The sequence below is a fragment of the Rhinoderma darwinii genome, chromosome 3 (assembly GCF_050947455.1).
Source record: "Rhinoderma darwinii isolate aRhiDar2 chromosome 3, aRhiDar2.hap1, whole genome shotgun sequence".
NCBI classification, from domain to species: Eukaryota; Metazoa; Chordata; class Amphibia; order Anura; family Rhinodermatidae; genus Rhinoderma; species Rhinoderma darwinii.
The window spans coordinates 116,195,298-116,267,386 of record NC_134689.1 but is presented as its reverse complement, the minus strand read 5'-3'; the positions used below and the strand labels follow the sequence as shown (position 1 = coordinate 116,267,386).

The 72,089-nt window shown below is 43.2% G+C and overlaps 1 protein-coding gene across 4 annotated transcripts; it reads left to right on the top strand.

The window, feature by feature from the left end:
* Positions 1-19,772: 19,772 nt before the first annotated feature.
* CSNK1A1 (casein kinase 1 alpha 1) lies at positions 19,773-58,993 on the top strand. 4 transcript variants are annotated; one of them, XM_075856602.1, is made up of 11 exons: positions 19,776-20,726; positions 24,000-24,106; positions 30,265-30,391; positions 30,879-30,977; positions 35,613-35,696; positions 37,630-37,769; positions 39,497-39,575; positions 40,586-40,660; positions 41,469-41,575; positions 42,061-42,173; positions 56,372-58,993. In XM_075856602.1, exons 1-11 carry the CDS (start codon positions 20,604-20,606, stop codon positions 56,377-56,379), a joined length of 1,062 nt encoding a protein of 353 aa, XP_075712717.1. In that variant the 5' UTR covers positions 19,776-20,603; the 3' UTR covers positions 56,380-58,993. The 4 variants fall into 4 exon arrangements, with proteins under 4 accessions (XP_075712716.1, XP_075712717.1, XP_075712715.1 ...); XM_075856600.1 differs by having other exon boundaries at positions 19,777-20,726; positions 42,061-42,209; XM_075856601.1 differs by lacking the exon at positions 56,372-58,993 and having other exon boundaries at positions 19,773-20,726; positions 42,061-42,214.
* The last annotated feature ends 13,096 nt before the right edge of the window (positions 58,994-72,089 follow it).

The following is a 72,089-nucleotide window of genomic DNA, read 5'->3' as shown; positions in this document are numbered from 1 at the left end:
TTTTAGGGACCATGAGGATAATGATAAGTTGGGAACAATCAATGAAAAAATATCAATAGGAATGTATGACTTTAATAGTGGGATTTGTTCAGTAGATGTGCGATGTAAGTATGACCAACACTGTAGGGTCGCCTTCGTTAGTGGAGATATTGCACGAATCTGTGGGATATCCCAGAAGGTCAGAAACAAGGCAGTTTTTAAGCTTATCGGGGACAAGTATGATGATTCAATTTGAAGCCAATGGATATCCTGATTACCATGCCACCAATCCATAGTCTGTGCCACTAGGGTGGCAGTATAGTAGCTATGTATGTCTGGGACACTCAGTCCACCTAACTTTTTGTCACGGGATAATATATGTCTGGAAGTTCTGGGTTTACCTCCAGCCCAAACAAAGCGGGATAGTGTTTTTTGTGCCGACGCAAAGAACTTGGAGGGCAAGCTGATTGGAAGGGTACGGAATAGGTATAATAACCTGGGTAAAAGGAGCATTTTGTACGCCGCTATGCGTCCTATCCATGACGTGTCATGTTGGAGGAGTCTATCAGATTCTGCATGTATGGAATGAATTAGGGGTTCGTAGTTGGCCTTGTACAGGTCCCGGAAGGAGGGAGAAATGGTAATGCCTAAGTATTGGATGCCATCTAGTCTCCAATCAAATGGATATTTCAATTTCAGAAAATACAACGTGTCAGAATCTAAGTGTAAGGGTAGCATCTGGGATTTTAGGGTGTTTAGCTTGTAATAGGAAAGTTTGCCAAAGGATTTAATGACATCCATAACCGCTTCAAGTGAGCTAACAGGCTGAGAAAGGGACAAAATGATATCATCCGCATACAATGAGATGGTATGGATTTTGTTACCAATTTTTATACCCTGAATAAGGCTATGTTTTTTAATGTGCTGGGCCAGGGGTTCCATAGAGAGAATGAATATTATTGGGGACAGGGGGCAGCCTTGACGGGTACCATTAGAGATATCAAAGTCCCGAGAAAGGACCCCATTGGTGTACACTCTGGCAGATGGAGCAGAATACAGAGCCTGAACAGCAGTCAGGATGTCCCCCTCCAACCCCATTGTCCGTAAGGTCGAAAAGGCATATGTCCAGTTGATACGGTCAAACGCCTTTTCTGCGTCCAGTGCTAATAACGTTGCCCGCTCTTTCGTAGATTCCAAGTGGTGTATTATATTTAAGATTCTGCGGGTGTTGTCGGATGCTTGTCTGCCTTTGATGAAACCAACTTGGTCACTGCTTATCAGGGTGGCCAATATTGGGGTGAGTCTATTGACTATCAGCTTTGCATAAAGTTTAAGATCGGCATTGAGCAATGAAATAGGCCGGAAGTTTTGAGGTGTGTCAGTAGTTTTCCCTGGTTTAGGTAGTGTGACAATTAGTGCCGCTTGGTTTTCTCTAGGGAATGAGCCTCCGGTCATGGCTTGTTGGAAAAATTTACTCAAATATGGTACCAGTTGGGACGCAAAGTTTTTATAATATAAGGTAGTGAGACCGTCAGGACCCGGGGCTTTCCCTTGTGGAAGGGATTGTATGATTTTTACAATTTCCAATTCGGTGATAGGGGCGTTTAGTGTCTGAAGTTGTTCTGGAGTGAGGCTAGGCAGCGAAGCAGATTGGAGGAATTTTTGTATCTCAGAAGGGTTTGGCCGTTCGACAAAGGGATCATCTCTAATATTATACAAGGAGGAGTAGTATTTGCGGAACTGCTCAGCTATGTCTCTAGGGTCTACAATTTTAGTTTGAGACTGTGGATTCCGAAGATACGGAATTCTGGATTTCTGGTGCTGGAGTTTAAGGCGCGTTGCTAAAAGTTTCCCTGCCTTATTATTTTGGGAATAGTATTTCGCTTTGGTTATTCTAAGGGATTTTTCATATTCTGACAATAGACACATTCTAAGACGTTGTCTTAGAAGAAGGAGCTGAGACGCTTGGTCATCTGAGGGAGCAACTTTGTTTTTTGCATCTAAGCATCGAATTTCCTCCGTCAGGCCCAAGACCTCTGCTACCTTTTGTTTCTTAACCATATGACCCAGTCTGATAAAGGTGCCTCTAATGTAGGCCTTATGAGCGTTCCATAGGGCTGCAATCCCGATATCTGCTGTGTCATTAATAGCAAAATATTCCGTCAGATCAGTTTCTATGGTTTTTCTATGTGTGGGGTAGGAGAGGAGAAAGGGACTAGCCCTCCACAGGTATGTAGGCGGGGCATTATGTGTTTCTTTGAGAGTCAGGGTGAGAGGAGCGTGATCTGACCAGCATACGTCTCCAATGGACGTGGATTCCGCTAGGAAAACAGCTTCTTTGTCTACCAGAAACATGTCTATTCTGGCATAACTATTGTGTACCTGAGAGTGATGAGTGAAGTCTCTCTCCGTGCTGTGTTGCATGCGCCAAATGTCATATATTTCTTCCTTCCAGAACAAATCACCTATGACGACATGTGAATATCGAGATTGCGAGGTGGAGTCCAACTCCGCATCCATTACAGCGTTGAAATCCCCACACAAGATCAGTCTACCTTGTTTGTGTTTAGAAATTAGGCGTGTAATCTTGTGGAAGAACTTCAATTGGTGACGATTAGGGGCGTATATTGTAACTATCGTGTATTGGACATTGTTAATAGAACACTTTAGAATAATATATCGGCCATTGGGGTCAATGAGTAAATCAGACATTTGGAAAGCGACCGTGTTTTTCACAGCCAACAACACACCTCTAGCTTTGGATGAGTGATGGGATTGAAACACGTGGGGAAATGCAGGATGTTTCAGGCGAACTGCATCCTTTTCTAATAAATGCGTCTCTTGCACGCAGAGGACGTCACAGGAGGTTTTAAGGGCTTCTTTCCAGATAGTAGAGCGTTTATATGGGTTGTTCAAGCCATTGACGTTAATGGAAGTAAATTTAAGCGCCATGACTATATAGGGTGTGTTGTTGCTTGCGGACACATGAAATTAACCGTGTATCAAGATGGATGAGTAGGAGTACATACCAATGCATTACAGATATCATCAAGTAGAAGGCATTATAGAAAAACATATAACTACCTCGGCAGATCTGCAGATATATGTGGCAAAACAGGACAAACAAAAACAAAAGAGAAATATACATTAAAGGAAATGTGTCTGAACACCGGCTGTGTTCAGGACAATAATGGGGGAAATCAGTCATCTTGAAAACCGGTACAGTGGACTGCACTGCATCTTAGTAAACGAGCCACCTCAGCGTCTTCGACGATTACGTGACCGGACCATTTGCCATTCTTGTGCAACAGGAGGCGGAACAGCTTTCGAAGTATTCTCCATCAATGCGACCCGAATATTCCACAGCAGAAGGAGAGAAATGCCATCTTGTACGGATCTAATGATGTGTAAGGAGTCGTTCCTGTGGACGAGCAAGCGCACAGGAAATCCCCATCTGTAGAGAATTTTATTATCTCGGAGTGCAGAAGTGATTGGCGCGAATTGCCTCCGAAGTTGCAACGTGGCCGCTGAAAGATCTGCATATACGGAGACCATCCGGAATTGCGCGGGGAACGCTTCCTTTTTCCTAGATGCAGACATGAAAGAGTCCTTAATATGGTAGAAGTGAAAGCGGGCTAGCACGTCCCGCGGTATATTATCGGACATATGTTTTGGCTTTGGAAGCCTATGTGCTCTATCAATGATAAGGTCCCTTGGGGAGCAGTCGGGTAGCAGAGCTTTTATGAAATCCTGAATATAAAGGGTTAAATCTTTGGTGGCAATGTCCTCCGGGACCCCTCTGAATTTCACATTGTTCCGGCGTGATCTGTCCTCCAAATCAGCTACCTTAGCTTGTAAATGAGAGAGATCCGTCTCAAGATCATAATGGGCATCGATGAGCTCGTTATGGGAAGTAGTGAGCACCCCCATTTTCGATTCCACATGCTGAACTCTTTCCTCTACTGCCTGCAGTGAGTCAGCTAATGGTTTAAGCAGCTGGGCAAACCCAGAATGTATGGATTGCTGTAGGGCCTGCAACATGTGTTTGAGCGTTTGCTCAGTAATGGGGTCAGTGGAGGAGGGTACATTGGCAAGCGTGTCTCCCTTTGTCAAATGGTCAGGAGTTACATCGATATTATGTCCTACCTGGTCTTTGTCGCAGAAAGGAGGAGATGGAGCCCATGTTACAGGGCGTCTGGAGCTGCAAGGAGAGGAGGGCTGTGATGAGGTGCCTCGTGTCGCTGGGCCAAGATGGCGGCCCCTGAGGTCCGGGACAGAGATGTCTGCCTGTGTGAGCTGCGTCGGTTTCTGCAGGCTTGTTGCTGCTCCCGTCGGTGGCAGTGCAGGGACCGAGCTGCTGCGTCGAGGAGGAGCAGAGGTGATGGAGGATGGTGAGCCCGGGTCGGATGTCAGGGATCCTGCGCGCGGGCTTCCTCCGGCGCCATCTTGTTCTGCTAAACGGCTATGAGGTAGGTAGAAATCCGGGATTTTGGCCGGTTTGGCCGCCGCTTTGTGTTTCCTGGGCATCTTGGCGGTAGTGGGATACGTTCCAGGGCACAGGCGGTCGTCCGCAGGTTGTTTTGCGGTAGAACGGTGGTGATATGTCGCTGTGAGCCGCTATGCAGTGAGGAGCCGAGCTCTCAAGCAGCCATTCACTCCGGCAGCCAAGCCACGCCCCATAATGTGCGTACTTTGTGCATAATGTGCCTACTTTGTGTACTTTGTGCATAATGTGCGTACTTTGTGCATAATGTGCGTACTTGTGCATAATGTGGTACTTTGTGTACTGTGCGTACTTTGTGCATAATGTGCCTACTTTGTGTACTTTGTGCATAATGTGGTACTTTGTGTACTGTGCGTACTTTGTGCATAATGTGCATAATGTGCGTACTTTGTGCATAATGTGCCTACTTTGTGCATAATGTGCGTACTTTGTGCATAATGTGCCTACTTTGTGTACTTTGTGCATAATGTGCCTACTTTGTGCATAATGTGCCTACTTTGTGTACTGTGTGTACTTTGTGCATAATGTGCGTACTTTGTGCATAATGTGCGTACTTTGTGCATAATGTGGTACTTTGTGTACTGTGTGTACTTTGTGCATAATGTGCCTACTTTGTGTACTAGTGTTTAGGTAGTGTTAGCAATAGTTACGGCGCGGCAGGGTGGTGGTGGAGAAGGGGGGCCCAAGTTTGGGTAACAGCCCAGGGCCCATGGTCTTCTTAATCCGCCACTGCGTATATCGGGTCTGTGAGCACCCCCTGACAAAAGAAGTATGGCAAATGGTGGTGCCCCCTGACTATAGACAGGCCATTATGAAAATAGCGCACTGTAGACCACTATCCGGACATCTGGGTAGGAATAAAACTGTCAAATATACTGAATCTGTTACTATACTGTTAGTACATACAACGCGCTTTTGTAAATAAAGATGGGTCGAGTCAATTCCTTTGCATGTGAAACGTGCCAGTTCCCATAGTCAATGAGAATCCTAAGAAAAAGCGCACACAAAATACATTTAAAAAAAACACGTGAAAGTGTCAAATGGGAAAGCGAGCCGTTCGTTTTTTACGCGTTTTTCAAAAATGTGTTCCGGAAAAAAGAACAGTGGGGTGGGGTTGTGTGTGGCGCAGTTGCATGTTTGGGGGGATTTGTGTGCGTGTGGAGGGTGGGGGGCTCGCCACTGATTCTTCAAGACGGCTATGAAAGATCAGCGGTGCCCGTGCATACTCCACAAAAATAGGACACAGCTCTGCTGCGCGCCCGCACACACAGCTCGTTGCGCCCGCACACACACAGCTCCGCTGCACGAGCACACAGCTCCGTGACCACACACAGCTCCACGAGCACATACACAGCTCCACTGCGTGAGCACGCACAAATACAGCTCCGGGGGGCGTGGCCATCAGTCGATGCCCAGGTCCCGGTTTATGCCTCAGATTCCGACCTGGAGGATTCTGCCTCGCTACCCTCAGATGTGCCTCCTATGTGGAGGGAATGTTTCTCACAATTGCCCACTAAAAAGGACTTTAAAGGAACAGTGTCATGGCAAATAATTTTTTAATATGTTAAAGATGTTAGTGCTGTAATAAAAACGTTTATATTCATTTGTGTGTTTGTGTTTTACTGTTTCTTATTTTTACACTTTTTCTTCCCTATGGGGGCTGCCATTTTTTGTTCCATTTCTGTGTGTGTCGATTAACGACACACACAGACATGGAGTACGGCAGCCACAGTCCCATAGGGACTGTGAACGGCTCCCGTCCCATTCACGTCCGTGTACGGCGTCTGTGTGGGAACTGCGCATGCGCCGCTCCCACACAGTCCTATTCGAAATTGGCGCCGTCCGGCGCCATTTTCCTGTGGACCGGAAGTCGCGGCCGGACTGTAATATAACTACTTCCGGTCGCGGCTTCCGGACTTGTGCACATGGAACAGCGGCAGCAAAGGGAGCGGACGGGCCGGAGGGAGCCGCGGCGGCAGGAGCAGGTAAGCGATTTCAATGTATGTTAGTGTTTGTGTGTGTTTACTACTGTATGTAAACCTACTACACTGTGGGTTACCTCAAAAAATGGCGACACACAGTGTAGGAGGTTAAACCTTTCAAACCCCTCGTTTATCCCGGCACTAGCCAGGATAAAGGAGGGGGGGATGCTGAGAGCTCACTAGAGCGAGAGCTTTTAACCCAATGTTGCAATGCTGCAATTTTGGGAACTAGCTCCAACTAGCTCCATCTAGTGACCAAAAATGGGTAGTATTATAAATTTGAAAAAATTTATAATATTTCCTGACTCGCGAAAAAAATAAAAAAAATTTGAACAATGTTTAATCACCCACACACTAAATGTTTAAATTTTAAAAAAAAAACATGTTTTTGGGGCGACACCATGCCTTTAAGAGTATGTTACAAGAAGTGAAGGCAGCTTTTCGCTCAGAATTAGCAGGGGTTTCTCAGCATATACAGCAAATTGCTACCAGGGTGGAGACCTGGAAGATGACCACGATGCCACTAGGCGCCATGTCTCTGTGAAACAATCTTCGGTGTCCTCCCAACTGGCGTCCATTAGAGATATGCAACTGCACCTGGAGGATTTGGATAACCGGGGTCGCCATCACAATATACGGATAAGGGGTATACCGGAGCCCTCGGGGTCTGAAGACCTTCTCATCGTGTTAGAGACTATCTTTAACGACCTTTTGGGTGCATACTCGTCTAACCGGATACCGCTTGACAGAGCACATAGAGCATTGAAACCAAAGTCTATTACATCTCAACCCAGAGATATCATCTGCTGTGTCCAGGATTTCCGCACTAAGGAGGACATTATGCTTAAGGCCCGACAGCGTAAAGATCTGGAGTATGCCGGTGCTCCGATTCAGCTATTCCCGGACCTCTCCTGGATTACGCTACAGAAAAGGCGTCTGCTTCGTCCACTACTCACTACCTTGCGAGATCACAATATTATTTATCGATGGGGGTTCCCGTTTTCCCTCACAGCCCGAAGAGATGGCGTCTCTGCAACCCTGAGGTACCCGGAGGATTTGCCGCATTTTTGTGACTCCCTTGGTATACCAACACCCAAGATGCAGAATTGGGAGACTCCTTTGCCGCCTTCGTCTCCACCTCCAGTCTGGCAGTCGGTCCGAAACAAGCGGAGGCTCTCCCCAAGACGACAGTCAAGCCGAAGTTCACCGAGACCTGATTTGAATTGATGGACGCTGCACTGTTACACGGCACCTCTGTAATATATGTGAAGGAGTCTGGTCACCTATACCAGATGCTCTCTTCGCCAGTTGCACTATCCTAGGCTAAAAATGCACTTAGGAATATATTTTTTGTTTTTTATTGCTTCTCTTTAATTCGTTAACGTAAATTGTGGCAGGGTGCGATTGGCCTGGATACACTTGGCTCATTCACCCCCTTTTTGTTTTTTGGCCTTTACGTATTTATATGTACTTTTGTACTAGGTTCCTCGACTGTTGAGACCCGACCGCCTCTTTTGATAGGGGTAACTTTTTTGCAGTTCTCCCTCTGTTTTTAGAGAGAGTTGCAAAGGGTAATATTGTATTACAAGTTTTCTTTTGCTTTAAAGAGGCTCTGTCACCAGATTTTGCAACCCCTATCTCCTATTGCAGCAGATCGGCGCTGCAATGGAGATAAGAGTAACGTTTTTTTTTTGTTTTTTTTTTAAAAAACGAGCATTTTTGGCCAAGTTATGACCATTTTTATATTTATGTAAATGAGGCTTTCTAAAGTACAACTGGGCGTGTTTAAAGTAAAAGTACAACTGGGCGTGTATTGTGTTCGTTACATCGGGGCGTTTTTACTTCTTTTACTAGCTGGGCGTTCTGACGAGAAGTATCATCCACTTCTCTTCAGAACGCCCAGCTTCTGGCAGTGCAAAGACACAGCGTGTTCTCGAGAGATCACGCTGTGACGTCACTCACTTCCTGCCCATGGTCCTGCATCGTGTCGGACCAGCGAGGACACATCGGCACCAGAGGCCCCGATGTAACGAACACAATACACGCCCAGTTGTACTTTTACTTTAAACACGCCCAGTTGTACTTTAGAAAGCCTCATTTACATAAATATAAAAATGGTCATAACTTGGCCAAAAATGCTCGTTTTAAAAAAAACAAAAACGTTACTCTTATCTCCATTGCAGCGCCGATCTGCTGCAATAGGAGATAGGGGTTGCAAAATCTGGTGACAGAGCCTCTTTAATATCACCTGCCCTAGGGTATAGGATTCTCCCTGGTAGTAATTTCTGAGTTTGTTTGAAATACATTTGTCAGGTCCGTATATCACACCGAATAACCACCTCTGTAAATTGAAAGCTGAAGGCATGCCTGGAAAGAAATAAACCAGCCAAAAATGTTTGGTACATAACTTCCCTTGATCAGACAAAGAGAACTGAACTTTATTCAGAACAAAGAAACACACAGAGAAGACACATGCCCCTCCCTATAGATGTGGGACTTGCTTAAATCCCATTGGCTCCTCAGCTGTAAGTTTTCCTGTACATTCTTCTGCAAACTCCCCTTTGCATTCCAGGGGGCGGTGTCTTCCAGAGGCGTGTTATGCAGGCTCTTTGTGCTCTATGAATCCAATATCTTTGTGTAATATACTGAATATATATATATATATATATATATATATATATGTAAGGATAATATTTTTCAAACAATATACATGGTAATGATCCCTGACACATTGATCTCATGCATTTCTTTTTGTTATTGCTGCAGATATGTGTATTGTCTCCCTGGTACGTCTTTACCCCAGTGTCTTTCCCTTCCCTCCTACTTCCATCCGAGATAACAACCGAGACGACATTGAATCCTCCAAGGTAGAAGGACACCATAGAACACTGCTTGCTTTGAAACCGGCCTGGGACTGGCCCCGACATAACTGTGAGCTGTACACATCCGCACTTTCCACATCCTTCTTTGCTCTTTCCTACATTTTTGACCATGGTTAAATTTGTCACACTTAGGCTGGGTTCACACGACCTATTTTCAGACGTAAACGAGGCGTATTATGCCTCGTTTTACGTCTGAAAATAGGGCTACAATACGTCGGCAAACATCTGCCCATTCATTTGAATGGGTTTGCCGATGTACTGTGCAGACAACCTGTAATTTACGCGTCGTCGTTTGACAGCTGTCAAACTACGACGCGTAAATGGACTGCCTCGGCAAAGAAGTGCAGGGCACTTCTTTGCCACGTAATTTGAGCTGTTCTTCATTGAACTCAATGAAGCACAGCTCAAGATTTACGAGCGTCTCAGACGCCTCGCAAAATGCGAGGAGCATTTACGTGTGAAACGAGGCAGCTGTTAACAGTCTGTCTTTTCACACGTAAATGCCTCTCATCGTGTGAACATACCCTAAATGTCAAGGGCCTCAACTCCAATGTGAAGAGACGCTTGCTTCTCACTATTCCAGGCGGCACTACCTCCCGAATGGTCCGATTGTGGGCGGGAATTGAGGTATTTCACTTGGCTGACATGGTTGACCCCCACACGCTAGAGCTTCACCCGTTCTCATACTTTCAAAGACATCATAATGTCCCCTCCTCTGCATTTTTTCACTATCTTCAGATCAGACATTACATGCAGCAAACTTTCAGATCCACGCGGGTCACTACACCTACAAGCTTCGAAAGGTTATGTCGGTATGCTACCACCACTAGGGGGCTTATTTCCACCATTTATGCAATACTGCTATCCCCGGAGGGTTCCCCTCCGCCTGGGCATAAGTACATGTTGAAGTGGGAGGCCTTGCTGAATAAATCTATCCCTCTCTCATTATGGCAGATTATCTGGTCGCAAGCAGCTAAAACCTCCATCTGCACTGCATATAAAGAAAACCAATATAAAATACTTATGTTTTGGTACCACACCCCTGCCTTTCTGCATAGCTTCAATCCGGGTATTCCGTCGGATTGCTGGCGATGTAGAAATCAGAGAGGGGACCTGTTCCATATTTTCTGGAGCTGTTCATTGGTACAACAGTATTGGTTGGAGGTTAGGAATTTGGCATTGGCGGTGTTGCAGCAGGATATTCCCCTAGACCCTCTTCATTACCTCCTGAACGTCCCCCCTAGGTCTTTGGGGAAATCATTAGCCTGACTTTTTCGACACTTTCTCACTGCCGCTAAGACGTTGATAGCCTGGAAATGGAGACAGACAACCCCTCCCTCTCACATCGACTTAGTAACTAGAATCAGGGAAATACGTACAATGGAACATATGACGGCCTCTATGGACAATGATCTGGATAGGTTCAAAGTGGTGTGGGACCCGTGGGACAAGTATTGGCTACGGGTATCCCAAGATTAGGTTGTTGGTTGAGCTCCGACTATCCCTCCCCCCCTTTATCCCCTGTGTCTTTTCCCTGATGTCTTGTTTGTCTATTGAAATTTACTGTTTTGTCATGTGAACTGCATGGCCTCCCATGCATCTCTAAGCCATATGTATATTTTGAAAATTTTCAATAGAAACACAGTTGAAACCAAATACAGCTCCGCTCCGCGAGAACGCACAAATACAGCTCCGCTGCGCGAGCACGCACACACAGCTCCGCTGCGCCCGCACACCGCTGTTATATGCGCGCACACAGCTCTGCTACACGCGCACACACAGCTCTGCTACACACAGTTACAGCAGGTGTGTGGGTGTCACGAGAGGGGGGGTTGTGAGGGGGACAGAGAGAGACACACACATACACATTACCTGCAGTGTGGCCTGTCTTCATAATGGCGCCTGCTATCTCCCTACAAACCAGCTTCTCTGCTGGGTCGCTCTGAACTGTGCTTGCGCAGTGTAGAGCCAGATGGCAGATGCAATGAACGGGAGACGTTCATTGTGTCCTATGCACTGTGCTGCCGTATTCCATCTGTGTATGTGTCGTTAAAGAGGCTCTGTCACCACATTATAAGTGCCCTATCTCCTACATAATGAGATCGGCGTAGTAATGTAGGTGACAGAAGTGCTTTTTATTTAAAAAAACGATCTATTTTCACCAAGTTATGAGCGATTTTAGCTTTATGCTAAGTATTATTATAGTAATGCAGTATTATTAAAGAGGCTCTGTCACCAGATTATAAATGCCCTATCTCCTACATAATCTGATCGGCGCTGTAATGGAGATAACAGCAGTGGTTTCTTGTTTTGAAAAACGATCATTTTTTTAGCAAGTTATGAGCAATTAGACTTATGCTAATTTGTTTCTTAATAGACAACTGGGCGTGTTTTTACTTTTGACCAGGTGGGCGTTGTACAGAGGAGTGTATGACGCTGACCAATCAGTGACCAATCAGCGTCATACACTTCTCTCCATTCATGTAATCAGCACATAGTGATCCTGCGTTGTTCGCCATGTACTGTCACATACACCCACATTAACGTCACTGAAGTGTCCTGACAGTAAATAGACATCGCGTCCAACCAGGACAGGATGTCTATTCACAATCCCGACACTTCGATAACGTTTGTGTGGCATTTACAGCACAGCAAGCGTAATCTCGCAAGATCACGCTGTAAATGACAGTTTACAGCGAGATTACGCTTGCTGTAGTGCAAATCACACACAAACGTTACCGAAGTGTCGGGATTGTGAATAGACATCCCGTCCTGGCTGGAGGTGATGTCTATTTACTGTCCGGACACTTCAGTAACGTTAATGTGTGAGTATGTGTCTGCACATAGTGAACAACACAGGATCACTATGTGCTGATTACATGAATGGAGAGAAGTGTATGATGCTGATTGGTCACTGATTGGTCAGCGTCATACACTTCTCTCCACAACGCCCAGTTGGTAAAAAGTAAAAACAGGCCCAATTGTCCATTAACCCCTTCCCGAATTTTGATGTATCCATACGCCAAAGTTGGGTAGGGAAAGTATGGAGGGGGCTCACGGAGTGAACCCACTCCATACGATGCCGGTGTCGGCTGTTTGTTGCAGCAGACACTTCAGAGTAACGAGCGGCATCGAGCTCGAGCGCGATCCCGCTCGTTTGAGTCGTTAAATGCTGCGGTCAATAGCGAGCGCAGCATTAAAATCGTTAGAAGGAGGGGGGCGACCCCCTCTAACAGCTCATCGCGCCCCCCGCAACGCAATCGCGGGGTGGCGATGGTTGCTATGGCTGCATGGGGGCCTAATGAAGGCCCCCAGGTCCACCATCTTTGTGCTCCTATTAAACCCTGTCAGAATCACGATATACTGCAATACATTAGTATTGCAGTATATCGTGCAAGCGATCTAAAGATCGCTGGTTGAAGTCCCCTAGGGGGACTAATAAAAAAAGTAAAAATTAGTTAAATAAAGTTGTTTTTTTTGTGTAAAAAATAAATAAATATAAAAAGTTAAAAAAAAAAAAACTTTTCCCACTAGAGCATAGTAAAAAAATAAATAAATAAACATAATTGGTATCGCCGGGTCCGTAAAAAAAGTCTGAACTATTACAATATATCATTATTTAACCCGCACGGTGAACGCCGTAAAAAAAAAAAATTGTAAACGCCAGAATGTCTATTTTTTGGTCACCTAATCTCCCACAAAAAATGAAATAAAAAGTGATCAAACCGTCGCATGTACACCAAAATGGTATTACCAAAAACTACAGCTTATCCCGCAAAAAAATAAGCCCCCATACCACTTAATCGGCAGAACGATAAAAAAGTTACGGCTCTCGGAATTTGGCAACACAAAATAAATTTTCTTTTTTACACTTAGGTTTTTACTTTTAAAAGTAGTACAATATAGAAAAAACGATATATATTTGGTATCGCCGTAAATCGTATTGACCCACAGAATAAAGTTAACATGTTGTTTTAATTGCACAGTGAATTCCGTAAAAACGGCGCGCAAAAAAACATGGAGGAATCGTTGTTTTTTTCATTTTCTACCCCACAAATAATTTTTTGCCCGTTTCCTAGTACATTATATGCCAAAATAAATGGTGCTAAGAAAAGCTACAACTCGTCCCCCAAAAATCAAGCCCTCATAGAACTATATTGACGGAAAAATAAAGACGTTATGGCTTTTGGAAGGTGGGGAGGAAAAAACTAAAATGAAAATCTGAAAAAGGGCTGCGACGGGAAGGGGTTAAGAAAGTCATTAGCATAAAGTTAAAATCGCTCATAACTTGGTGAAAATAGATTTTTTTTCAAAATAAAAAACACTGCTATTGCCTACATTACAGGCCGATCACATTATGTACAAGATAGGGCACTTATAATGTGGTGACAGAGACTCTTTAACCCCTTTAGGACGCAGCCTGTTTTGGCCGTCAGGACCCGGACGATTTTTTCAAATCTGACATGCGTTACTTTATGTGGTAATAACGTTGGAATGCTTTTACCTATCCAAGCGATTCTGAGATTGTTTTCTCGTGACATGTTGTACTTTATGTTAGTGAAAAAATGTTGTCAATAATTTTGGTATTTATTTCTGAAAAACACTGCAATTTAGAAAAAATTTGCAAAAATTAGCATTTTTCTAAAATTAAACATATCTGCTTGTAAAACAGATAATACCACACAAAATAGTCACTAGTTACCATTTCCCATATGTCTACTTTAGATTGGCATCGTTTTTTGAACGTACTTTTATTTTTCTAGGACGTTACAAGGCTTAGAACTTTAGCAGCAATTTCTCATATTTTCAAGAAAATTTCAAAAGGCCATTTTTTCAGGGACCAGTTCAGTTCTGAGGTGGCTTTGAGGGCCTTATATATTAGAAAATCCCCAGAAGTCACCCCATTTTGAAAACTGCACCCCTCAAGGTATTCGAATCAGCATTCACAAAGTATTTTAACCCTTTAGGTGTTTCACAGGAATTAAAGCAAAGTAGAGGTGAAATTTACAAATTTTATTTTTTTGGCCGAAATGAATTTCTAATACATTTTTTTTTGTAACACAGGTTTTACCAGAGAAATGCAACTCAATATTTATTGCCCAGATTCTGCAGTTTTTAGAAATATCCCACATGTGACCCTAGTGCGATAATGGACTAAAGCACCGGCCTCAGAAGCAATGGAACACCCAGTGGATTTTGGGTCTCCTTTTTTTAGAATATATTTTAGGTTTGAAGAGGTCTTGTGGTGCCAAAACAGTGGAAACACCCCAAAAGTGACCCCATTTTGGAAACTACACCCCTCAAGGAATTTATCTAGGGGTACAGTTAGCATTTTGACCACACAGGTTTTTCGCTAAATTTATTAGAATTATTCTGTAAATATGAAAATCTATATATAATCTAATATTTACAAGAAATAATAAAGAAAATGAACGACAACATATGTAAAGCAATGTCTCCCGATTATGGCAATATCCCATATGTGGTAATAAACTGCTGATTGGACCCACAGCAGGGATCAGAAGGGAAGGAGTGCCATTTGGATTTTGGAGCACGGATTTTGCTGGATTGTTTTTCGGTGCCATGTCGCGTTTGCAACGCCCTGGAGGGACCAAAACAGGGGAAACTCCCCAAAAGTGACCCCATTTTGGAGACTACACCCCTCAAGGAATTTTTCTAGGGGTATAGTGAGCATTTAGACTCCACGGGTCTTTTGCAGAATTTATTAGAATTAGGCGGAGAAAATTAATATCACAATTTTTTTCCACTAAAATGTTGAATTTTCTCATTTTCACAAGGGATAAAGGAGAAATAAACAACCAATTTTTGTAAAGCAATTTCTCCCGGGTACGGAAATACCCCAAATGGGGTCATACATTTTTGTCATTAGAAATTAATTAACCCTTTCAGGACTGATCCATTTTTTGCTTTCTTATTTTCGTTTTTCACTACCCGCCTTCCAAGAGCCATAACTTTTTTCTTTTCCCGTCAGTAGAGTGATGTGAGGGCTTATTTCTTGCGAGAGGAATTGTAGTTTCTATTGACACCATTTAAAGTGCCATAAAAAGTACTGGGAAACTGAAAAAAATAGGAAAATATAGTAAAAACTAAAACTACAGCGATTTTTGCGGTTTAAATGATTTACGTTTTTTACGGTGTTCACCGTGCGAGTTAATAAATTTAATTCTTCTACACATTTTATTAGTCCCCTTAGGGGACTTGTACCAGCGATTGAATCCGTGGGTACAATATGCTGCAATACTAATGTATTGCAGTATATTGTTATTTTTACAGACTCCTGTAACTGCGCGATCGCTGTTCCTGTCCGTTAGTCCTGGGTGTCAGCTGTAATACACAGCCGACACCCGCAGCAGCGCATGGAGCGGGCTCAGCATGTGAACCCGCTCCATACATCAACCCCCGCACCATGACATGCTATTAAGTCATAGTGCGCATAGGGGTTAATGCACAGTGGATGGCGTAAATATTGCAATTTTCCACTAATATGCCATTTTAGTGCATAATATGTCGTGCCCAGTTTGTGCCACTGAAGACAAATACCTCATAAAGCGTTAAGCGGGTTCTCCCGGGTATGGCGATGCCATATATGTGGGCACAAACTGCTATTTGGGCACGCTGCAGGGCTCAGAAGGGAGGGACGCCATTTTGCTTCTGGAGGGCAGATTTTGCTTGGTAGGTTTCTGTTTCGGGGTTTACTGGTATTTTAGTTTATTATGTGGGGGCATATGTAATCTGTGCGGAGAACATCAGGGCATAATAAGAGGGTATAATAATGCGGTAAATAAATAATAATTCATAGATATGCGGGCAGTATCGCACTGATAAATGGTGTCGGATGTTACCCGCTTTTAGGAAACACTGCACATTTTGCATCGCCATATTCTGAGAGCCAGAACTTCTTTATTTTTTCTCCACCGGAGCTGTGTGTGGGCTTATTTGTTGCGGGACAATCTGTAGATTTCATTGGTACCATTTTGGGGTACATGCGATTTTTTTTTAATCACTTTTTATTACATTTTTTTGCAAGCCGGGTGACCAAAAACAAGCAATTCCGACAATGTTTTTAGTTTATTTTTTGCGGTGTTCACCGTGCGCTATAAATGACCATTATATTTTATTCTGCGGGTCGGTACGATTACGGCGATACCATATGTATATAGGTTTTTTATGTTCTGCAGTGTTTGCGCAATAAAATCACTTTTTTATAAAATAATTTATTTTCTGTGTCACCATATTCTGAGCCATAACTTTTTTATTTTTCAGTCAAAAAAGCTGTGTAAGGCCTCATGCACACGACCGTGCTCGTAATTACAACTCGTAATTACTAGCACGGCCGGCCACGGGCAGCCGGCCGCTTTTGCGAGCCGTGCTCCCATTATAAAGTATAGCAGCACGGCCCGTAAAATGAAAAAATAGAACATAGAAAACAGGAAGGTACCCGTGACTAACAGAAGTCTATGGGCCCGTTATTGCGGGTCGTAATTACGACCCGCAATAACGGGTGTTTTTACGGTCGTGTGCATGAGGCCTAAGGGCTTGTTTTTTGCGGGACGTGTTGTCGTTTTTATCGGTATTATTTTCGGGTACATGCAACTTTTTGATCACTTTTTATTCTCTATTTAGGGAGCGGTGGTGACCAAAAAATAGCGATTCTGGTGTCGTTTTTTATTGATTTTTTTTGGGGTGTTCATCGTGCGGGAAAAATAACATTATAGTTTGATAGTTGGGGTCGTTACGAACGCGGTGATACCAGATATGTGTACTTTTTTTTAACGTGTTCATTTTTTTCCTATAATGAAAGACTTATTATAGGAAAAAAATGCAGTGTTTGTTTATATAACTTATAACTTTTATTTTTAAAACATTTGTATTACTTTTTTTAACTTTTTCCACTTGTCCCACTAGGGGACACTTAGACTTGCAGCTTTGGTCGCTGCTAGAGTACATTACACTACACACGTAGTGTAATGTACTCTAACTGTCATTGTGACGTAACAGTCACACTGACAGGAAGTCTCGGAGGAGCGGCAGGAGGCTGCTCCTCCAAGGCTTCCATACATGGCAACCCAGAGGTCATTGTCTGACCTCCGATTGCCACGACAAGCATCGGTAGCCCCCACGATCACTTTGTGGGGGCTGCCGATGTGCTTCAAACCCCTTAAATGCGGCGACGGCAATCTGTCGCCGCATCTATGGGGTTAATTGCCGAAATCAGCGGCGATGGTCTGCTGACCGGCAAGGCTGGAGTGTCAGCTGTCGGGGACAGCTGACCTCCCGGACACTGTCCGTTAGGACAGTGTGCGCCGGGAACTACTCCGCAACTGTACGTCCTGATGCGGGAACTAACCCCTCTGCAGGACATACTATTGCGGAGAGGTTAAGAGACACATACACAGATGAAATAAAACATGGCAGCCCCCAGTACAGTAAGAAAGCGTTAAAAAAAAAAAACATTGTGTGTGAAAAAATAAAGTCAATATAATATTTTTTTGAATAAAAACACATAAATTAATTTGAAAAAACATGACACTGTCCCTTTAAGGACTAGGCTGTTTTCATTTTGCTATGCGCTTCTTTAGATGATTCTTAGGGTATGTTCACACGTAAAGTCAAAAAGGTCTGAAAATATGGAGCTGTTTTCAAGGGAAAACAGCTCCTGATTTTCAGATGTTTTTTTAAGCCACTCGCGATTTTCGCTGAATTTTTAACGCCCGTTTTTGGAGCTTTTTTCAATACAGTCTATGAAACACGGTTCCAAAAACGTCCCAAGAAGTGACCTGCACTTATTTTTCTAGGCTGTTTTTTTTACAGCCCGTCGGAACAGAACGCTGTCTTTCCCATTGAAATCAATGGGCAGATGTTTGAAGGCGTTCTCCGTCCGATTTTTTGGCCGTTTTTGGCCCAAAAAACAGCCGAAAAACACTCTGTGTGAACATACCCTAACTCTGCAGGTGAATAAAGTTCATCTTTGAATTTTACACTCTTTTTAGAGGACAGATAGGGCTTTGTGTTAATATCATGTGTCAGTATACATCATTTTTATTTTTTTTCTCTAAAGTGGGCAAAACTGAAAAAAAATTCAAGAATTTAGCAAATGCGTCCACGCTTACATTCTCCTCAGGGGTGTAGAGTTGCAGGAATAAATTATTGAGGGAATTTATCAGTGGTCTTATTTTGAACAACCGATCCCGGTTTGCATCCGTACTTGGGGGGGCCTGTGCGTTGTCATTGATGTGGAGGAACCTCATTATTGTCTCATAACGAGACCTGGCCATTACTGCAGAATATACTGGGGTGGCTTGGGCGGGTCTTGTTGACCAGTCAGGGTATGTTCACACGAGCATGTTACGTCCGTAATTGACGGACGTATTTCGGCCGCAAGTCCCGGACCGAACTCAGTGCAGAATAGCCGGGCTCCTAGCATCATAGTTATCGATGACGCTAGGAGTCCCTGCCTCGCTGCAGGACAACTGTCCCGTACTGTAATCATGTTTTCAGTAGGGACAGTAGTTCCTAGCGTCGTACATAACTATGATGCTAGGAGCCCGGTTCCCTGCACTGTGTTCGGTCCGGGACTTGTGGCCGAAATACGTCCGTCAATTACGGACGTAATGACCTCGTGTGAACATACCCTAAGACCTAATGGAGGGCTTTTTGACAATACCCATATTTAGGGTGAGCCCCAAAAAAATTTTCATTCCTGCAAATTGGTGGGCGTCCAATCTCTGGCATGGGTGGATGAAGGTTTCTGCCTTATATACTGAGCGGCATATAAATTCGTTTTGTGGACAATCAGATGTAGGATGTCGTCCGAAATAAATAAATGGAAGTAATCCATTTGGACAAAATTTGCATTGTCCACAGTTATGCCAGGAGTGGCAGTAAATCTGTGGATTCCAGGCCCAAATGATGGAGCGTATTACGGTCCGCAATTACGGAGATTTTTTACGGTCGTGTGCATGGGGCCTTAGGCTACATTCACATGAGCGTATCAGATTCACGCGCGTGAATCCGGTCTGTTATGCATTGCGAGGGGCATTAGTTATTCACGTACTCACAAAGCACATTTTTTTTATTATTATTTTAAACTGAATTGATGCGCAAATCACACGGATGCAACGGGCGATAGGCGTGTGAAAAATGCACCAATATAGGACATGCAGTGAGTTTTACGCAACGGACACACGCTGCGTGAAAACTCCTGCATGTGTGAATGGCCAGATTGAAATCAATGGGTCCGTGTGCTGTGCGTGATTTTACGCTGGTCTGAATGAGCCATTAGAAAGGCTAGAGGCATACAGCTGATGACGTCACACCAGTTATGGCTTCCTTTGGAGCTTTTAGGAATGCCTGTAATGTACTGAGGTGTGGTGTGATCTGCCTACGGCTAGCTGTGCCGTAACCCAGGAGACAGGGAGAGGCTGCCGAACTCCAAAGTAGCCGTTCATTACTCGCCCCCTTACGCGGACATTTTTCCTCAGGTCATTGCGGGCCTCTTGGCGGGACGGGTGGAGCGAGCCGCCATTTTCTCTTCTGGTCACCGCAACCCCGCCATTTAGCCGGTGTATACGCTGACAGGCGCCTCTTGTGTGGTTTACGACTCATTACAATAAACGTCTGATAAACGACAGTGATAAAGTGAGGAATATTAGTACAGTCCTGTTTATCAACCCGGGCTATTCACACGCCGGCGGAAGGGTGTGCTGATTTGCTTATTTTCGGCACGTAGAGCCCAGAAGAAACATGGCGGACCGGTTATCTGGGTGTGTCATGACGTCACGCGCGTAGTCAGGTAGAGGCGGAGTAATTAGAGACAGGACGCCGCTTGCCATAGCATCTAGTGCCCCTCCCCAGTACCCAGCGTGCATTGCGGCGCGGAGGAGGGCATTTTGTGGTGAGGGAGAGAAAGCTGGGGGAGCAGGAAGAAGAGAACACAAGATGGCGGCCTAAGGAGAGAGCGGAGGGCTGCGGCTGTAACGGAGGGAAGACCACAGAAACCCGGCTCTTGAGGGTCCGGGAGGCTCGGTAAGAGCCACATATCGTTTTGGAAAAGGTGCAGCGAGAGTCAGGGGAGCTGGGATATACGGCTCCCCCCGTCCCTTTATAACAAAGAAACGACAGCTCGAGCCCTCCGGGACCCTGAGGCATCTACTTCTCTCCCGGAGATCTACGTGGTCCTAGTACGACTCGGAGTGACTTATCTTTGGAGTTATCGTCACCCTCCCTCCCCGGATCATGGCGAGCAGCAGCGGCTCTAAAGCGGAGTTTATTGTCGGAGGAAAGTACAAGCTGGTTCGAAAAATCGGCTCTGGCTCCTTTGGGGACATCTACCTGGCGATCAACATCACTAATGGCGAGGTAACGAGGCCCTATACATAGGCTTGCATTTCTTATACCGCCATCTAGCGGCTGCCCGTTGGTTCTGGGGCCCTATAGCCCACTTTTATGTTCTGTACATTCTTGATGGTGAGCTGCGTCCCCATGGAGGATGACTGCACTGCGATCTGGCCATACAGTAATCCCTGCTCTGTGGTAGGGGGGGGGGTGCTTTATCGGTGACAGTCCGCAGTCCTAGAGTATAAGGCTCTGATCACACAGTACCGGGCGGTATATGGGTCGTATATGGCTGGCTGGGGTGACTAGCAGTTCCTTGTGGCTGCTTTTAGTCTGCTGGTGCCTGACCTGATTTGTAGTCCCATAAACAGCTCTGTCTGCTTGTTTCCGCTTTGTGTCCTTCCACTATACATCTGTGTGTGGGCTGACGTCACTATTATATAGGGTCAGTACTAGTAAGTTTCTATATATCGTCATTACCAAAAATGTGTACACACCTGAATACACAAAGCATCATGGGAATTTTATCTGGAGTCTCACAGCAAGCAAATCCCATCTAGTCCTTCTATATAACTTACTATGAAGTAATCTACAAATGTTTAGTTACTGCTTTAATATTATACACCTTTTTTAAAAGCTGTGGATATTGAACCAGTTAAACCGGTACAGTGGCATCAATAAGAATTTTCATGTCGCTACATGATGACCCGGATACATCTGAGGGAAAAGCCATCCCCCATTTCCCTGGTTTCTTCCCTAAAAGTAGTAGGGGGCTTGATATTTATGGCTTATTGCTGCTGGCCCCTAACTTTTGGCTTGTCTTCCTTTGATGTCTATGTAAGTTCTCCTTGCCCGGTGACTGGCTTGTTGAGTGGTCTGTCTGCCTCCTGATGATTAGTCATTTGGCTACTTCTGTTGTGATGGATGGATTGGTGGTTAGAGGTCCATCATAATGAAGTAGTGTATCTAGAGTTGGTGTAGAAAATCCAGTCTAATTTAGAAGGTATTTTGTGGTTTTATTTTAACAATCTTTGTAGCAAACGAGTGGTTTAATTTTTTTTACGTGTAAAGAAAAATAAGACCTATGACATTGAGTGGTGTCACGTTTCTGGCCGCCAATGGATCTCCCATGGAGCGAGAACCGCCAGAGATTGATAGACAAACCACTACCTCCCACAACTGCAGCAAAGCTATACCAGGGTACAACTAGATGGGGGGGAGGGCAACACTTGAGGGTCCCCTCCACCCTGCGGAAAAGATACTGATGGGTTAATTTGCTTCCTAAGATATCAGCCCTTGTTGGAGAGTAGTCGTGTCAGAGTGGGGGAGGCTGATTGATCATGACACCGCCTATCTCTGCTGTCATGGCCACTGTTATTGGTAATGGGGAGATCGAAAAACCAAGTATATTTTGTTTTCCTCTTCAAAGTAAAAGTATAAACCGCAGGTGTTTTCCTCTTCAGTTCCCACTTCCTGATCAGTTTTTCCTTTGTTGGGATAAATACTTACCACAAAGCGAATGAAATCTATCTACGGGCACTCGGATAGCTATAGATGCCTGCTCTGTCCAAGCAACCTGTTCATACGGTACAACCTGTGAATGCTCGATAAGGCCCCATACGAGCGTTTGTAATTACGGACCTATTCATTTCTATGGCCGAGTGACCCCCATCCCGTATATTTGCAGGAAGTTGTCCGGTAGAAACCTTCCGTAAAAAATTTGACATGTCCTGTTTTATTTTACGGCCCATGTATGAGGACGGCTGGCCGTGCCCGTAATTCTGGACATGGTCGTGTGCGTGGGGTCTAAAGCTGCATGAAGTGTAACCTCCTATTAACGCTCGGGTGATGCCACCTTTCATGGTCTGAGTCATTTCCTGGTCTTCTCTAGGGCTCGGCTGTACGGACATCTTTTAAACACCTCTTTCTGTATAATTGATAGTTGGTCACCCACATTGCAAACAGTACCTGGGATTTATTGCAACTGGCTTTCATTTAATAACAAAAATAAAGTTATGTATTGGTCGTGTTTAAGAGAAGGAAAATATTGCCTGGTGATGTGCCCTAGCCTGAAGTAAAATTGTCCATGAACAGCACATTTTTGGCTCTGTCTACTGTAATTGAAGGTAAGTGAAGTCTGATAAAGCGAGAGACCCGTCTTGGACTCCTTCACGGTTTTCCACCTGGTGCAGTGTAGCCTTTGAGAAGAGCTGACAGGTTAGTGGCAGGCCCTGTTGAAAATGCCAAATTGGTACAACTCCATTGCAGTGTGGCAGACTAAGGCTATGTTCACACGGAGTATTTTGGGGGAGGAATATCTGCCTCAAAATTCCATTTGGAACTTTTGAGGCAGATATTCCTCTCCCTGCACGCCGATTTTCGCGGCAATTATCGCGCCGTTTTTCGCCCGCGGCCATTGAGCATAAAACAGCGAGAAATACGCTTTCTCCTGCCTCCCTTTGAAGTCAATGGGAGGTCGGAGGCGGAAGCGCCTGAAGATAGGGCATGTCGCTTCTTTTTCCCGCGAGGCAGTTTTACTGCTCGCGGGAAAAAGACGCCGACGCCTCCCATTGAAATCAATGGGGGGCCGTTTCTGCCGAGTTTTGCGACGCGGTTTCCGCGTCAAAAAACTCGGCAAAATACCCCGTGTGAACATAGCCTTAAAGGGGTTGTCCCAGAATCTGTGTTCTATGCACCGCTTAGGTGATCATTGTCTGATCATTGAACGCCCTCTTTTTCCACATAACCCTGTGCACCTTTGTTACTATGGAAACCAGGAAGACGTAGAAAACAAGCAAACGTGGGTCCTGCGGAGACTCTTCACTACATAACCGATAATGTCATTGGGGCATGATCTTTTGATTATTCTGAATGGCAATTCTAAGGAACGTTACTGGACACACACTCTCTAAGGGAGAAAATTGGGCATTGTGTACATTGAATCTTTTTTTTTTATTTTTTTTATTTCTTTTTTTTTAAATCTTGGAGAAGTTGTCAATAGACATGAGATGTTGACTGATTCAGCGAGTTTTGGTTGGATCTGTAGACCATATATAGTGTACGCTGGGCCATAAACGTAGTACTTGTCTGGATGTTGCACACCTCTCATATCTACGGCCCTCTTTACTCCTACCTCCTCATCGGTTTTGGCCAGCGTGCTAGGCGTGCAGCAGTAGTGCTTGTGTAAAATTGTTAATGCCCGTGTTTGCTGGTCAGATGTGAGGCTCTCCATATAGAAGGTTGTGTGTGGATTCTGGTCTTCCACAATGAGTCTGACCTATTTATTTTTTCTTGCAGGAGGTCGCTGTAAAGTTGGAGTCACAGAAAGCTCGCCATCCTCAGCTGTTGTACGAGAGTAAATTATATAAGATCTTGCAAGGTGGAGTTGGTATACCACACATCCGGTAAAAATTTCTCCTTTCCAATACATTCAACCATTAGTAGGTGATATTGCGTTTCTGTGATGTCCGACTGTCTAAACCAGGGGTGGGCAAACTTTTTGACTCGCGGGCCACAATGGGTTCTAAAATTTGACAGAGGGGCCGGGCCAGGAGCATTTGGAGGGAGTGTTTGGGCCGGATAAACTAAAGCATTAAATGTAGTGTGTGCAAACCTCATAGCACAGTAAGAACACTACAACCCAATTTATTAACTGTCTTTCAAATGTGAAAAATAGCCCTTATCAGTTAATAAATTTGTCTCAAGGAATATGCAAGATATGGCATTTACATACTATTTCGCAGATACTGGGAGGAGGAAATGTAAATAGATTAAAATAACATACGCACTGTGATTTATCAAGAAAAAAGTTCTGTTGACTCTGTAAATTAGCTGCCAACCTCTGAGCAGTAGCCGCCCGTTCTTGTGTTGACTGCTTGCTAGCATAGTTTGCATGCTTCGTGGCAAAGTGACGGCTGATATTGTACTCTTTGAAAACCGAAGGGCTTAATGGTGACGTGAAACGAAGTGAAAATTAAAGTGAAATAAAGAGAAATACGCGCCACATTAACCCCTTAATGACCGGGCCATTTTGCACGTTAATGACCAAGGATTATTTTTTGTTTTTCCACGGTCGCATTCCAAGAGTCGTAACTCTTTTTTTATTCCGTCGACATAGCCGTATAAGGGCTTGTTTTTTCCGGGACGAGTTGTATTTTGTAATTGTACCATTTTTAGATGCTTATAACATATTGATTAACTTTTATTAACTTTATTTTAGGAGAGAATTGAAAATAAGCAGCTATTCCAGCATTAATTTTCACGTTATAAATTTACGCCGTTTACTATGCAGCGTAAATAACATGTTAACTTTATTCTATGGGTCGGCACGATTACAGGGATACCAAATGTGTAAAGGTTTTATATGTTTTTTCTACGTTTGCACAATAAAAACCCTTTTAGAAAAAAATTACTTGTTTTTGCATCGCCGCGTTCCAAGAGGCGTAATTTTTTTATTTTTCCGTCGATGTGGCCGTACGTGGGATTGATTTTTGCGGGACAATGTGTAGTTTTCATTAGTACTATTTTGGGGTACATAGGACTTATAGATGAACTTTTATTTTATTTTTTATGGGGGGAATGGGAGAAAAGAGAATTTTGCCGTTGTTTTTTGCGTTTTCTTTGGACGCCGTTCATCCGGCGGTTTAATTAATGTGTTCATTTTATTGGTCAAGTTGTTACGATCGCGGGGATACCATATATGTGTATGTGTGATTTGTTTTGACCGTTTTATTAAATAAAACCACTTTTTGGGGCAAAAAAGTAGTTTTATTTGACTTTGACTGTAATTTTTTTTTATTTTTTTTTTTCACAAACTTTATTTAACGGTTTTACATTTTTTTTTTTAGTCCCACCAGGGGACTTCACTATGCGATATGCCGATCGCATATATAATGCTTTGGTATACTTCGTATACCAAAGCATTATTGCCTGTCAGTGTAAAACTGACAGGCAACCTGTTAGGTCATGCCTCTGGCATCGCCTAACAGGCAGATGCTGAAGACAGACCTGGGGGTCTTTGTTAGACCCCCGGCTGTCATGGAAACCCGACGGCGACCCGCGATTTGTTTGCGGGGGCGCCGATCGGGAGACAGAGGGAGTTCCCCCCTCTGTCAAACACATTAAATGCCGCTGTCACTGTTGACAGCGGCATTTAATGGGTTAAACTGCCGGAATCGGCGCGTGCTTCGATTCCGGCAGTTGCAGCAGGAGCCAGGCTGTGTATAACAGCCGTGCTCCTGCCGCTGATCGCGTGGGTAAACTGTCAGTACCCGCGCGATCACAGGACGGATATATCCGTCCTCCTGCGCGAACTAGCAGCTGCTGAGGACGGATATATCTTGGACAAGTTCGGCGGGCCGGATTAAAAAGCCTAACGGGCCGTATGTGGCCCGCGGGCCGTAGTTTGCCCATGTCTGGTCTAAACGAAGGATTGTGCCATGCTATATTCTTTAATTTTTTTTTTTTAAAAGGGGTTTTCCCATGAAGGACATTTGACATATCCACAGGATATGTCATAAGTGTCAGATGCGGGTCCCGCACCTATCTCTAGAACGGGGCCCCCTAAACCATGTTCTAGCTTTTTGTGCTCCCGCTGCCTCCCGGCCACTTACTGATTACATGTTCGGGAGTTTGGGAAAGCTGAGCTATGCGGTTTCTGTAACTCTCATAGAACTGAAAAGTAGTTACGGAAGCAGCGTAGCTCGTGTGCTACGTTGGTTCTGTAATTGCCATTCATTGCTATAAAAGTTATGGAAATAGTGTAGCTCGGCGAGTTATGCTGTTTCTGTAACTCCCGATCATGTCATCACGAAGTGGCCCGGGAGTCAGCGTGAGTACAAAAAGCTAGAACAGGGATAAGGGGGCCCCCTTATAAGGATAAATGTGGGACCTGCATTTATCTGACATTTGACATATCCTGTGCTTATGTCATAAATGTCCTTCATGGGAAAACCCCTTCAAAGAGGATCAGTCAGCTTAGTTCTACCCAATCTCCTAGCTAATCTAATAGGCGCTGTCACACTAATAATGCTCGTGAAAATTGTGTCCCAAAAAGTTTATTTTAAGTTATGAGCTTTTTTCTAAATATGCAAATGAGGCTATACTTGACAAGTGGATGGCAGCACCAGCGATTCTCCTGAGGTGGAGCTACATCACATGCTCTGACGCTGCCCTATCAGCATGAAGCTGCTTCACACAGAGGCTGAGGGAAGGGGGGATCACTTCAAACAGCCATATTTCAGGCTCTGGACCACCTAGAATAGGGATTCTGGCATATGAACGAGGAGATTCTAATCTTTCATGACACGCAGCTCTAGCTGTGACACATCCGGAGATATCGCCAGTTGAATACACAATCGAGAATGGAAGTTGTATACTATATGATCACGCTGTGTTTCTGGGCAGGGAAGGGGGAGAAGCTGTCTGATTGGACAGCGTCATACAGAAAACATTACACCGCCCAGAGTGAAGTCCCCTCCTATTTGGCTATTGGAGCCACATTTACATATCTAGAAAAATGCTCATAACTTGGCAAATAATAAACGTTTGTTAAAATAAATCACACTAGTGATCAGCAGCAAAGCGCCTATTAGATTAGTTAGGAGATTATTGAACTAGTGACCGATCCTTTTTAACATTTTTCCCTCTACAGTTTGCCTTTTTTCTCTTATCCTAGAGGCAGATGTTCGACCAAGGAAGTGTTGTCCTGTCTGCTCTAAAAGAAAAACAGGTTTCTAAAATGGAGTAGCAAAAACTTTCCACTAAGCTGATACTCATTAGGGGAGATTTACTAACATTGGTGTTCCATACACCAGTCTTGGCTTAAAGCTTTCAGGAGTAAGATGTGACAAACTTAAAAGGCACACACTGCTTTAATAAATTTTGTCGTATCTGTAGAAGTCCATACGCCTGTGTGAGATCTATACCAGTTAGAAACTGGCGTAGGTTTCTGGCGTAAATTATAGTATAATGGGTCAGGTGTTTTATTGAAGGCTCTATGGTGTTTTTGGTCACTTGACAGGCTAGACAAATCCGCTTTCAGCATGGATGGGGCAGTACTAAACGTTCATGAGCAGCCATTTTCTTTACGATACGCCAATGCAGTTCAGGAGGTTGTATGATGGATATAATCTTTATTGTGTAGGATATTTTAATGATTGACTCAAATAGAGCATTTTGCCGATTGAGACTTTTAAGAGGATAACGGACTAATTGATTCTGCAATTATATTCAGTGGACTGGTGAAACTATTTGATTCTACTAGTAACTAAAGATGTCGTCATGGTATCCAAAAAGGCCATGATCACGTAGATAAGTCTCCTTCGTCCTATCATTGCAAAGCCACACCTAACAGGTAATCTAGAGATTAACGTGAAAACAGTACATGACCTTTGCAGCCTTATCATAAATCCAATATAGTTATTGGACATTGACCAGCGTATTAATGAATTGTATAATACGGAGTTGTAAAAATGCTGTATCACCATATAAAATCCTGCGCAGACTTTTGTCCTAAATCAATGGCACTATGGATGTCTGCAATGTAGCTGAAATATGAAGTGCCATGATGGCTCTGAACTAGGTTTCATTGGTCGTGTGTAAAGAAATGACATTGACGGTAGACTGGTTTTTCATCAAATCGTATGAATACTAACCTGATGACATATTTTGTCATTTATATCTGGGCAGGATGTATTCCAAGAGCCACTTCTGTATGTGTGTATATGGAGCGTTGGCTCAGCGGCAGCCTCTGCTCACAGTACATCTGCTGCTGTGCGCCTGACTAGCGGAACTATGGCCTGGCCATGGAAGCCATTGTTGTGCCTGAGAACAAGGCAAGACCACTTTCTCCCATTGCAGTGCAGGCTTTTTAAAGTGTGAAAATGAATGAAGTTTTTTTAAATATAAGGTGAGATTAGCATCTGTGGATATTAAACCAGCTTTTTGTTCTCGTTTCTAAGGCCCCCTGCACACGACCGTGTTTTAATCTATCTCGAAATATTGTCCTCATAAACGGATCCGTAAAAAAGGAGGGAGGCTGCTAATGATGTCACCAACATGTTGCATAGTAACTACGGACGGTTTAAGGATGCACACCCGTAGCCGTCCATATTTATGGCGGAGTCCGTACTGTAATTACTGACAAGCATAGGACCGGTTCTATAATTTTTTTTCTCAGCACGGACACCCATCAGTAAAAATAGGGAAAGGTGGCCAATAGAAATGAATGGATTCCGTAGTTACGGACCATAATTATGGATGAAATACGGTCGTGTGCTCGGGGCCTGAGCCTGGAGGTTTTTTTTAACTGAAGCTTACATCATACATTCCTTAGGCAAGTGAGGTTTTGTGTTTTCTTCTGTTTTGGTCTCTCTATTGCCTCAGATGGTTCAGGTAGAGCTGTGTTTGTTACTTGACGTCTATTAGGTAAAGCAGTTGGTGTTGGGTCATCCACTTCTGCCATACCATATTGATTTTAGGAGTGGTTAAAAAGGAAAATCCTAGAAGCAGGTTGAGCTGCCCCTAGTGGCGCTGAAGTGCACTCTATATTCATACTGCAGGAAGCAAAGCCGCGTTAGGGTTTGTATTCTGCTGTCATATGCCTGTGACACGCAACACAGACATTCAGAAGTCACTTTGTTGCGCTTCAGGGAATTGCGATACACATTTGTGTCGCATATTCTGAGGCGCGTAACTTTTTTTTTCTTTTTTTTATTGTTTAGTTGTGTGAGCCCACTCCAAGCTCACCCTTCCTGGCTATGACGTAACTATGTCAAATATGGAAGGTATCTTCATTGTAAAGTTAGGATGACTAACATATCAGATGATGATCATTGTCCGATATAGAGTTAATAATTTCTACAATAGGTCATCCTTTTTGCGGAACATAAACACTAAATATCAGTTTCTGGGTGGGCCGGATAAATGTTGTTCTATAAAATCAGTCAATCATGCCAATTAAATAGTGATATAATTGCAACATGTATGTGCGCATCATAACTGGGTGGCAACCAAGGCCTTAGAGGTTCATCCAATCCCTTGACCTCTAAGGCCTTGTTCACACAGTGCAGATTTGCCACAGAAGTTCTATGTTTGGGTTTTTTTTAAGCCAAAATTGGGAACAGAACATAAACAGGAGAAATCTATAAAGGAAGGCCTAATAGGTAGTCTCCTGGATTCAATTCTGGTTTTGGCTTAAAGAAAAAAGTGCCTCCAAAAGCTGCAGCTTATCTTCAGTGTGTGTGACCAATGCCTTATTGTACAGAGACTGCTGTTGTATGTAAGCCACAGTGTCACAGGTAAAGGACATCCACCTGACATTGGATTTACGATCACATCGTGCATGATCCCAGAGCTCCTCTAGCTGTCGGCAAATATGTCATGTAGGGCAAATTTTGTACATCCGTCATATTGGAAAATGCTTTTAATGAACATTTCCTTACTCGCCACTTTTTATACTTCTAACCCCTCAAGCAGAGTATCAGAAGTTTCAGCGTTACATATGTCATTCCCTTTTATTAACTTATCGCAAAGCCAATGGAGTTCTCGTTTCATCTTTCAGGTGGTATGGGCAAGAAAAGGATTACAATGTTCTTGTCATGGATTTGCTGGGGCCAAGTCTCGAGGATCTCTTCAATTTTTGTTCACGCAGGTTCACAATGAAAACTGTGCTTATGTTAGCAGACCAGGTAATGCATCCAATGGTTTGTAGTTAAAGGCAAATGTAGCTTAATAAACGTAAAAACAAGGATACCTTCTAATACATACAACATGTTTTGTCTTTCTACCTTTTCCTGATCTCCTCACTTTTGCTGTACTGTAAACAATGTGCTTGCTGTGGGGTTGCTACTTCCTGTCATGTGACACCTCATAAAAATGCATTACTTAATGGAGGTCATGTTACAGGAAGTCGGCGCAGTAGTGTTTTTTTTTTTGTTTTTTTTTAGTACTGCAGCAGTTAGAAAATGTAAAAAACGCAATAAATCATGGTGTATATTAGTGAATGTCATTCTCGTCTTCCCTTGAAAATATGCAGCCTAAAAGATTTAACCACGTCCAGAATTCCTTTCCGTTTTATCGCAGTACAGCTATTCGGTGAATGTATTTTAACCATAAATCTTACAGCATTCTGCTTATTGTACATATTGGAAATGGCTTTTCATTTTCTGTTCTTAGATGATCAGTAGAATTGAATATGTACACACAAAGAATTTTATACACAGAGACATCAAACCAGACAACTTCTTAATGGGCATCGGACGTCATTGTAATAAGGTTAGTATTGTGTGCTAAATGGAGTTCCTTCTTGCCTGCTCTGTGTGAATCGGCTGTAATAGCTTTCCGTTGCATTGTCTTGTCTATTCATCAGATCTGCTATGTCTATAATCCTACATCGTTGTCACGGCCTTTCTTAATCTGAATTGAAACAAATTAGTTCTCCTAATGAAGAATTGTTTTTACTGTATGTTAGATTCTTACTAAACACATTTTGTCAGTTGAGTTGTGATTAAAAGGGGTTATGCATACACACACACACACACACACACACACACACACACACACACACACACACACACACACACACACACACACACACACACACACACACACACACACACACACACACACACACGATCTTGGCAATGCGGTTACATAACAGGTTGACCGCCCAAAAGGCATACATTTTAAGTAATGGTCTTTTCCCCCCTCCCTCCCCCTATCTTGTTGGCAGAGGAGCTCTTGGTTTGTTTTACCTCCGCATAATGTATTCTGTTCTATGAACCGTCATTTTAGTGATTTATTTATTTTTTCCCATCCAGTTTTTGCCCTGGCACACTAGTTTGGGTCATGTTTGTTTTCAATGGTCCATATGGGGACTGTTCCAGACACACTGCATACCTCATTTTAATTGCAGCTCTCCCTTTGATTGCTGCTACAGGTCATTAATTTCTTTTATCATTTTTAATTTTTGCATGTTTTTTTGTAAGTCTATATATTCCATCTAGTATTTTCCTGAGCTAACATAACATGCTTCATTGAAGGTACCAATATGTTAAAAGCGGGCAGACAGGCAGCAATTGGCAAATCAATAAGCATGCTGTGCATAACATTTGGTTAAAGATTTTCCAACTGGGGACAGTTTACTATAAATGTGGACATGAACTTTTCAGAAGCAAGATTGCCAATTGTTCTATCTGTTATCTGGTTGTGGATAATGTTTACCTTTGTTTGCCTGTATGAATGCCAACTCGAGGCCAGAACAAACTGGGTTCCAACAGAGGTGCTGTAGCCTCCCTAAACACGTAATTGCTTACTTTTTATTCTAGAAAGAACATGGCTAAAATGGGCAACTATCTTGACTAAAATAAACAAACTCCTTAACTTTTTTTAAGACATTTAATCAGTTTCAAGCATCACAAGTGTTTTCCATTCCACAGCTTGAAGCATTTCCCCCCCCCCCCCCCATATAAAAAATGTCATTGGCGCCCATTATCTCGTGCTCCCATTTTTATTTTGTACTCTGTACAGTTGTTAAGTGCCTTATACTTGGTGTGCTGCAAATCACAATCCTTTTTATTCTGAGTATGTATGCCATGCGCCCCAGAACCTGGGAATTGTGATGCGTAGCAAGGATGTGGCCTATGTACAGCACAAAATAAAATGCATGCACCAATGCAAAAGGGGAAACGATATGCTTTCATTCCTATATCCTTGGCATTTGTGTGGCTGCAGCACGAGCTGGACGAATGCCATTATTCTGACTTGGAGTGAAGCTGATACATTTGCTTTATTTGTGTAGTCACTGTCTATATGTTTCCCTAAATGACTGCACAGTACGCTGGGTCACACAACCTAGCTGTGCAATCTACTGGAAGTTTAATTTCCACTGGTGTCCCATGGCAGGGTTTATTTTTCATGATAGTTGCCATTCACTTTTGGGCTAACAGGTGTGATCTAATCTTTACACTAAATTCCTTTTTAACCGGCTGGGAAGAGTATTGCGTGCGTTAGACAATAAACTTCCCCTTATTTACAAGACAAAACACACTTCTGATTTTCTAAACTATTGAACGTGAGCATGGGAATTTACCTAGTTATTCAACCTATTCTGTGGAGAGTCTTTGGCCACTTTACGCTAAAGTTTTATGCATCAGTATGGGGTAAATCAGGAGTGAAACCTGCATAAAGAGCCTACTAAATATTTGCAACTTAGTCAGTATTTGGAAGCCAAAATACTCAAGGACCCATGCACACGACCGAAAAAAATAGTCCCTAATTGCGGACCGCAATTACAGACCCATTCACTTCTATTGTACACGGACACCTTCCCGTTTATTTTCGGGAAGGTATCCAGGCCGTAGAACTATACCGCAAAAGAAAGGACATGTCCGTTCTTTTGCTTTTTACGGGCGGTGCTCCCATACTTTGTATGGAAGCACGGGCTGAAAATGCGGCCTGCTGTGCATGCAATCGTGGCCTGTGATTACGGACACGGCTGTGTGCATGAGGCCTAAAATACTTCTGTGTAAAAATTTTCTTTTACGGTACTCCCAATATGAAAGTGGCCAGTATATATATATATATATATATTTATTTTTTTTTGTATTTTTTTTTTATTTTTTTTTCCTTAGGTTTTCTAGATCGCACTGTTTAATACATTTATTACTCCAGGCAGTTTTCTCACACGTTCAGAAAGGTCAGCTTGTGGAGGCTGCTGATGCCTTCCCATTGTTGGGAGATAAATGAGTATAGCCTGCATGCGTGTGGCTCAAAATGTTTTTCAAAAATTATGGCGGTGTGCAGCGATCTCTCAATTCAGCAGCAACCTCAAGAGTGGAGTCAGACTAGTATCAAAGCTCTGCTCTGTAAGTACAACATGGACATTGCTTAGGGTGCATTCAGATTGTGTCCCTTTGTTCTGCAATTTTCGCAAGAGCATGACACAAGACTGACCACGTGTGAACACACCCTTAAAGAGGACCTTTCACCTGGGAAACCTCATGAAGTAAAGCTTTTGCAAATATATCTAGGAAAATTCCAAAAAAACTTTCTAAATTAGTAAAAATCCTGCAAAGAAAGACCACTTGAGAAAGTCTGCTCTGAGCAGTCAGTCTCAGCAGATTTAGACTGCTGCATGAGATTTCCTGCTTGTAAGCTGGGATAGACCACCATGTAGGGGAGACTGAGTGCACAGAATGTGTACAGAGAACAGCTCTGCTGCTATCTTCATGCTGAATGTTATATAAGCAGCAGTAATGTAAGATGGATTCCTGTCTATTATAGACCCGCAGGAGGAGGAGACGGCAGCTAGTAGAAGCAGAAGAGATAAATCCTGTCACAGCTTTCTTCTCAGTATGTGGCTACTGCAGCTGGCTGTGTATGGTCCTACTCAGATTAACCCTTTTACAAGCAGCTGTCTACTCATGCATAATACACAGGGAAATCTTACTACATTGCTACTTCTTACAGAATACTGTTCATGATCAAAGTTCAGGCACCTGACTGGGGATGAGGACACTTTTTCTGCCTGGCTTGCGTCTTGTTGATTTGCTGCCCATTACGATGCATTGGGGAGTTCACCAGGTTTTGAGATATTCTCTTGGTGAATTTGAGAGAAATAGTGGAATCTATTTTCCCATTGTATTCTATAAACGGCAAATTGACAAATTAATCTTTCTCAACCGGGGCTGGATTCGAGTACAAGTCTCTACTTCAGATGCTTTATTGAATCCGCTCCTCCCCTCAGTTGTGTGACCACCGCTCCATTAAAACGTTTCCTCTTTGCGGTAGTGCATTAAGGAGTAGGGCTCAGGACCCCCATTCTAGTTGTCAGTGGGGTCCCCAGTGATCAGACTTCTATCACCTATCGTGAATCGGTAAGAGTCCTTTGTAGAACAACCCCTTTTAAAAGGCAACTATGGTGTGTAACATCTAAATCTGCTTAGAGGATCAGAAGTGTGTGACTATTAGCTGGTATTTGTAGGAAAGCCTCTCGCCAGTAAATAAGTGGACGTCTATACTGGGTTTTCTTACATTTCAAGGTTCAGGTACCCATAGTGCTATTTAATTTGTGAGGGGGAGACATTTTTTATTTTCCCCTGTTACCCAATAATGCCTAAATGTTCCTTTTTATTTTAAACCCCTTCCTCCCCTTTTCTGGCATTTCCTTTCCTTTCCTGCAAATATCATGTACACCCCAGGCATGCATATTGTGTGCTGTTATTTATAAGATCCATAGTCCAGATCGCAGTAATAAAAACCAAATAATGAATACCAGACGTGCATGGTTTATTATGGACGAGAGGGTCTTAGTCTGAAAGAGTATTGTTTAGTACAACGTTTTGTGCCATAGAGGCCGGGGTTCCTGGTAATCTTGTTCCAGCATCATATTACCCTACAGGAAGGTTTTGTTAAATACCACGTATTCTGCTCCTGTAGTAACAAGCCCTGCATGCTTATCACTATAATTCAGGTGACAAAATGCCTTACACCTCTTCCTTACTGAAGATTTTCTGCAGATTTTTAACATTTTGTGAATAGGTGTTTGAGGAAGGGCATTTTGGGAAATGAAGAAGCTGTTTTGAGGCCTCCTCCCCTAACAAAGGAGCTCTTTTTCTCCTGTGCTATGGAAGGGACCCATGAATTGTTTTATATTTTTGAGAAAACTGGCTGTTGCCAAGTGGACAGTGTCTTGACCTTAAATGACCTTTCTGAAATGCAGGGATAATTTGTAGAAATTTAATTTGGAAGGGGTTAAAAATAAAAAGTTCTCCTTAGTTAGCTACTTGGTGGAAGGAGGATGGCATTTGACTCCCCTGTTACCGCCTCGGTGTTGCCTGTCTGCGCCGGCCATTGTTGCAATGTTAGCAATACTGTTTGATGCACTGCCACCCTCTATTGTCTGTTCAGTGTTTCGAATCTCCAGTGGGGAAGAGGAAAAGAAGCATGACTGTTAGTACTTCTCAGGACCCATCTTTCTCAGGATTAAACCAGGTCTGAAAACTGTCTCCTTTTCCACCTTCCACCCCAAGTTCATGTGCTTTTTATCCTTGGTTTTCCCTTCTACTTTTTTTTAACCAAACAATCCAGGCCTTGCACAAGCACCTCTTATGTTGGCATTATTCAGACATACTTGGCAAACATGCAACATTACTAAGAATGTATACGCTTTATTTATTGCTGAATGTTTTTTATAGATTTTTATTTTTTCCACTTTTTTTGTGTGCAACCTGCATAAGAGCATGCTTGAGAGAAGACAAGTGAAAACCAGTTTACATCCCTATTAAGAACTGAACCACTGCATGCCTTGGACCTATGTGCCACAATGAGCCATTGGCAAAGCGGCACATATTCTGTTTAGTCTTCTGAAGACTTGAACAAGTTTGTTTCTGCCTGCAAGCTCTTAAAGAGCGGCTGCCACATTGTTTCCACACCATTCGATGTGATTTTCTGTTTTTGTTTTTTTTTTTGCATTGTACGTTTTAGTATCCAGTAATTTACATGTTTCCATTTGGTGATGGTGCAGGCTTGTGTACATATTGTCATGGGTTGGAGTAGCTATAGAAGTTGCTACCAAGATAAGAACTTGCCATTACTGAATAGACTTTCATTCCAAGATGGCATCTGTTATTTTTACGTGTTAGTAGGTGACTCGCTCCGATTTGCCTATATGTCAGTCATGTTAAGACGTTTTAAGTCTCAATTGCTTGCATGTGTTTAGGCCGTTGTCTATCTCTTTAGTAAAAGATAGAAGAAGCACGCCGTTTTGTCATGGAAAAATGGCTATGTATACTGCTATGGCATGTATAGAAGCCCTACTTGTGTTCTAGCAGGCCTGTCATAGGGACACTGCACGGATGACTTGTGCATTAGTTCTCTTAGGAAGACACTGAGCCTGCGTGTAGTAATATCCTTTTAGTATTTGTCTGCTCATGTCTTCAGTAGCTAGTTGGAAATGTCTTTGGTTAGATGCTGTTATGATGTTGTTTTTTTGGGAAAAGCCTCCTGTTCTGGGCATTGGAACAAAGAGTGCACCAGTACTACTTGGCCTTATGCATGCCTGTGCATGTCCGTGTTAAGTTGGCAAATACTTCGGAGCTGAGAATTCATTGCATGGAACTTTGTATTAGGAATAAAGTGCTGTATAATTGAGGCTGCGCTTTTAATAGACATTGTTACGGACTCTTGGATGTTTTATGGCCACTTTTAAACAAAATTAAGATTTGCTGCTTGAGGATTAAACCTTGTTTAGATCTAGTTACGTATTAGTTATGTATGTATCTAGAAATTGGTTTTGGAGAAGGTCATGTAGCCTTAACCCATTTAAAGGGTACACCAATTTATTGCCATTTAGATGTCTTGACAGAAGTTATTGGACAATTCGCCCGAAATTGAATAGCCCGGGCACTTAAGTCTGACTTGGTTTGGTTGGTAAGACATTTTAGGCTGTAGTAAATAGTCTGAGCTTTAATGCTTGCCATCTTCCTTAAAGTGTGGAAATGCTTATTGTGGCTTCTTAAATGCATGAAGTTGTTTAGAGAGGATTTGAGGTTGCACTAGCTGGGTTTCCGTTAAAGGGGTTTTCCCATCATAGAAAAGAATGGCATGGTTAGAATGAAGGGTCCACGGCGCTGGTTTAGCCAGTTTTTCCCTGCACAGCAGGTTGGCTGGGAGAGTAGATGGCCGGGACCTCCACCAATCAAAGTATTTTATGGCCTAGTAATATGCCATCACATTCTGAGCTGGGAAAACCCCTTTTAAGGTTACTCCATTCACGCACAATCTATTGCCCTTCAATTATTTGTGAAAGAACTGGATGCCCTTCCTATATTAACCACTTTTATGAGTAATCGAAGCATGATCTTCCAAATTTGATTCTGTTTCACAGCTGCTTTTAATATTAATGCTATATCTTTTCCCCAATAAGTTATTCCTTATAGACTTTGGTTTGGCCAAAAAGTACAGAGACAACAGAACAAGGCAGCACATACCATACAGAGAAGACAAAAACTTAACTGGCACAGCCCGCTACGCCAGTATCAATGCCCACTTAGGAATTGAGCAGAGGTAATAAAACTTCATGAAACGGAAATAGAATGGTTTTTTGTTTGCCATGCAATTGCTTGATGTGTATATATTTTGCATTAATCCCCTTCACAATAAAAAAAAAACCTAAAGACCATCCTAAGGTTTTATTCACACATTGCAATTGAGGTGCCGTAAAAACCACATCTAAAAAAAACATGTGCGTTTTACATTAGTTTTTTGGATCCGGTTTTTACTGCACCTCAACAGCAACGTGTGAATGGACCCTAACACATTGGTGAGTCACACTGATCTTGGACCAACTAATTTCCAGACTGAGAAACCTCTGTAGAGTGTTCACAACCAATTGGCACAGCTCAGACTTGTCACTAGCAGTATGACGCAGCGTTCTATAAAAAAAAAAAAAAACACCTAAGGTTATGTCCACACAGAACTTAAATACTACGGATTCTCCACAACGTTATTCATTGCAGAACCGCAGAGTGGATGAGATTTGAACGAATGTCATCCGCACACTGCGTAAAAACTGTCAGAAAAAAACGTTTATAAATTGACATGCCGTGCGTTTCTTAAAAAAAATCCCTAGCATGTTAATTGATGCTGCAGAATCAATGCTTTTCTGTTGCGGGATTTTCACATTAATTTCAATTGGGAGGTAAAAATTGCAACTCAGAGAAAAAAATATCCCAGATCTCTCGGCTTCTCTGTCTAGGCCATCCTCCTGGGATGAAGTTTAATCCGGTATGACTTCTCCAGCCAATCAGGCTGCAGCAGTCACATGGGACAAAATGTCATGCCAGGAGGCCAGTCTACAGGTCGTCAAGAGGGAAATAAGGTATTTCTTTTGTTTTAACCTGCGGTTTTCTGCAGCGGACATTCCGGCTGATAAACTGCATCACGATTTGGTGCTGTTTTTCTATAGGAATTCTCTGCGGGGACCAGGGCGGGTAGGCTGTGTAATTTTACGCAGTCTATCTGCCCTGTGTGAGTATACCCTAAAAAATGGCGTTTTTGTTTTTTGTCATATTTTACGAATGAAAAGCTCTGTGCAGTGCCAAAGGACCTTGAACTCGATTTAAGCTCTTTCAATATGAAAATCAATGGTGGTCTGATGACTCAACCAATGTAAACCTCTCGTATTAACACATCAAATGATTATGACTGGAGTTCCACTTAAACTTCAATATTTTGTGTAATTAATACATACAATATTCCTGAGCCAGTGTGTTTTCTTGCAGTAAAACATGAAAGGGGTTTTAATGTGAGGGACGTTTGACCTATCTGCATGATATGTCCGATAGATGCGGGTCCCATCTCTGGGACCTGCACCTATCTCTAGAACAGGCACCTTAAACCCCGTTCTAGATTCGGAAACCTCGTAACTCCCATAGAACTGAATAGTAACGAGAAACCACAAAGCTCACATGCTACACTACTTCCGTAACTGCCATTCACTACTATGGGTGTTACGGAAACAGAGTAGCTCGGTGAGCTACGCTGTTTCCATAACGCCTGACCATGTAATCAGGGAGTCAGCGTGAGCACAAAAAGCTAGAACGTGGTTTAGAGGGCCCTAGAGATTGGTGCGGGTCCCACCTCTGGTCATCTCCCACATCTATCTGACACATCCTGTGGATATGTCATAAATGTCCCTCATGGGAAATCCCTGTTAACAAAGTTTGATCAAGTACTTTAGTTCTAGATACTGAGGTTGATGTCTTTTGTTTTTTGTCTTTTCCTCCCCATAGTCGTCGTGATGACATGGAGTCCCTAGGATATGTGCTAATGTATTTCAACAGAACCAGCCTTCCTTGGCAGGGATTGAAGGTAGGCCAAGTTCTGAACATCCTTTGAAATATTCATTAGATAGACTTGGTGGTATGATCCCACAATGCGGCAGCTGCATGCCGAGGAAACCATGCCCACGTGCCTACTGGTCGCACGATTTTGCCGGTAACACTTTAGTATTGCTGGCAAAATTGTGCCGCTGTTGGCCACTGCATGCAGGGGTGGTCCGTATGTGGCCGCCACAATGTGGGAATGTGCCCTTACTGTGATTGTTTAGAGGGTTAAGGCTATGTTCACACGGGGTATTTTGCCGAGTTTTTTGACGCGGAAACCGCGTCGCAAAACTCGACAAACGGCCCGAGAACGCCTCCCATTGATTTCAATGGGAGGCGTCGGCGTCTTTTTTTCCCGCGAGGCGAAGCGACATGCCCTATCTTCGGGCGCTTCCGCCTCTGACCTCCCATTGACTTCAATGGGAGGCAGAGAAAGCGTATTTCGCGCTGTTTTATGCCCGCGGCTCTCAATGGCCGCGGGCGAAAAACGGCGCGAAAATCTGCGTGCAGGGAGAGGAAAATCTGCCTCAAAGTTCCAAACAGAATTTTGAGGCAGATATTCCTCCCCCAAAATACTCCGTGTGAACATAGCCGAAGGGTTTTTGAAATAGAAGAAAAAAAAATCCATGGAGTGTGGGGGAGGGGAATTCCATAAATCCAGTAAGAGAGCCATTGCTTGCTTATTGTGCTGCTGCGATGTAAACATGCAGCCAATGACTGGCCTAGTCTACGGAGGCCTGTGATTGGCTGCAGTGATGACGTGGGTATACGGGCACGTCATTGCTGGAACCCCGGGGGTTTCGTCGGATGTTTATTGGAATCCCGCCCCCTCGCACTCTCGGACAAATCATTATTTTTTTTTCCAACCTCTGAAAACCGCTTCACCCTCCCCCACCACCTAGTTATACTTTCTCTTTATGTCGAGTATGCCTGTGTCCATCCTGTTTAATATTGTATTGCACAACGTTTTTATATTGTGAACCACATGTTCCACAGGCAGCAACTAAGAAACAAAAATACGAAAAGATCAGTGAAAAGAAGATGTCTACTCCTGTTGAGGTTTTATGTAAGGTAAGCAGCTGTGGGATAACATGACAACCACTAGAGCTACAGGGATCTAGCATAGAATGGAAATGACAAAAGTATTGTTACCACTCTTCATACCATGAACTCCAGAGAAACATGACACATGTTAATGTAACATTGATGCCCAGCAGCAGACGGACCAACCTTTCCTGTTCCGGTTTACCTGCAGGTGATACTTTGTAACAAACTGCCAGCTGTGAGGATGGACTAGGTCAGAATCGGTTTTCAGATTGTAAAAGTATGTTAGAAAGTTGCATAACTCTTCATTCTGCAAACCAAGCTTTATTTTCATAGAATTTGACAATCCCCTTACAGAGTTCTCCTTATCTCTACCATTTATAACATCCACCGGATATGTTACAAATATCTGATAGATGCGTTTCCCTGCTCTGGGACACAGACACCTATATAGAGAACCAGGGTCACTTGACCATCGTCCTGCCAGGCAGGATTTTTTGTTAGTGTTTCACCTGTATTAACTGCATCACAAAATGCTGCAATTCGTAGTAAAGTGTGCCATGTGCTCCTTGGAACGCGCTACCGCAGCTTGTGAATTCAGCTGAAGTTAAAGTTAATCTTCATTTATTTCCTGTTTATATAGGACTGCCATATTTTGTTGAGCTGTACCTATTTTGAGAACATTGGTCCCTTTTACAGTACGGTTCACCATTTAACTTGCCTGCCATGAATGTGCACACTTGGCCCAACTTTTTGGAGAGCCAATTGAGCTGCCAATAAATTATTTAAAAAAAAAAAATAATAATAATTATTCACATTACAATTTTTTTTACAGGGATTTCCTGCAGAATTTGCAATGTATCTTAATTACTGTCGTGGATTGCGTTTTGAGGAAGCTCCAGACTACATGTATCTGAGGCAGCTCTTCCGAATTCTGTTCAGGTATTAACCTAGAATGTTCTTTTGCTTGAAGAACATCAGGTGAAATAAAATATACGTAAACCATTTTAGAGGTATCTATTTATTGAGCCAGCATTTTATTACAAAATCATTTATAATTAACAATGCTGGAGGATCCCCTTTATTGAGTGCGATTTATGTATTTGACACTATCTAAGAAGTTTGTGCGAACTAACAATAAATAGCATTCTATCCATGGGTAGAGCGTTTGTCCAGCGGGGGTGCGTTTGAAAGATGCCACCATTGTGCCTCCATTAATTTTGAAAGTCACTTATTTTTTATTTTTTTCAGTCTTTTGTGAGAATCTTTGGGAGGCTTATAAATGCTTCCTTACCGCCTTACGTAAAACGTTTCTGGGGAAATTTAGAATTGATGCTTAGTTTTATACTGTAAATGTGGCGCTTTTTTATGCGATTTGTATTTGTGCAATGTTTGTTTCTGATTCCTTGTTCTATGTTCTTCTACAGAACTTTGAATCACCAATATGACTACACATTTGACTGGACAATGTTGAAGCAAAAGGCAGCTCAGCAAGCGGCCTCCTCCAGTGGGCAGGGCCAGCAAGCCCAAACCCCCACAGGCAAGCAAACTGACAAATCCAAGAGTAACATGAAAGGTTAGTAGCCAAGAACCAAGAGACGTTTCAGGGAGATCAAATTATCATTAAGGAAAAACACCATTTGGATTTTCACAATTCAGAGTGTTAGATCGAGGAGGTGGTTTAAAACAAATTTGGCCTAAAAAAGGAATAAAAATAAAGAAAAAAAAAATAGAAAAAGACGTCCTTGGAGAATTTGACTACTAACTTTAAATTCAAACTTCCTTATTTGTGTATCAATATATAGAAATCTCTCATCTTCTGGGGTTTGGGGTCATCTTAACTGCATCTTTCTCATGCATTTACTCCCTTTTCCAAATGTGGGGGCCAGTTTATGGTGTGAATGTGGAGCCTTCTTAGTTCACATTCCTGGACCTAACACTTCAAGGAATATTGGGAGCTCAGATTTCTGCTTTGTTGCTCTAATCTATGTGGTATTTTCTTTCAGCCTTTCTGTTGCAAAAGGGATTTGCGGCGTGCTTCAGGTCCCTTTTGTTATCAGGCTTGTAAATTATGGTGGTGGATTATTCAAAAGAAAATTGCTGTAAAAATTTACTGTTTTTAAAATGTCATTATTTTGGTCCTTGACTAAACATTTGCTGCATACAAAGTGTATCTGTTCCCCTTACGCAACCAGTTGAATCACTTTCAATTGTCCGCTTATAGAGAACCTTTCACCTCCCCATACGTGTGCAGCATGTAATGGGTAGGGCTGCACAAACCCTGGGGCACTTTACTTTTCTTTTTTTTTTCTACCCTCCTCCGTTATTTAGATATCGGTGCCGTTGCATGCGCGCTCTCCTCTCCACAGCTCTTACTCTGTCCGTAGCAGTGACATGCCCCCTTGCCAGTTCGGCAGAAGACTGATCTTGGCATCTGAAGAGTGAGCATGCGCGCGCGCGCACACTCTCTCCTCTATCCTTGCTCTTGCTGTTACTGTCCGTATCTGATTGGACAGTGTCACAGCCATAGTAACACACCCCCTTGCCATTACACTCCCCATTGACAGTTCAGGGGGTTATTTAAATATCAGGTGCCAAATATAACGGGACCGATATCTAAATAACAGAGGAGGGTACAAAAAAATGCAGACTGCCCCAGGGTTTGTGCGACCCTGCCCACTACATGATGCACTCAGCTGCACATGTATGGAGAGGTGAAAGGTTCTCTTTAAATCTAACTTGTTCCTATTGGCAGCTGCTCCACTTCTGCTGTTTGCAAGGCCCCTTAATGATGAATGCACATGGACATGGTTGTGCAGGAGAATCCGAGTGTTGTGTGGCTAAGGCTCTCTTTATCCCAAGATATTGGGTGTAGACTTGGGACTGCTGTCAGCCTGCCAGAATATTGATATCAAAGTTGGGCTGGGCAATTGTGACCTAAATCACGGTTAATTGAACGAGTAACCTAGATTACGATTATTTAGACCACACCCCCTATTTGCATGAGATGTCATTGATTCATATTTATGCCCTGAGCCTGCTGTATACTACTGTATATAATATACCCCCTGACACTGCCTTCCCCACAGTTTAATGCCCCCATAACTGACTTCCATGCAGTATAATGCCCCTATAGCTGCCTTCACTTAATATAGTGCCCCCTTAACTGCCCCCATGCTGTATAATGCCCCCGATAGTGCCTGATTAAAATAATAATCTACATACTCGCCTAACCCTGTTCCAATGAGGAGTGGAGGAGATACCTTTTCTCCTCTGGTCTGCAGCCGGGAGCGATGACATCACTACCTTGCGTCCAGCGATACATAGTGAATGGTAATGCCGGAACCTTGCGGTCCCCTGCTCTACCATTTGGATTCAACTGTGTCTGCTTCCTGAAGATGCACACAGTCTAAGTTTTAAGGCCTCATGCACACGGCTGTGCCTGTAATAATGGACCGAGATTATGGGCACGGCTGGCCGCTGACAGCCACCCGCTTTTTCGGCCCGTGCTCCCATACAAAGTATGGGAGCACTGACCGCAAAAAGATAGGACATGTCCTATCTTTTGTGTTATACTCCTACGGCCCGGACACCTTCCTGTAAATAAACCGAAGTGAATGGATCTGTAATTGCGGTCCACAATTATACACTATCTTTACATTAGAGTCCATGGGGCCTGAACCGGGAGAAAATAATTGATAAAACCTGAGTTTTGATTTATTTTTCTATTTTATTGCCCAGCCATAAATCAGTCCACTGTAGATCATATCTGAGCCACTTCTAACCATTGGAACAGGATATCATGACTCGCAAAGATATTAACCTCCTTAGCCTGTGGTATACTTAAACCCTCCCTCTGTCGCTTATGTGGCAAAGTTCTTTGATATTCTTTGTAACATAGTGACAAACTTTATGTGGTGGCACAGTCCTCTACCCAAAATTCAGCTTGGCAGTCCAATAGTTTCTAAACATCTGAAAGCAGTGGGGTTTTTTTTTAATTGGTGAAGCAACTGGAATTTGACACTGGCGTTTGTGTACTACAGTTCTAAAAGTGAGACCTAGCTGAGACTTGGTGTGAAGTAGGCTGCATTGCAACCGGAATTACTGTCAAGCTTTTCAAGAGGTCTACCATACCCCCTAACCCCACCCTTCATTGTTAGCTTAGAAAGAGGTTTACTTGTAGAAGTCCATATATTTAGCAATATAAGGATTAAGGGGTCTTGTAGAAGTTACAAAGGTTACCTGATTAAGGGTCCTTGAAAACTAGCACCGTTCAGAGAGCTCCGTTGATCAGCGCTTGTTTGTGCCTTCCACAAGGAGCAATAATATGTATTGGGATGAGGCATCATTACTACAATCGTTAATCCCCATACATTTCCATTGTCGGCAGCACATCTCCCCGTGTAAATAAGGATATGCTGCTGACCATTTTATTGGCCGTGTTAACAAGCAGATCGGCCGATGAATGAGTTTTTCTCGTTCATCGGCTGATCGTTCTGTTTACACAGGGCAATGATCGGTATTGAGCACTCGTATGAAGGCTTGTTTGCCCGATCATTGTCCCATGTAAAAGGGCCCAAGTTGAATGGGAAATCTCTTATATATAGGTATAAGTGTTGTTCTACGTCGTCCTTTATATCTTCTATCAATCCCTCATGTTGCATGTGTGTCCTAACTATTCTCAGGTCAGTGGTCATTTGTGCCTGCAGCACACTAGAACTATTGCTGTCCACAGGAGAACTTCAGTGACTCTTTCAGCGTAAAGGCAGAATGTGGAAATCTGACCAGGGCGTAGAAGTAGCCTGAGCAACACCAGTCGCTAAGGTTTTAGAACAGGACATTTTTAAGTGACATGAAAGCAAATAATGACTAACCCTATAATGGCTAGTTTCTGTAGGAAACCATTTGGTAGATGTCATCTTGGCACCATTAATTCTCTGCTTGTTGGCAAACGACCACTGGTGCCAACGTAGGGGCTTCTAAATGTCCTGTTCTTGATACATTACAGAATTACTATTCTGTTCATCTGTATTCTAGTAGTGGCCTTCTGATAGGTACGGAACTGTCTTGCTCTTCACATTTTGTTTCTGGGACAGGAGATCTCTATCTGAAGAGACCGGTTCAGACAGGATTTTCAAATGTCTTTTGGATGTTTTGACTTTTTAGTCTTGTGTTTTTTTTATTTTTTAATTTGTCAATTTTTTTTTTTGTGTGGACAGAGTTTAAAGAGGCTCTGTCACCAGATTTTGCAACCACTATCTGCTATTGCAGCAGATCGGCGCTGCAATGTAGATTACAGTAACATTTTTATTTTTAAAAAACGAGCATTTTTGGCCAAGTTATGACCATTTTTGTATTTATGCAAATGAGGCTTGCAAAAGTACAACTGGGCGTGTTGAAAAGTAAAAGTACAACTGGGCGTGTATTATGTGCGTACATCGGGGCGTGTTTACTACTTTTACTAGCTGGGCGTTGTGTATAGAAGTATCATCCACTTCTCTTCAGAACGCCCAGCTTCTGGCAGTGCAGACACAGCCGTGTTCTCCAGAGATCACGCTGTGTCGTCACTCACAGGTCCTGCATCGTGTCAGACGAGCGAGGACATATCGGCACCAGAGGCTACAGATGATTCTGCAGCAGCATCGGCGTTTGCAGGTAAGTCGATGTAGCTACTTACCTGCAAACGCTGATGCTGCTGCAGAATCAACTGTAGCCTCTGGTGCCGATGTGGCCGACACGATGCAGGACCTGTGAGTGACGTCACAGATCTGCACTGCCAGAAGCCGGGCGTTCTGAAGAGAAGTGGATGATACTTCTCATCAGAACGCCCAGCTAGTAAAAGTAGTAAACACGCCCCGATGTACGCACATAATACACGCCCACTTGGACTTTTACTTTTCAACACGCCCAGTTGTACTTTTGCAAGCCTCATTTGCATAAATACACAAATGGTCATAACTTGGCCAAAAATGCTCGTTTTTTAAAAATAAAAACGTTACTGTAATCTACATTGCAGCGCCGATCTGCTGCAATAGCAGATAGGGGTTGCAAAATCTGGTGACAGAGCCTCTTTAAGCCTTGATGTTTGGAAAGGCAGATGTATATTAATGTTGTTTTGCTATCCTTTTCTAGTTATACTCACCGATTCCCTTTTCTACCAGGAAAACGATACGGCCTTGCGGTCTGTAAATGCTTCCATGATGTACGTTTTTATTAGCATAAACATTAAATAGCTTCCCTAGCTGGATGATTTAACAGACTAATGTGCTAGGCTTACTTCTTGAGCGCTCAAGTCTGCTGATCTTTCTGTCCTTTCTAGTTTTGAATGTATAAGGCCCAATGCACACGACTATTTTTCATCCATAATTACGGACCCATTAATTTCTATTGGCCACAGACACCGTTCCATATTTTTACTGATGGTGTCCACGCTGATAAAGTTCTAGAACCTGTAATTACGGCACGGACTCTCCCATAGAAGCCTATTGATGCTTCCGTAAATACGCACGGCTACCAATATGTATCCGTAAACTGTATTTACAGAAGCATTGCTATGCAACCTGTTGGTGACATTTGCAGCCGCCTTTTTTTTTTTTCACGGGTCCCTATATTCAGATAAAGTACTGATGCATTATGGACCGTATTTGCGGATACAGGTCCATATATACGGATGACTACAGATCCGTATTTACGGATAGAATAAAATACGGTCGTGTGCATAATTACGACCCATAATTACGGGTGCGGACAGCCGTCCCTCTTTACGGGCCGTGCTCCTATTATAAAGTGTGAGAGCACGGTCCGTAAAATTAAAAAAAATAGGACATGTCCTATTTTTTTCGCAAGATTCTACGCCACTGACCTCTTCCTGTAAATATACGTGAAGGTGTCCGTCCATAGAAACTGAGACCATAATTACTGGCGATTTTACGGTCTTGTTCATGGGGCTTAAGGGTGTGTTCACTTGAGCGTTCGGTTCCGTCAGAGGGAGGAGCCCATCAACAAATGCAGATAAACTTACGTTGTGAATTATTTCTGTTGTCTCCGTTCCGTAAGCTTGCAATTATTATTTTTTTTTTTGTGGAAACCATTGCCCAGTCGATTGCACTATTGATGCCGCCAAAACGGAAACATTGCGGAACGGAGACAAACGGAAACCATTGGCAACAGAATCATTACCGTTGAAATCCATGGTAATGCAAACGGTATCGCTTCAGTTGGCCTTTCCGTTGATTGGTTCCTCCGACGGAAAGGTCTGACTGAACCTTTCGCTGATGTGAACACACCCTTAGGTTCCTCCTTTCCAGATAAGCTAGCCATACATGTTAAGTTTTTTTTTGTTTTTCTCACGTACAGCGTGAAAATGCTGCAGCAATAAGTCCTACTGTACAGATCCTAAGAAGTTGCTTATTGTATTGTGACTTGATGTCTGAAGAAACTTTTCAATATAGGGAAAGTAAATTAGATTCTTTCCAGGATGTTTGCTTTGACTCCACCTTTTGTTGCACCATATGGAGTTTGTCTTCCATTGCTGCTCAGGGTTGCCTAGCTACAGTGTTATGTTGGCACTTGTGTCCATGGGTGCGGACAATGACTCCCTTGTATTATTGATGCAAAGATGACTGATCTTCCAGCTCAGCGGGGCAAGAGCCTGCTCGTTTCCTTACAATATTTCAAACCTACGGATTTCCAGTAGTACGCTTTCCTGGTCTCAAGGCCTACTAGTTAAGATTGATGTAAACCGTATGCAGTGCTGGGACGACACAGGGTCACTTGTGATGGTCACAAGGTTGGTAGTGTGTTTAGTTTTTGTTCTCCCTCGAGAGCGCTCTCTGCAGAACCACCAGTCTGTTCTCGCGGGAGGGAACACCGTGCAAGCCGCACGGACAGTGTCAGAGCGAAGACATCACGCCCCCTTGCCATTTAGTTAGATAGAAACGCCCCATTGACACTTCAGGGGCTTCTTTACATATCGTGCGCCAAATATAACGACACCGATATGTAAATAACGGCGGAAGATAGGATTTTAATTTTTTTTAAATGATCCAGTGTTTGTGAAGCCCTGCCTATTACATGCTGCACATGTAAGCTCTTTAAGGTTGTGTTATCTATGATGCACTATGAGGGTTGCATAGGATAGGGCTGGAGAAGCCGTCTTCGAAGAATTTGCACTAGTGTTTTTTAGTTAAAAACTGAAATGATTCCCTAACATGCGAGTCTGGCTTCCCATGCCCACCCCAGGCTGACTGACCGCTTTTCTTGTGTGAGAATTATATGAATCATTTAAGATTTCATCTGCTTTTCACACAGCAAACTTTATATTTTCACCTAAAAGTGCCCAAACAAATTAGGCAATACCCCAAACCTGTCAGTTTTAGAGATGTCTGGCAGTGGCTATCCTCTCCTCTGCTCATTGAAGCAAACATGCGTGCTTGGCCCTCAGGGCAGCACATATAACCTGGCAGATCTGTCAGGCCTCCAATGCTACCCTGTCTGAGCAGCATATGATAAAGGGGGAGATGGTGGACTCGGGGACTTCGTTTTCTATTACTTGATTCAGTATTTTCAAGTTATAGGTTTTTTAATTGCGGTGACTCCTGCTCCTCCTGCAAACCCGCTTATTGAACGCTCTCTCCATATGCAAATTTAGGCCTCATGCATACAAGCGTGTTCATTTTGGTTTGTAATGTGCGAAAAACAGGGCAATATTGTGGCTGCTTAGTTCTGAGGGGAGATCCGTTTCATGGATTGAGACTTGCTATCCCTTTATTGGAGAACTACCACAAATCTGGGATTTATAGGGACATGTTGTGTTTGGCACTATACCGAATTCCGATTGCAATATGAACATTGGGACTTGTGCATAGCCCTAATGACAGGCTGGGTTGTCAGACAGCATAAACGCTACAGAATTCTGTGCAGAAATTTCACAGCATTTTCAGTAGCAGCAAAGTGCAGCACAAAAAAAATCTGCAGCAAAAACCTTCATAAATTGACCAATGCAGTTTTTAAATCCGCATCATGCAAGTTTATGCTGCAGATACGTTGCTCTTGGGTCAATGGGGCGGTAAAACCTGCAACATGTAGCATATTGTGTTATTTGCGGCGGAAATGCTCCGCAGGCCGTCCGCAATCACGGACCGTGCACATGCAAGATGTGCATTGACTTCAATGAGCACTGACCGCAAATGCATGTTTTGTGTGTTTTTTTTTGTTTTTTTTTATAGCTCCGGGCAGTGCACGGACTGTGGAAACCATTTTTGTGCAATTACGGATAGACATGATTTATGTTTGGTGTGGAGGAACTCGTGTCCTGCACAGAGCCCTGACATCAACCTAATCCGACGCCTTTTTGATGACTTAGAAGAGAAGATCTGGCTCACAATCTGCGCTCCAACATCAGTGCCTGACATCTTGCTCATTCAGCCAAAAGAGCGTGTTCCCACAGATGTACTCCACAATCTTGTAAAACCCTTCTTAGAGTGTGAAGGCATGTATAGGTGCATAAGGGGGCCCAACTTCAAATTCCAAATTTTTTTTTTTGCATGTATGTCCAAGAAGTTCATATTAGATACTGTAAGTAACAGTCCGGTGTCCACATACTCTTGGCCAGAGTATTTTACGGAGGATATACTAATGCGGTCAACAGGAAAAGGAGTCGCAGGCTTAATCTCAGTCCTGGCAGCATTTAAAACTTTTTGCCTGAAAGTAGGGAATCAAGTCATAGACTATGTATGCCCGAGCTCAGAATCTCACCTCTACCACGTGCTACCCAGACAGGGCAGATCCCCTTTTAGTTAAGCTACAGGCATGGGGATAATTTTTGGCTAAAAACTTACTCTACCAATAACTTTACCAGCTCTTCCCTTCTGCAAAACCTAGTGGGATGTACAGTTCCTTGATAAAACTGAGAGAACCCTAGAATTAGGGAAGATGCAATTTATGCTCTCAGGACCCCACAGCTGGGCGGAAGTGGCGGTAGTTGTGTGATTGGCTAAATAATTCCCAGGATGACCGTGACCCTGCTGTTAAGATATTAATAATTTTTTTTGTTCCATTGCCATCCTTTAGAACAAAATCTATGCAATGGATCTAACGATGCATCCCATTGTATTTAGTGGATCTCTTTTAACCCTTACCACCCACCCTGGCAGGCAGTGTGGGTGCTTCGTCTACAGGGACGTCTTTTGGCGTCACGGTAGAAGTGGCTGAGCGCTCCTGTGAGTGCTCATTCTCTAAGCAGGAGCTGTAACTTACAGCAGCCTGCTGAGCACACTGGGATTGAGAAGCATTCCGACCCCAGATATAGCGATCGTGCTATTCCTGGCCATTTGACCCCTTAGATGCTGCGATCGGGGTTGCTGGTAGTTGTCATGGCCACCCAGGGGCCTAATGAAGGCCCCCAGGGCTGCCTTTCTTCACTTGCCAGAGGCAGGGCTTAACAGGAGCCTGTAAAATTGACAATGTACTGCATAAAACTAGTATAGCAGTGTACTGTACTAGAGGTCCAACAATTGCTGGTTCAAGTCCCCTAGGGGGACTACTAAAATATGTAAAGAAAAAAGTTTGAACATTTTAGTAGTGTAAAAAATATTAAGTTAAAAAAAAGAAACCTTTTCCTATTCTTCCTCTAAAGTGATGTAAAAAAATAAACAAAATTGGTATCGCAACTAATACAAGATACAATTATTTAACCCGCACGGTGAACACCATAAATTTACTCCGGAATCTGTTTTTTTTTGGTCTCTTCATATCCCACAAAAAAATGAAACCGTCAAATGTAGTCCAAAGTGGTACCAATAGAAACTACAGCTCGCCCCACAAAAAATAAATCCTAATACCACTTAATCGACAGAAAAATAAATGTTATGGCTCTCAGAATGTGGCGACAAAGCACATTTTATTTTTAACAATTAGTTTCTTTGACAAATAGCAAACCTACTATATAAATTTGGAATCTCCATAATTGTATTGACCGGTAGAGTACAGTTAACCTGCCATTTTTACCGTACGGTGAAAGCCGTAAAAAAACAAAACCCCTCAAAAGATTGAGGAATTATTTTTTTCTTCCACCCCACAATTATTTTTTTTCCCAGGTTCCCATTACATTATATAGTACATTAAATGGTGTCGTGAATGTACAACACGTCCCGCAAAAAACAAGCCCTCATGGCTAGATCGATGGAAAAATAAAAAAATTATGGCTTTTGGAAGGTGGGGAAGAAAAAAATGAAAGTCATACGGGAAGGGTCGTAAAGTTCTTACATTAAAGTACAAATATGTTGGTTTGTTTTTAATTTGCTGTATTTTTTACATCGGACACCTTAGAGACCGCTTTTTCACGATGGTCACTGAAGGGCCTTACCCTAATGCATGTGCACAGCGCATCAAAATAAGCCCGGCACAAGAGGAGTGGGTGCTCGGCTGTCTGATGAAAGCCGGGCTCCTGCTCTAACTGCTGCGATCAGCGTGAACTCTGAATCTGTTTAACCCCTCAAATGCTTGGGTATACAGGGGAGGGGGCTTCCTCTGTTACCCGTCGACCCGCAATGTGATCGTGGGCCACGGATGTGTTGCTGTGGCTGCCAGGGGCTTAGCAAAGGCCCTCAAGCCTGCCATGGCTTTATGCATATTGGGCTGTGCCAGAGGCATGGCCTTAGTAGATTTACTAAGTATATCTAAGCATTAGATCGGCGATCAGAAGGCTGGGTTCACACGACCTATTTTCAGGTGTAAACGAGGCGTATTATGCCTCGATTTACGCCTGAAAATACGGCTCCAATACGTCGGCAAACATCAGCCCATTCATTTGAATGGGTTTGCCGACGTACTGTGCAGACGACCTGTAATTTACGCGTCGTCGTTTGACAGCTGTCAAACGACGACGCGTAGAAATACAGCCTCATCAAAGAAGTGCAGGACACTTTGAAACGTAATTTGAGCCGTTTTTCATTGACGTCAATGAAGAACAGCTCAAGATTACGGGCGTCAGACGCCTCGCAAAATGCGAGGAGGAGCATTTACGTCTGAAACGACGCAGCTGTTTTCTCCTGAAAACAGTCTGTAATTTCAGATGTAAAAGCCAGCTAGCGTGTGCACATACCCTAACAACCCGAACAATAGTTACGCGTTGTTTAACCACTTCCTGACCAGGAGCTTTACCCCCCCCCTCCCCTTCCTGACCAGGAGCTTTACCCCCCCCCCTCCCCTTCCTGACCAGGAGCTTTACCCCTCCCCTTCCTGACCAGGAGCTTTACCCCCCCCCCCCTCCCCTTCCTGACCAGGAGCTTTACCCCCCCCCCCTCCCCTTCCTGACCAGGAGCTTTACCCCCCCCCTCCCCTTCCTGACCAGGAGCTTTACCCCCCCCCCCTCCCCTTCCTGACCAGGAGCTTTACCCCCCCCCCCCCTCCCCTTCCTGACCAGGAGCTTTACCCCCCCCTCCCCTTCCTGACCAGGAGCTTTACCCCTCCCCTTCCTGACCAGGAGCTTTACCCCCCCCCCCCTCCCCTTCCTGACCAGGAGCTTTACCCCCCCCCCCTCCCCTTCCTGACCAGGAGCTTTACCCCCCCCCTCCCCTTCCTGACCAGGAGCTTTACCCCCCCCCCTCCCCTTCCTGACCAGGAGCTTTACCCCCCCCTCCCCTTCCTGACCAGGAGCTTTACCCCCCCCTCCCCTTCCTGACCAGGAGCTTTACCCCCCCCCTCCCCTCCCCTTCCTGACCAGGAGCTTTACCCCCCCCTCCCCTTCCTGACCAGGAGCTTTACCCCCCCCCCTCCCCTTCCTGACCAGGAGCTTTACCCCCCTTCCCCTTCCTGACCAGGAGCTTTACCCCCCTTCCTGACCAGGAGCTTTACCCCCCTCCCCTTCCTGACCAGGAGCTTTACCCCCCTCCCCTTCCTGACCAGGCGCTTTACCCCCCTCCCCTTCCTGACCAGGAGCTTTACCCCCCTCCCCTTCCTGACCAGGAGCTTTACCCCCCTCCCCTTCCTGACCAGGAGCTTTACCCCCCTCCCCTTCCTGACCAGGAGCTTTACCCCCCTCCCCTTCCTGACCAGGAGCTTTACCCCCCTCCCCTTCCTGACCAGGAGCTTTACCCCCCTCCCCTTCCTGACCAGGAGCCTTACCCCCCCCCTCCCCTTCCTGACCAGGAGCCTTACCCCCCCCCCCCTCCCCTTCCTGACCAGGAGCCTTACCCCTCCCCTTCCTGACCAGGCGCTTTACTCCCCCCCCCCCCCTCCCCTTCCTGACCAGGAGCCTTACCCCCCCCCCCCCTCCCCTTCCTGACCAGGCGCTTTACCCCCCCCCCCCCCCCTCCCCTTCCTGACAAGGAGCTTTACCCCCCTCCCCTTCCTGACCAGGCACATTATGTTTTAGCCATGTGCCAATGTAAAAGCAAATTGTTGTTCTATTGATTTTCCAACCTACATGTATGTGGTCTTGTATATTTCAGAACATATTGGGCTTCCATATTGTGTAAAAAAAAAATAAGATATATGTAACTTTTTTTAAATATTGAAGGAAAAATGGAAAATAAAGTTGAAAGAAGTGTGTTTTTACATCTGGTGCATGCCACTGGGTAAACAACTGAATACGTATTTGGCAACTCCTACCGACTTCGATATCAAATATGTGTCTCTTACGCGCTGGACGCAAGGTGCGCTTACAATGAATGGTGCCGTGTAAAATGTCAGCAGCATGCAGATGAGTTTTGTAAAATCTCATCTACTTGCCTTGTACTGTAATCTGCTGCAGACTTTGGCTGCGCAAATCCGCAGGTAAAATTTGCAGTGAATCCGCCACATCTAACGTCACCCTTAGGCCCAATTCAGTTTTTTGCTGCTGGTTTTGAAGCTGAAACCGCGTCGGAAAAAACACACCAATATACATCCGAAATTATTGTTTTTTTCCCGGACGGCTGGGTGGCTGAAAAAGCGTTTTACGCCCGCGTTCCTCAATGACCTGCTAACTTTACAGGACGTTCTGGAACGGCCCTGCAGATCTAATTGCAGACCGCTCGGTCGTTTACAGTCTATGGGCGGTCCAGAAGTGGTTAAACTACAATGTGTACGGCGTAAAAAAAGGTATAATAATGGAGTTTGGTGTGCTTGCGTTTTTTTTGTTTTCCCCATCCCCTTCTCAAATATAATAACAGTTGATCAAAAAGTCCCATTCACCCCAAAATGGTACCAATGAAATCTTGTCCCACATAAAGTAACCTCACACGCCGCTACACTGATGCAAAAATACAAAAGTTACGGATCTTGGAAATTTTAAGTGTTTTATTGTGCAAAAGTAGTAAAGCATGAAAAACCTAATATGTGTTTCATATCACCATGATCGTACCAAGCCATAGAATACAGGAAACGTGTTCTTTTTGCCACAAGGTGAACAGTGTAAATTTAGGTTCAGCTAAAAGGAAGATGGCGAGAAACCTGATGTGACTGTCATCTGAATGTAAACCTAGGATGGATCGCATGGCAGATGGAAGTTAAATGCTCTCAAAACTCTTTTGGTTCTTTTGAGTTGCGTTAATTCCCGATTAGAGAATTTGTCCTTTAACATAACACTTTCTTGTATTTGGGAAATAAGTTAAAGCCATCATCTCTCGATTCTTTACCCTTATCTTGCCTCCGCTCCTGTTTTGTGAAGGTGCATATATTCCGTATATAGATCTTCTATAAAGATTGGTCTCTATCTTAAAGGGAGTCTGTCACCAGAATGTCCGAGTTAAACTAGTAACAGGGTATTGTGGAGGAGACTAACCTGTTTGTAGCGTTTATTCTCATTTTCTGCTTACTGCCTCCTTTGTCGAGAAATGTTTTAAGTTTATGCTAATGAGCATTTAGATGCAGTGAGGGCGTTACCATTGCACCTAAATGCTCTTACATCACTCCCCAGTTCAACCCCCCCTCCCTTCTGACTGGCCAGGCAGCGTAATCGGCGCGTTTATGCCTGGCCCTGTACTATCTGTAACGCGCGTCCCTGCTATTCACCCAGCGCATGCGCAGTACGGTCTTTCTGCTCGCCGCTCTAATCGGCGGTACTTCGTATGCACAGCGTCCCTCTTCGGTGAGTGCGCATACTGCCAATTAGAACGGCGAGCAGGAATATTGTACTGCGCATGCATTAAGAGCAGTGACACTCGCGGTCTATTTTCAGCCGTAAACATCCCAAAAAACTGCTGAAAAGTCTGAAGCAGAACTCCTACAAACCTCTGCCCATTGATTTCAATGGGAAATACGGCGTTCTGTTCCTACGGGGCTTTTTTTAAGTCTCATTTTCAAATAACGGTGCGTAAAAAGGAGTGCATGTCACTTCTTGAGCCATTTTTGGAGCCCGTTTTCATTGACTCTCTATAGAAAAACGGACGTAAAAAAGGCTAGTTGCTTAAACGGCTGAAAATCTGAATTTTCAGCTGTATTTTGTTAAACGTGTGAACATAGCCTTAGGGAGGGGGGTTGAACTGGGGAGTGACGTAAGAGCATTTAGGTGCCACAGTAACGCCCTCGCTGCACTTAAATGCTCATTAGCATAAACGTAATAACCTATCTCTCGACAAAAAATGAAAATAAACATTACAGACCTGTTAGTCTCCTCCACAACACCCTGTTACTATAACTGACATTCTGGCGACACTCTCTAATCTGTTCTCTGGTTTTGCTTGTGGGTTATCAACTGACATTTTGCATTTCACTCCACATGAGTTGGTAAAACTTGTCTCTTCCTCTCTCCAACAGGATTTTGAATACGCAAGGAGCAGGCATTGCAGTTCCTGGCACGAGCTGGACCCATCACTCCCTTAAAGCCTAGAGATTTTTAGTTCAGATGTCCACTTGCCAGTTGTTGTGGGAGACCATTTACTTGGTGTAAAAGGAACTTAATTTCAGTCTAAACTGGCTACCTGCGGCGTCGATGTGCCGACTCGTAGCTGCTGTTAATAATTGTGAATATCACTAAGATTAGTGAAACCTGGTGTCCAGTTTTTTTTATTGCAATTTTCCCCCTGAAAGCGTGGGACGGGTGGTTCAGTTATCTGGCGTTCAACAGTGGTGGAAGAAATTGTGCATATGCCAATTTATTTTTTGTTCCTATGGTTAACCTCTCGAACCTTACACTGCTTACTAGTTCTACTTCAGAAGAGCAACGTGAAGTGGTTTCCTAGAGACGGTCGCGCAACCCAAGTCTAAAGAGAAAACTGTTTCTTCCAATTTACTTTTTTCTTCACTTCTGTGTTTTTTAAGTTGTACACTTAAAACATTCTTAGCTGTTGCATTGTGAGGCCCACTTGCTGTACAAGTAGGTGTTCCTGCAGTCAATGAGCAACTAGAACTTTATTTTTGATCTCTTGTCTGTCACCTTGTTTGGTTATTCTGGTGACCACGTGGCTCCAGGTTATTAGGATCTACTGGCATAGTAGCTTTTCTTCCTAGGAAAAAAACCCAATCTTGATGTACATCCACAGCAGTCTGCCATTTCTTGATAATCTGAAACCAATAAATGTCCCTGATGTAACCAAAGATTACAGTTTTAAGCAGATAATAATAATATAACCAAGCTTTTCTGTGTTTTTAAAAGGACATCTTCTACAGTGCAGATCTAAAAACACAACTTGGCAGTTCTAGTCGTTAGAAAACGGGAAATAACCTGTACAAAAGCAAAACTGCAGCATTTTTGTCACAATCTAGTTAACATCTTTAAACTAAAAGCTTGTTTAAGTGGCTTAGGAAATGTAATCACTGTAAACATGATCTGGGATACCTTTGTTTTTATTTTGAACATTTTTGTTTACAAGTTCATTAAAACGAAAAAAAAAATGGATACAGTTTCTTTCAGTAGATTACAATTTTATTTTTAAGCTTCATGTTTGGTTGAATAATTTCTTTGTTTTAAGATGGTTAAAAAAAAATTATTTAACGTGTATGGGATTTTACTGAAGAGATAGTTGGGTGGACTCTTAATTGATTTGCTACTGCTGTCAAAGTGTTTAGTATGATGGGGAGGGAGGAAGTACAAAGAGCCATTACCAAATGACCCTTTTTATTGGAGGATTATCTGTATTTACACTATACTGCATGACTAACTTTACCAACTCCACATCAACCTTTATGACTTATTGACATGCCATTGATAAGTAGGGTCTCATAATAGTGGTGCTGTAAGTGGTCTTAACCACTAGGAGCACTTTTAAACAAGGGTGTCTATAAATTATAAGACTGGTGGGTGCTAAGGGCTCCCACTATTCAACACCCAGAAAAGAGTTGAATGGATGTATACAGTGGCTGGCATTCAGCTGAATAGGACTGTTCTTAAACAAACCGCATTGCGGACAACGATCCAGTGATGCTGATTTGGAAAGCATATCTCGTCTATGTACTTCTCAGCTGTGCCCCATACAGATTATACAGCCTCAAACAAGTTTTAAGCGTTGTATAGTGGCTCTTTGCAGCCGCCACTCTTTCCCAGGCATCTTATAGATACCCTTGTGTAAAGTGGCTTTGCTTAAGTGGAGCTTTTAATGTAGCTTGTGGTTACATAATTTCACTGGTTTCACTTCAAACGTGATCAGTAATGGCATACGTTTGGAAGAAATAAATAAAAATATATATATCTCAAGCAGACTGCTTTAATTCCATCTTTCCTTCAAATGTCTTATTGCCATAGATGCCCTTATACTACTAGTGAGTGCAAAGGCTTCCACTAAATGTGCCCCTGACTCAAAGTTTCTTTATCAAGGGTTGAAAAGAATGCTGGTCCCTGACCCTCTTGGCTGCTGGGCTCCATGACACTTCTAAGAGTTATGGCGCCTGGTAGATGATTTTGACAATAAGCCATGATGCGTGCACATACTGCTTTGCATACATTTTGTGCTTCTTTTCAACCCCCAGTTGTAACTTTGTAGAGGGGTATTTAGTAGGTGGTGGTAGCCCCTGGTTAGTGCTATAAGGGTTTTTCACGGTTCCCCTAATTTGAACGCCTGGCTTATATGCAGATCCTCCTTAAGACTGGTTATGGTTTTATTTCAGCTGCAAGAAGCTTTTCGGGGATTTTATCGTCCTAAATGCAGGCACAGATCACACTCTTACAGAATATAAGTACTATCTGAATTTCTGAGCTGCTCATTTTACTTGTGTTTTAAAAGTTTTTATTACAGCAGGGATCCTATTCTTAATGGCTCACATGGATAGTCTGCAGTCCTGTTGAAATGGGAACCACATTATGCATGCAGCCAGTTCTCACACTTGATTTCCAGCAACTGCCTAACACATGGAGCTAAAGTGGCCCAAGTATGCTGGTACTGCCATTCAATTGTTCCTATGCCCAACTAAAAAATAAAGATCAAAATACTGGTTGTTCCTCTACAGTGTAATCTATTTATTTTAATGCTAGCAAGCATGCGAAGTAAGGTTTCCAGCTCTGATCCTGGAAGTGGAAGTAAATGACTAACTGTAATGTTGAACATTTGTTTCCTCAGATTATCTTCTCTGGTAACGCCTGTTTGAGTAAATATGCTTTGAAACCACTCCAGTACTATAGCGATGGTGTTCTGAGGGTGTTACCACGCCAAGCTATTGTAAAGTGACTTTCATAATCTGTAAAATAGAGGATGCAGTAGACATTAGGGTAACGGCTTACCGGTCTATGGTGGACGATGAGGTGGATGTGTTTTGGTAGTATCACAACAGAAATGCATGTTGGGAAATGTGACTTGATTTAATTTCACCTAAAATACCTTTTTAGGGCTATTAACACATTGTGTATTTGTTTGCGGGATTTCGATAGTGGAATCCTTGCCGAAATTTCGCCGCAAAGTACAGTACAAAGTAAGTACAAACTCATTTACTATGAAAAATTAATTGTGTATTTGGCATGCCCTATTACCGGATATGCCTCAGATTTTCACCACTGATTTAAAGGGAATGTGTCGCAAGAAAAATATATTTTTTTTATTTTTTTTTTTAGTTACTGTTAGTATGTAAATGATTACACATTGTTCTAATTTTTTACATTTTTTCACAAGTCAGGAAATATTATAAATTAGATTCTAATTTATAACATTTCCATGTGCTGGTCACTAGAGGGAGCAATTCCCAAAATTGCAGCATTGGCATGTGGTAAAGCAACCTCATTGCTTAATGCTGCAAATTTGGTGTAAACACACACGCTCTAGTGTCTTCAAACAATCCCCCCTCCTTTAGTCTGGCTAGTGCCAGGAAAAAGGAGGGGGTTGAATGTTCAAACCTCCTACACTGTGTGCTGCCATTTTTTGAGTGAATGCACAGTGTAGGAGGATTAGATACAGTGGTAATCAGACAGTATAACACGAACATACACACACATCACATGCACAAACATAACTTACCTTCTCCTGTCGCTGCCTCCGCTCCTAGTCCTTGCTTCTGAACATATGGGCGGAAGCCGCGTCCGGAAGTAGTCATCTTACTGTCCGGCCAAGGCTTCCGGTCCACATGAAAATGGCGCCGGATGTCGCTCTGCCGAAGACCTTCCTTTTGGACTGTGTGGGAGCGGCGCATGCGCCGTTTCCACACAGTCGGTGTACGCTATAGTGAATGGAACGTCTCCCGTTCGCATTCTCTATGGGGTTGTATGTGCCGTATTCAATCTCTGTATGTGTCGTTAATTGACACATACAGATATGAAAAAAACATGGCAGCCCCGATAGAGAAGTAAAAAGAAAAAAGTACAACACAAACACAAATAAATAAAAATTATTTTAATGACATACTAAAAGCAATAACATTAAAAAAAATATATTTTGTGACACCTTCCCTTTTAAGTAATTGCTATGCAAACCGTGAAATCTGCGACTATATACACACACACACACACACACACACACACACACACACACACACACACACCGACCGAAATCTGCAATTTTAATAAATTTTTAGGACCGTTCAGTGTCTATTTTTACGCAGTGTGTGAACCCAACCTTAGTGATTCCGGTTGATCAAATCATTTAACATGAACCCAAGTGATTCAAGCCATTGTTTTGACTTTTAAAGTAAGGCCCTTTTTTTCTCCTGACCATTATCGGGCTCGTTCTTTGGCTGATTGTCATTGTCAGCATTGGGGTCCCGTTCCGAGAGTCCGGAGCTTTCCGTCAGAACGGGACCCTGAACAGACACAAACTGACACCAGAGGTTTCAGTTTCCATCACCATTGATTTCAATGGAGACTGATCCAGTGCCCATGGTTTCCGTTTGTCTCTCTTGCGCATCGGACCCGTCGGTTTCCGGAAGTAATAGCGCACCACTGGTCAATTTTCGTGCGACAAAAAATCTGCGTCGTGTATATGAGATTTGTTTAAATCTTCGCTAAGTGGCTGGTACGGTTTTTCACTGAAAATCCGCGGCATTTCCGTCCCGTGTGGACCCAGACTTGCATCCGTGGTGGGTTGTTGGGGTTTTTTTTTTTTTTTCTTTCCGTTATATGGAGCTAGTATTAAACGGGTATTCCACTTTAAAGAGACTCTGTCACCACATTATAAGTGCCCTGTCTCCTACATAAGGAGATGGACGCTATAATGTTGACAGTAATGCTTTTTATTTTAAAAAACTGATGGTGACAGAGCCTCTAAACTAAAAATATACAACATAGCCATCTATTCCATTGAGCATTGCCAAGCTACACAAAGGCCACTCCTTAGGATCAAATAATCATTTTACTGGGCAAACTAAGTTACAGTTCATTGGTTACAATCGGTCATCTGGCCTCACAAATGGTGGCTGTCACTAAACATCTAATGACTACCTTTTCTGTTGCCAGATACGGACTTTCTTGATTTCAATGCGTATTTGTTTCATAAAACTATTGATCGTATTTTGCAGTGATATGTCAAAAGTTTGGACTCCCACCGTTCGCTAAAACAAAGGGGCAAGTGTTCATCTTTAATGGGAAAAGGTTGGCTCTTCTCCGAAAGACTAAGTTAGCTGAAGAAGGGCGTCTAGATTTGTACAAGCATGTCTTCAGCTAACTGCCTCTGAGGAGAGACCGTCCTACCATCACAGCCGAAGGGGCAGCGCGCTCCGCCTGACTTCCACTGATTACAACTTCTGACATGTCAAGTTTTGTGAAATGACAGTTTCTCTTTAAGTTGATCACTATAATGGATCTTGGTTGCGTTCCTCCCTGAGATAAAGAGCCTATCAACCTATACCAGCTTGTATTATATTCTGTATGGACAAAAATTACTTTAAAAAAAAAAAAAGTTTTAGATAAGCAAGATTAAAGGGGTAATCCAGATTCAGCAAATGTCTGTTTTCATATAACAAAAAAATACCATTTTCTAATATACTTTTTCTTTTGAATGACTGCAAGCAAAAATATCAAAAACCATAAAGAAAAGATACAGAAAGTACAATGGAATATTGTATAACTTTTTTTGATTGTACAAAGAATGACCCTTAGTTGCTGGAAACGAAATACCCTTTAAATCTTTGCATTGGCGTATAAAATGTGCATATTTTAAAAACGCAGCATGGACTATTTTTATTTTTTTTAATCGGTTTTAGGGATGGAAACCCTCATCGACGTCTATGGAGAGTGTTTAGAATATGGATGCATCCGTATTGTCTCTGGTTTTCAAAGGGCTTGTATTATGTAATTCAATGATCTCCTTAGGAGACAGCCTGTCAGTATTATGGACTTGTAACACTGATGTAATACCAACGTTTACAAATATGCTTCTGTGAAACCGGCCCAAAGCCACATAAACACAGCAGTATTTTAATCCGTTTTATGCATCAGTATGGCTACGTTCACATGTAGCGTAAATACTACTCCATTTCCTTGCAGACATTCTGCAGTGTTTTTGCAAGACCTTGGCATGATGCAGACTGAGCATCCACACCGCAGGTCAGTTTCCGCGTCTCTTTTCTGAGGAGATTTTTCTGCAGCATGTGGATGAGATTTGTCTAAGGGTATGTTCACACGTAAACGGCCGAAAAATCGGAAGCAGAACTCCTACAAACATCTGCCCAATGGGAAAAACGGCGTTCAGTTCTGACGGTCCATTTTTTTACGTGGTTGCGTAAAAAAAACTGAAAAAGGTGCATGTCACTTCTTGAGATGTTTTTGGAGCAGTTTTTCATTGACTAGAAAAATGGCTGTGCAAAACGTGAGTTGCTTAAAAAACAACTGAAAATCAGGAGCTGTTTTCCCTTGAAAACAGCTACACATTTTCAGACAATCTTTGCTAAGCGTGTGGACATACCCTAAAGCTATGTGCACACGATAACTGCAATTACATCTGAAATTACGGAGCTGTTTTCAGGGGCAAACCGCTCCTGAATTTCAAACATAATTGCAAGTACTCGCGTTTTGCGAGGCGTCAATTACGGACGTCATTTGGAGCTGTTCTTCATTGGAGTCAATGTAAAACGGCTCCAATTACATCCCAAGAAGTGTCCTTCATTTCTTTTGACGAGGCTGTAAATTTACGCGCCGCCTTTTGACAGTGACGCGTAAAATGACAGGTCGTCGGCACAGTACACCGGCAAACCCATTGAAAGCAATGGGCAGATGTTTGCCGACGTATTGGAGCCGGTTTTTCAGACTTAATTCGAGGCGTAAAACGCCTCCATTACGTCTGAAAATAGGTTGTGTGAACCCAGCCTTACACTCATACCCAGAAGTCCCTCCTTATGTCCAGTCCGACCTTGCCTCGGATAGCGTTGCATCTCATGTGACCGCTGCAGCAAATCACAAGCTGTAGCGGCGGGCACATGGGATGATACATCATCCCAGGAAGGACACGTTACCATAACGATGTTTTTACTGCCGCTTCCTGCCCCAAAAAAAACATCTCCCTGTGGAGCGGGTTTTTGGCGAAAGTACTGCGGGTTCCGGGTCTGATACGCTGCGTGTTTTTTTACGCAGCGTATCCGTCCTGTGGGAAACTGGCCTAGGGGGTGCAGGTACACGTTGCAGAAATTTCTGCGACTGCAAATCCGTTGTAGACAATTAAAGAGTTGTCTGCAGCAGGTGCATGGATGAAGCCCCATTTGGTGATTTCTGCAACTAAATTCACCCTAGACCTCCGGGGGAGGCTGTGTAGCACATGAAGTACCCGCAGTTCCATAATATGGCATAGACCCTGCAGCTGCTGTAGTGTGGGGTTATTCTCCCCTAGAAGCAATACTTCTCAGGGTCCATAATATGCTGCAGAAGGAGCAAGCAACGATTTATTTATTTTTTCTGTTGGAATCCTACATAATCTGCCTGTCGGGATAAACTTAGACTAGGAAATCCGTGTTACAGTAGGGCTCTATACATCTCGGGTTGCACAGATGTAATATGGCCATGTACACGAGGCCTTACCTAGGGCTTGTACATATGCAATGGAATTGCGTATTTTCCGTCCGCAATTGCAGATGGAAAATACGCAGCAGAATACAGTAGCGGCAAAGCGGGTGGGATTTAACAAATGTCATCCACACACTGCGTAAAAATTCAGTCCAGAAATTCACCTGTGGAATGTCCGTTATTAGTGCGGAAAGGGAACTGATATCCTGCGGTTTTCTGATGTACTGTGTAATTTGCTCCGGAAACGCTGCAGAATTTCTTACAGGGGTGGAAAGGACCTCACTGGGAGGAAATATCACCACCACACCCCGTGAAGGAAAAAAAACCGCAAAAATACACACTATTTTCTGCAATAAAAAAAACCAAGCAGTTTACATTAATAAAGGAATACCTGAAGAACCAGAACCCCATGAAACCAAACGGGGTTTCTAAATAAAACTTTGAAATGAAATCCCTTGAAAGAGGTCCTATATAGTCACTGGGATTCTGCTGTTCTAACCTCCCCCTCCTTTTCCTCAGCGCGGCCTTTCACATTCCTGTGCGTAATTAACAATCCCAAGCAAGAAAAAACTGGTTCACGAAACAGGATTTGTCTGCATTGTTCGCGAGCTATTTCTCTAAAAGCTGACATAAGTGGAATAATACTACATAAAAATGTCCTTAATATATTGTCCGAGTAGCCAAAACGGCTTCATTTTATATATATTTGTGTGTGTATATAATATAAATATTTTCCTGTATCTGGCAAGTACTTTAACCCCTTCCCCCCCCCCCTCCGCTTGCATTCTGGGCCCTAATGACCAAACCATTTTTACGTTTTTCCATCGTCACATTCGAAGAGCTATAACCATTTTATTGTTCCGCCGATGCAGTTGTATGAGGGCTTGTTTTTTGCGGGACGACTTGTAGTTTTTATTGGTACCATTTGAGAGTAGATGCGACTTTTTGATCACTTTTTATCAAATTTTTTTAAAGTCAGGATTAACAGTAAACAGCAATTTTTCCATGGTTTTTTATTAATTTTTTTACAGCGTTCACCGTGCGGGTTAAATAATGTAACAGCTTTATAGTTGGGGTCGTTACGGACGCGGCGATACCAAATATGCGTAACCTTTTTTGCTTTTGTGTTTTTTTTCTATAATAAAGCCGTCTGTAAGGGGGAGAAGTGGGTTTTTTTTTTTTTTTCACTTTTTTTTTTATTAACCTTATTCAACTTTTTTTTATAATACACTGCAATACTTTTTGTATTGCAGTGTATTACTGCCTGTCCGTTTAAAACAGACAGGCATATACTAGGACATGCCTCCGGCATGACCTAGCAGGCATTCATTACAGGCAGACCTGGGGGCCTTTATTAGGCCCCCGGCTGCCATTGGAGACACAGACACTCGGCGATCTTATCGCCGGGTGTCAGTGGGATGAGAGGGAGCTCCCTCCCTCTCTCCAAAACCACTCAGATGCGCTGCTCGCTATTGAGCACCGCATCTGAGGGGTTAAACGGGTGAGATCGATACTAATATCGATCTCACACGGCAGAGCAGGGACGCTCCCAGCCCTCAGCTGCTGAGAGCAGGGAGATTTCACGGCTCCCTGCTCTGTTTACTTTATTCTAATGCAGCGCCGTGAAAAGGCTAATCGGCGGTCATTAAGGGGTTAAAGGGTTATTTCCATCTACAAAAATCGAGCTATTAAAGGAGTTGTCCGAGATAAATTTTTATTTAAAAGTTAAACACACAACACACAATACACACATTAAATATTCCCTAATATACTTACCTGTGCAATCTTGCTTCTGTTCTCCGTTCTGGCAGCTCTTTTCTTCCGATCACCTGTCTTCTGACGTCACGTTTTCTTCCTCCTCCACTGTCGTGTCGTGTCCCGATCACATGGTCTCGCCCCAGCGAGACCTCGGATGGGACACGACACGTCACTGGAACGCCGCAAAAATAACGTCGTTAGCCCAACAAATAAAAAAGTTCTAGCCATTTAACCAACACGTGCTAAAAATGGCTAAACGGTGCCCCGTCCTGAACTAGATAAGATCTTCTGGGGTCCTGTATCTAAGCCTACATTGTTAGACTTAGATACAGGGTCTAACAAACAGTGTCACACATGGAGCCTGTATCTAAGCCTAACACAATGTAGACTTAGATACAGGACCCCAGATGACATTCTTTTTATTCCTGTATAAGGTTATGTTCACACGCCCTATTTACGGACGTAATTTGGGCGTATTAACCCCCGAATTACGTCCAAAATTACGGCTTGAAATCGTTGGCAAACATCTGCCCATTGAAAGCAATGGGCTGATGTTTGTCTGTTCACACGAGGCGTATATTTACGCGTCGCTGTCAAAAGACGGCGCGTAAATAGACGCCCGCGCCAAAGAAGTGACATGTCACTTCTTCAGACGTAAATGGAGCCGTTTTCCATGGACTACATGGAAAACCAGCTACAGTTACGTCCGTAATGGACGGGGCGTTCAAGCGCCTGCACATGCCGTTACGGCTGAAATGACAGGGCTGTTTTCTCCTGAAAACAGCCCCGTAATTTCGGCCGTTATGGACGCTGCCGTGTGAACATACCCTAAGATTAGTGTTTTGGGGCCCTGTATCTAAGCCTAACATGTGGTATTCTTAGATACATGGCCCATGTGTGACACTGTCTGCTTGGGTAATGTTACTAAGGCTACCTTGTGGTAGGCTTAGATACATGGTCTAACAGTATCACACATGAGCAGTGTATCTAAACATCCCTCTTTTTTTTTTTTCCTTAGTTATGTGTTTTTTACAGTTTGGGTCCTTGGTACTACATCAAGTTCAAGGACTACTTCAATGACACCTTTTTTATTTTTAATAAAATTGTTAACCAGTGTTGTGTGTGTTATTTTATTACAATATTTTTTCTATGTCCTTCTCATTTATTTAAAAATGTATTACTAGTGCATTATTAATGGCCACTGTCTAACAGCGTCCATTAGTAAGGCTTCATGCACACTAGCGTGTGTATTTTCCGCGCGTGAAAAACTTGCGTCAACCCCGTCCGTGTGTTTGCGTTAGGGCGGATTAACACGAACGTTCTATACGTCCGTGCAACCCACGTGGTATTCATGCGGGTCGCACAGACCTATGCAAGTCTATGGGGCAGTGCAGACAGTCCGTGAATTTTACGCAGCATGAGTCCGCTGCGTAAAACTCGCGACATGTTCTATATTTCTGCGTTTTTCAAGCATCACGCACCCATTGAAGTCAATAGGTGCGTGAAAATCTGGCGCATCACATGGAAGCACTTCCGTGGGACGAGCGTGATTCGCGCAACAGCAGTAAAATAATGAATGTAAACAGAAAAGCACCACGTGCTACAAACATCCAGAGTGTCATAATGATGGCGGCTGCGCGAAAACCGCAGCCGCGCATCCGTATGAACATGACACGGAGCTGTCAAGTGCATTTTGCGCACGCAAAACGCCACCGTATTTGTGTGCGCAAAACGCACACGCTCGTTTAAATCCGCCCTTATTCATCAGTGTGCTTTTCGATTGTCATGTGTTATTCACGCACTCACAAAGCCAGCCCATTTTTTTCTTCTTTTTTACAACAAATTGCTGTGTAAATCACGCACCAAACACGTGTGTGCTGTTTGTGGTTTTCACGCATGCATTGACTTCAATGTGAGTGTAGGTGCATGATAACGCACCAATAGAGGACATGCAGTATGTTTCACGCAGCGGACTCTCGCTGCGTGAAAAGTCACACATGTGTCAACGGCCCCATTGAAATAAATGGGTCGCGTGTGTTGTGCGTTTTTTCAAAGCACAGCACACAGACTTGATTCACGCTAGTGTAAATCGCGCATAAGGCCCCATTCACACCACGTCGAAACCACGCACAGCACACGCGACCCATTTATTTCAATGGGGCCGTTTTCACGCAACGAGAGTCCGCTGCGTGAAACATACTGCATGTCCTCTATTGGTGCGTTATCATGCACCTACACTCAAGTAGATGCATGCGTGAAAACCATGCACCAAACAAGCGTGTTTGGTGCGTGATTTATGCTGCAATTTGTTGTAACAAGAATTAAAATCGAGCATTAAAACTGCCTTGCGGGAAAAAGAAGCGACATGCTCCATCTTCGGGCGTTTACGCCTCTGACCTCCCATTGACTTCAATGGGAGGCAGAGAAAGCGTATTTCGCGTTGTTTTATGTCTGCGGCGCTCAATTGCCGCGGGCGAAAAACGCCACGGAAAACGACGCAAAAAAAGCCACAAACAATGCCGCAAAAAACAGACGCAAAAAAAAAAAACGCCGAAAAGGCTATGATAAATGCTGCGAAAAACATCACAAATAAAGCCGCGAACAAAGAGGCAAAGAACGCCACGAAAAACGACAGGGAAAACGACACGAAAGACGCAATGAAAAACGCAGAAAAAAAACCGCGAAAAACGACGCAAAAAAGGCTACGATAAACGCCACGGAAAAAGCTGCGAAAAACATAGCGGAAAAAGACGCGAGAAACGCCGCAAACAGAGGCAAAGAACGCAGCGAAAATCAACTGGGAAAACGCCACGAAAGACGCAACGAAAAACGCAGCAAAAATAGGCGCAAACAACGACGCAAAAAAAGAAATGATAAACTACGTGAAAAAGGCTACGATAAACGCAATGGAAAACACAGCAAAAAACATCGCAAAAAAAGACGCAAACAAACAAGCAAAAAACGCCCCGAACAAAGCGGCAAACAAATACGCAAACAGCGCACAAAAAACTCCGGGAAAAACGACGCAAAAATCAACGTGCAGGGAGAGGGAAATCTGCCGCAAACTTCAAGATGGAATTTTGAGGCAGATATTCTTCCTGCAAAAAAACTCTGTGTGAACATGGCCTTAGTGGAGAGAGACATGAGATAGAAGAGGGTGGACGAGGGTGAGGGGAGACAAGAAGAGGTTTATAGACCTGAAAAGAGAAAGAAAACATCAATGTGAAAACATAATGGGGGGAGAACGGTCACCATCCTTCAAGAATGTCAGCAAGAAGACAAGTCCAGTGAAGGATGTCAGCGGGGAGGAGCAGGGACAGCTCACGTGAACTCTTGGAAGGTACGTGCACGCTCATTGCAGCCTGCAATGAGCGTGCACGGGAAAAAAGTTTCATAACAAGGAAAGATCAACAAACCAGAGCTGAACTGCATGTAAACAAACTGTGCTGAATTCATAGAAGAAATGTGCTAAGTAGAATTTTTAAAAAAAAATAATGCTTTATTTAGGTTGTCTGTATAAGGGGTAATGTATGACACAGTTTTTGAAATAATGTTGGTATCTCGGACAACCCCTTTAAGCTCACCCTTCTAAAATTAATAATTTTTATAATTACCTGTCTTTAGCCCAGCGATGTCGTTTTTGGGATATTCTTTCTTCTCGCTGTCCGTCCCTCTTTGTTTGTAGCTCGTTGTCTAGGGTTCCGGTCACCACTTTCCTTTAGCGGTGGCCGTGCATGCGCAATGATATCCTCTCGGTCCTTCTCTAGCATGAACGCGCATATCGGCGCATGCGCATTGGATGCCCGGCCGGCCACCAGTCGGGAGAAGTGTGTGTGTGTGTGTGTGTGTGCGCGTGCGTGCGTGCGCGTGCGTGTGTTTTTTTTTGTTTTCACTTGAATGGGGATTTGCTGCAATATCAGACACAACCCGTGGTGCGGTTTCTGGAATAAAATTAGACACTTCTTTTCTAAGGCCCCGTACACACGACTGTAATTTTGGTCTGCAATTACGAACCGTAATTGCGGATCAAAATACGGTTCCATTCATTTCTATGGCTCACGGACACCCCGTATATTTCTGGGAAGGTGTCAGGGCCGTAGAAAGCTTACGTGAAAAATAGGACATGTCCTATTTTTTATTTCATGGACCATGCGCCCATACTTTATAATGGGAGCCCGGCCCGCAAATGCAGGTGACTGTCTGCGGCCGGCTGTGCCCGTAATCACGGTCATGTGCATGGGGCCTTAGGCTGTATTCACATGTTGCAGTAAATTTGCGGTTTTCCTGGTGGTTTTTTCTTCCCCCCACAAAATGGCACCGTTTTGCCATGATTTTTCAAAAATGACAGAAAAAAGGCAAAATGACAACAATGTTAAAGAAAAAAACCAAAACGTATTCTTAGACTACCCATTTAATTTAGATGACCAGACTTACAATTTTGGGTCTAAGTAAAGCTTTTTGGGTCCAAAACACTGCCACTCTTGTACATGGATTAGTCTGGTATTACATCTTTGCTCCATTAAAGTGAATAGGCCTTACTGAAGATACCAGACACAGGATACTGCAGTTTTAGGAGGGGAAAAACAGACCACTGTTGCTTTTTGGGTTTTTTTCAACCCTTTAATACCGAAGGTATTGTAAACCTTAACCAGTTCAGGACCGAGAAGCCTTTTGGATATTTAATTTACAAACCAGGTTTCCGCACGGACTTAATTTAAAAAGAGAGCTAATGTTCCTATATTAACCAGAAATTAATAATGGATAAATAAATTTCCTATGGGAAAAATATATTGGAAAAACCAAATTGAAACAATACATACCTCATAATCCATAGCCAGACGAAATTTGAGTGTCATTGGTTTTCAATCGGAGTGGGAGTGTTTTGCGGGAGAGGGTGTACATAATAGGAAGTCTTTCCATCCTGCTCGATTGTAGATGTTCCATTGGAAAATAGAATAAAAATGAATGTAATCTGTCATACAAAATCTAGAGGTTACAGCTAAAACAAGTTGGCAATGTAGTCAATATATGTTGTAGCATATGAGATACAAGTTAATTCTCAAATTCATGTTTTTAATAGTAGGATTGTCAAATCCCATATCTTTTTATCTAATATAGATTCAGTTTATATAACTTCATACCGCATGATAAACATACTATAAACTTGAAAATCTACACATATATAATATGTTCAATTAAAAACAACAGCCACTCATCAATAATTATTTCATATTGATCGAATTATGTTAACATTAAATGATAAACTATATAAAAAAGTTAATATATATGCACAGAAAATATTCAGGCAGTAACATTGATTATAGTAAAGATATACATTGCAACACAGCTATATATAGTTGCGTTTAGCAATGAATTCTATCTTATATAGCTGTGTAAATATGACACAATTATGTTCTGTACAGAAATTAATTTATATGCATATATAGAGATTTTTTCCACTATCTTACAATGAATACCACAGCGAGGTACTATAGAAATAAAAAATATCAAAATATTTTATATTCTTAGATGTGATATTCATGATATATTCATTTATTTTACTATGTTAATTATCTTCAGATTCCAGCACACTATTTGTTGGTATTCGTAAAGTCTAATTTTATATGTTTTCCTTCTGTCTTATGTTTTGACTTTTCTATTTAGATCGGTTTGTTTTTACATACAATTGTCTAATTTCGAAACAAGATGTAACATCGGTATTAATTCAGCACCCATTCACACACAGATACTAAGCCCTATTTCTATTTATTGTGGAAAGCTTGAACCACGGTTTCTCATGCGGTTCTGAAGTAAGCCAGTATATTTCCCCCTTTCTTACATCGGGGCTCTTTTAACCCCTTAATGACCGCCGATACGTCTTTTTACGGCGGTCATTAGTGGGCTTTATTCTAGAGCGCCGCCAAACTACGTCGCTGCATTAGAATAAAGTAAACAGAGCAGGGAGCCGTGAAATCTCCCTGCTCTCAGCTGCCAGAAGCAGCTGAGGGCTGGGGGCGTCCCTGCTCTGCCGGGTGAGATCGATATTAGTATCGATCTCACCCGTTTAACCCTTCAGATGCGGTGCACAATAGCGAGCACCGCATCTGAATGGTTTTGCAGAGAGGGAGGGAGCTCCCTCTCATCTCACTGACACCCGGCGATAAAATCGCCGAGTGTCTGTGTCTTCTATGGCAGCCGGGGGTCTAATAAAGACCCCCAGGTCTGCCTGCAGCGAATGCCTGCTAGATCATGCCGCAGGCATGACCTAGCAGATGCCTGTCCGTTTTAAACGGACAGGCAGTAATACACTGCAATACAAAAGTATTGCAGTGTATTATAATAGCGATCGGAGGATAGGGAAGTCCCCTA

Bases quoted from the DNA above. Each gene is read 5' to 3' on its own strand.
- CSNK1A1 (XM_075856600.1), top strand. From the start codon at position 20,604: ATGGCGAGCAGCAGCGGCTCTAAAGCGGAGTTTATTGTCGGAGGAAAG. The intron at 24,107-30,264 runs GTAAAAATTTCT...TTCATCTTTCAG, and splicing joins GTTGGTATACCACACATCCG to GTGGTATGGGCAAGAAAAGG. The intron at 37,770-39,496 runs GTAATAAAACTT...TCCTCCCCATAG, and splicing joins CACTTAGGAATTGAGCAGAG to TCGTCGTGATGACATGGAGT.